This window comes from Ranitomeya variabilis, chromosome 4 (genome assembly GCF_051348905.1).
Source record: "Ranitomeya variabilis isolate aRanVar5 chromosome 4, aRanVar5.hap1, whole genome shotgun sequence".
Taxonomy (NCBI): domain Eukaryota; kingdom Metazoa; phylum Chordata; class Amphibia; order Anura; family Dendrobatidae; genus Ranitomeya; species Ranitomeya variabilis.
Genome location: NC_135235.1, coordinates 668,782,326 through 668,850,195, shown reverse-complemented (window position 1 = coordinate 668,850,195; position 67,870 = coordinate 668,782,326). Strand labels below are relative to the sequence as shown.

At 42.9% G+C, this 67,870-nt stretch overlaps 1 protein-coding gene across 1 annotated transcript; it reads left to right on the top strand.

Moving 5' to 3' along the window:
- The first annotated feature begins 7,408 nt into the window (after positions 1-7,408).
- Positions 7,409-55,818, top strand: LOC143766263 (gastrula zinc finger protein XlCGF66.1-like). Its single transcript, XM_077253794.1, has 7 exons — positions 7,409-7,466; positions 40,395-40,544; positions 40,663-40,842; positions 40,925-41,048; positions 51,511-51,608; positions 51,808-51,898; positions 54,379-55,818. Exons 2-7 carry the CDS (start codon positions 40,467-40,469, stop codon positions 55,215-55,217), a joined length of 1,410 nt encoding a protein of 469 aa, XP_077109909.1. The 5' UTR covers positions 7,409-7,466; positions 40,395-40,466; the 3' UTR covers positions 55,218-55,818.
- The last annotated feature ends 12,052 nt before the right edge of the window (positions 55,819-67,870 follow it).

Here is a 67,870-nt window from a genome sequence, read left to right as displayed (position 1 = left end):
AAAGGTAAAGAGACTGCACCATTTGTGTCCTCGTTATACACCATCACCATCTACACCTCTGGGAAGCCCTGGGGATACACTTCACCTGTGGGAAGGTATACCATCTAGCTGCCATTCCATCACCCCAGCGGACCCCTAAGCAGCGTCGGTCACCCTGACCGAATACCACAGGTGGTGTCACGAACACTTTTCATATAAACTGTCAAACCCCTTTTATTGGACGTCCCTCATAGGGCCACGGTCCGGGTCGGGCCACCGTGAAATCCCCAGAACTGAGAAGGACCCGGTACCGAATACCCCATTGCCCTTACGTGGGGGCACTCCACATGTCTAGTCCTATACCAGGCTCCTTTTTAAAATGTAAACATAAAGGGCCATGTATTGATTCAGTTCTTGATACAGAGCCTTTCTAAACCGCCTCAATATTTAGTAAAGAGTCATAAATGTTAACAGCGAGAGCAGGCGGCAGCTGATGGGAGTATTCACTAACCTGCACTATAAATAAAAAATGGCTTGGGTTCCCCTCTATTTTAGATAACCAGTGTGAAGATCTGAAGTTGTGGGTTGTAATCAGGGCTGTATTTAGAGTTTCTGCTGCCCTAGGCACTTTTAGTGCTGCCTCCCCCTTTGGTGAGTATGACACTATCGGCAGTGACTTTGGCAAGAATCGCTGATGTGAAAGTAGCTTTTTGCAGCAGATCGGGCAGTTTTTCTGCATCTGCCGCGTAACGGATCACTTACGGCAACACTGCTTTCGGCCTCATTCATTCCCTATGGGATTTGTGGCACTTGCTGTGATCTGGCAAATGCGGTACCATAACTCTCAACCTTTGAAGACGGGAAAGAGGTACAAAGTTTGCGGTGCGCGTAGTGCGCCGCGGCAAATTTTAGGCCATGCCTCTGACCACACCCATTTCACAACTAGTCTCACCCATATCCACGTCCCAACCACACCCATTTAGCACTGCTGATCACACTGTTTCATATACAATAATTATAAACAAAAAAAATATGGCCACACAGTGTTCCATACTGTATAATGGCCACACATGATGCTCCATACTGTATAATGGCCACACATGATGCTCCATACTGTATAATGACCCCACATGATGTTCAATACTGTATAATGGCCCCACATGATGCTCAATACTGTATAATGGCCACACATGATGCTCCATACTGTATAATGGCCACACATGATGCTCCATACTGTATAATGGCCACACATGATGCTCAATACTGTATAATGGCCACACATGATGCTCAATACTGTATAATGGCCACACATGATGCTCCATACTGTATAATGACCCCACATGATGCTCAATACTGTATAATGGCCACACATGATGCTCCATACTGTATAAAGGCCACACATGATGCTCCATACTGTATAATGGCCACACACGATGCTCCATACTGTATAATGGCCACACATGATGCTCTATACTGTATAATGGCTACTGGCCACACATGATGCTCCATATTGTATAATGGCCACACATGATGCTCCATACTGTATAATGACCCCACATGATGTTCAATACTGTATAATGGCCCCACATGATGCTCAATACTGTATAATGGCCACATATGATGCTCAATACTGTATATTGGCCACACATGATGCTCCATACTGTATAATGGCCACACATATTCAGGAGGTGACCCAGGACTTAAATAAAAAAAGAAAAAACCTTGCTCAGGTGCCGCCCCCCGCATCGTCCTGCCCTAGGCACGTGCCCTCAAGTGCCTAGTGGCAAATACAGCCCTGGTTGTAATAATCACCTAGTCAGATTAACAATGCAACTATTTTTTCTTCCTTACATCCATGGTTGTACAACAAATCCAGGTAGATCCAAAATACAATGTCCTCAGTCCACAAGTTCCCAACCTGGTATCTGTAGTTATACTGCCCCCCCTTCCTAGGTGAGGCCCGCTGTCTCACAGCTTTTGGTATCTTCAGATGGCAGTGTGCAGTCACAGCCTATGTTCCTACAGACAATGGATATCACGACTGTAGCTCATTGATACCCCTCCAGCCAACAACAATCTGCAAACTCCATAGGCCATCCATCTATGTGCTACAGAACATAATCCTCCATCCTCCCTTTGAAGTCACTTCTTCATTTGCTTTTAGCTCAAAGAAAGAAGTATATTCCATAAACCCATCACCTTGGACTGCATGTGAGACCCCATGTAGCGATGGCGCCATTGGGTTTACAATCTCCATCCAGATAATGTGACTAGTGGCTGTAAGAACAAAGGAATGATAGAGTTCCTTGATTGCTAATCTTGGGTTTGGCCTTATGTATGCATAAGATCTAGCTTGCATATCTTCCTCTGCTTACTGTCATTGAATGGGAACATTGATTCCCGGAGGCTGAACTGAGGAGCAAGCAAATCTCTCATAAAACACAACAATAATATTGATGCAACTGGCGCTATGTGCCGAAAAAAGTATGCAACCCATAAAGCTGTGGACTCCGGTCAACGTGCAGTGCTCCAATTGTCTTTATTCTGTGGCCAGTTCCTCACAACCAGCATGGCAAAACTAACAGCTGCAGACTGCAACCCTCAGCTGTCAGGATTATTATGGCTGATTATCAAGATTAGATGGGTCTACATGTCGTTTTTTTGTTTTTTTTTTAATAAATCATTTTAAAAAATGGCGTGGGGTCTCCCCCATTTTTGACATCCAGCCAAGCTAAATAATTTATTCTGTATTAAGCACATGTACAGCTTTGAAAAAGAATGTAGGCTGTGCACTCGAAACACGTTGCTGAGTCTATCCTCATGATTAGTGTTGAGCATTCCGATACCGCAAGTATCGGGTATCGGCCGATATTTGCTGTATCGGAATTCCGATAGCGAGTTCCGATATTTTTGTGATATCGGCAATCGGAATCGGAAGTTCCCAGTGTATGGTTCCCAGGGTCTGGAGGAGAGGAGACTCTCCTTCAGGCCCTGGGATCCATATTCATGTAAAAAATAAAGAATTAAAATAAAAAATATGGATATACTCACCCGTCCGGCGGCCCCTGGACCTTACCGATGTAACCGACAGCCTCCGTTCCTAAGAATGAGGAGTTTAGGACCTGCGATGACGTCGCGGCTTGTGATTGGTCGCGTGAGCGGTCACATGAGCGGTCACGCGACCAATCACAAGCCGCGATGTCATCGAAGGTCCTAAACTCCTCATTCTTAGGAACGGAGGCTGCCGATTACATCGGTAAGGTCCAGGGGCCGCCGAAGGGGTGAGTATATCCATATTTTTTATTTTAATTCTTTATTTTTTACATGAATATGGATCCCAGGGCCTGAAGGAGAGTTTCCTCTCCTTCAGACCCTGGGAACCATCCAGGATAGCTTCCGATACTTGTGTCCCATTGACTTGCATTGGTATCGGGTATCGGTATCGGCGATATCCGATATTTTTTGGATATCGGCCGATCCCATCCGATACCGATACCTTTGAGTATCGGAAGGTATCGCTCAACACTACTCATGATGGATTCTTTTTAATCCAATAAATTTTGATATTACCGCTTCCTTTTTTCCCTATTTCAAAGTGGTCCCTTGAAGTTACATGCTTCAGGAAAGCAGGAGCCTGGGTGAGCTGGTAAATCTTTCTTTTTGTAATAATATTTGTGGGTTGATGTCACCTTTGTATTGTCAGGTGACATCAAGCAAGATTTCTGGCTCTCACAGACGTAACTTCTTCTTTAAGAGGCTCTTCTGTCCTCCACTCATTACCTGTAGTAATGGCACCTGTTTTACCTTGTTATCAGTATAAAAGACACCTGTCCACAACCACAAACAGTCACACTCCATACTCCACTATGGTGAAGACCAAAGAGCTGTTGAAGGATACCAGAAACAAAATTGTAGCCTGGCACCAGGCTGGGAAGACTGTATCTGCAATAGGCAAGCAGCTTGGGGTGATGAAATCAATGGTGGGAGCAATAATAAGAAAATGGAAGACATACAAGACCACTGATAATCTCCCTCGATCTGGGGCTCCACGCAAGATCTCACCCCGTGGGGTTAAAATGATCACAGTGAGCAAAAATCCCAGAAACACATGGGGGAACTTAGTGAGTGACCTGCATAGAGCTGGGACCACCGTAACAAAGGCTACCATCAGTAACACATTACGCCACCAGGGACTCAGATCCTGCAAAGCCAAACATGTCCCCCTGCTTAAGCCAGGACATGTCCGGGCCTGTCTGAAGTTTGCTAGAGAGCATTTGGATTATCCAGAAGAATATTGGGAGAATGTCATATGGTCTATTGAAACCAAAGTAGAACTGTTTGGTAGAAAGAAAACTCATCGTGTTTGGAGGAGACAGAATGCTGAGTTGCATCCAAAGAACACCATGCCTACTGTGAAGCATGGGGGTGGCAACATCATGCTTTGGGGCTGTTTCTCTGCAAAGAGACTAGGATAACTGATCCGTGTACATGAAAGACTGAATGGGGCCATGTATTGTCAGATTTTGAGTACAAACCTCCTTCCATCAGCAAGGGCATTGAAGATGAAACGTGGATGGGTCTTTCAGCATAATAATGATCCCAAGCACATCGACAGGGCAACGAAGGAGTGGCTTCATAAGAAGCATATGAAGGTCCAGGAGTGGCCTAGCCAGTTTCCAGATTTCAACCCCATAGAAAACCTTTGGAGCGATTTGAAAGTCCGTGTTGCCCAGCGACAGGCCCAAAACATCACTGCTCTAGAGGAGATCTGCATGGAGGAATGGGCCAACATACCACCAACAGTGTGTGCCAACCTTGTGAAGACTTACAGAAAATGTTTTACCTCTGTCATTGCCAACAAAGGATATATAACAAAATATTGAAATGAACTTTTGTTAATGACCAAATACTTATTTTCCACCATAATTTACCAAATAAATCTTGCCAAGTCAGACAAGGTGATTTTCCTGTCCTGTATATATACAGTGCTGTCAAAAATTAAGAGACCACTACAAAATGTTCAGTTTGTCTGAATTTTCTCTTTATAGGTATATTTTTGATTAAAATGTAAATTGTTCATTTATTCTATAAACTACTGACATGTCTCCAAAGTTCCAAGCAATACATTTTGCATTTACTTTCTGAAAATGAGAAATGGTCAAAATAACAAAAAATGCATTGCTTGCAGACCTCAAATAATGCAAAAAAACAAGTTCATAATCATTTAGAAACAACAATACTAATGTTTTAACTCAGGAAGAGTTCAGAAATCAATATTTTGTGGAATAACCATGATTTTTAATCACAGCTTTCATGTGTCTTGGCATGCTTTCCACCAGTCTTTCACACTGCTTCTGGGTGACCTTATGCCACTCCTGGTACAAACATTTAAGCAGTTCTTCTTTGTTTGATGGCTTGTGACTATTCATCTTCCTATTAATTACATTCCAGAGGTTTTCAATGGGGTGAAAGTAACCTTAATCTTTGCAAAGGACGTAAGAATCAAGCCGCCATACAAGGTTATCCTGGAAAAACAGTTGATTCCTTCTGCTCAGGCAATGTTCCCCAACTCTGAGGACTGGTATTTCCAGCAAGACAATACTCCATGCCACACGGCTAGGTCAATCAATGTGTGGATGAAGGACTACCACATCAAATCCCTGTCATGGCCAGCCCAATCTCCAGACCTGAACTCAAGTTGGCTTTTTTTGCATTATTTGAGGTCTGCAAGCACTGCATTTTTTTGTTATTTTGACCATTTCTCATTTTCAGAAAATAAATATAAAATTTATTGCTTGGAACTTCGCAGACATGTTGTCAGAAGTTTATAGAATAAAAGAGCAATTTATATTTTTCTCAAAAATATGTCTATAAAGACAAACAGAGCTGTATATACTCTGTACTACATGTATATGTTTTTTAAAGGTAACACACACGGCTCCACTCCGTACACCTCGTACACACGCGGCTCTGCTCCGCACACCTCGTACACACGCGGCTCCGCTCCGTACACCTCGTACACAAGCGGCTCTGCTCCGTACACCTCGTACACACGCGGCTCTGCTCCGCACACCTCGTACACACGCGGCTACGCTCCGTACACTTCGTACACACACGGCTCCGCTCCGTACACCTCGTACACACACGGCTCTGCTCCGTACACCTTGTACACACACTGCTCTGCTCCGCACACCTCGTACACACGAGGCTCCGCTCCGTACACTTCGTACACACACGGCTCCGCTCCGTACACCTCGTACACACACGGCTCTGCTCCGTACACTTCGTACACACACTGCTCTGCTCCGTACACCTCGTACACATGCAGCTCCGCTCCGTACACCTCGTACACACACTGCTCCGCTCCGTACACCTCGTACACACACGGCTCCGCTCCGTACACCTCGTACACACAAGGCTCTGCTCCGTACACCTCGTACACACAGCTCCGCTCTGTACACCTCGTGCACACGCAGCTCTGCTCCGTAATCCTCGTACACACTGCTCCGCTCCGTACACCTCGTACACACACGGCTCCTCTCCGTACACCTTGTACACACACGGCTCCACTCCATACACCTTGCACACACGGCTCCGCTCTGTACACCTCATACACACATGGCTCCGCTCCGTACACCTCGCACACACGGCTCCGCTCCGTACACCTCGTACACACACGGCTCCGCTCCGTGCACCTCGTACACACACGGCTCCGCTCCGTGCACCTCGTACACACACGGCTCCGCTCCGTGCACCTCGTACACACACGGCTCTGCTCCGTGCACCTCGTACACACACGGCTCTGCTCCGTACACCTCGTACACACATGGCTCTGCTCCGTACACCTCGTACACACACGGCTCCGCTCCGTACACCTCGTACACACATGGCTCCGCTCCGTACACCTCGTACACACATGGCTCTGCTCCGTACACCTCGTACACACATGGCTCCGCTCCGTACACCTCGTACACACATGGCTCCGCTCCGTGCACCTCGTACACACATGGCTCCGCTCCGTGCACCTCGTACACACATGGCTCCGCTCCGTGCACCTCGTACACACACGGCTCTGCTCCGTGCACCTCGTACACACATGGCTCTGCTCCGTACACCTCGTACACACATGGCTCTGCTCCGTACACCTCGTACACACATGGCTCTGCTCCGTACACCTCGTACACACATGGCTCCGCTCCGTACACCTCGTACACACATGGCTCCGCTCCGTACACCTCGTACACACACGGCTCCGCTCCGTACACCTCGTACACACACGGCTCTGCTACATCCACACTGTAAACCCCTCCTGACCCCACACATAAACTTCCCCTCATCCAGCACCATGACAACCAGCACAGCAGAGTCCTGCATACACTGAGGCCCCTGATCATGTGACCCCCTGACTCCTCCCCTCCAGTGACCTCATCACAGGTCCTGTGCGCACAGAGCAGCCATATATGTGGTGTGCGGCTCTGCAGGTGGAGGTAGGTGCTGGAGCCCCGTTATTCTCTCAGGATTATATATGACGCTTCCTCATATAGCGCTGCCATACTCCGCAGTGGTGTACAGGCTTGTGGCTGTGTGTAGGCTGCCGCTCCTCCGTGTGGAGCACACAGCTCTGGTATTACTATAGCTGGTTACAGGAGCTGCTCGGGTGGACTCTGCCCTGAGAACAGTGAGGTGCAGGGAGAATTATTATTACCGTTTCTTGTATATGAAGCGATAACTCGTAGACAGTGGGACAAATCGTGCGGCGCTCATTGTGGCATATTTTGATCTCCTCTCACCACGCCCATTTACCATTGCTTTCTCCCCTGACAGAAGGAGTTGTCAGAGGGACTGCAGGGTGTAGACCCAAGTACACTACTGTCCGCTGTATCCGGGACAGTTGGGATTAGAGATGAACTAATGGGCTTCTGGTCCAGCATCCAGGCCAGTGCTCCCTGGCGGCAGGATGGGATGCCGATAATCTCTTACCATCCGGTGTCCCCAGCGCGGCTTTTGATCCCTCAGGGCCAGAGCAACATCATCTGTGCGTCCTGCTCATCTTTAGTTGGGATCTGTGGATTATTTTTTGTTCCTTCATTCACAGTCGGAGCCGCCAGAACTTTCTCATCTTTATGTATCGTAGAATCATAAAATGTTTGCTTTGGGAGGAACCTCCAGGGTCATCTGGTCCAACCCCCTGCTAAAAGCAGGATTCACTAAATCATCCCAGACAGATGTCTGTCCAGCCTCTGCTTGAAGACTTCCATTGAAGGAGAACTCACCACCTCTCGTTGCAGCCTGTTCCACTCATTGATCGCCCTCACTGTCAAAAAGTTTTTTCTAATATCTAATCTATGTCGCCTCCCATTCAGTTTCATCCCATTGCTTCTAGTCTTTCCTTGTGTAAATGAGAATAAAGATGATCCCTCTACAGTGTGACAACCCTTGAGATATTTGTAGACAGCTATTAAGTCTCCTCTTAACCTTCTTTTTTTGTAAGGTAAACATTCCCAGATCCTTTAACCGTTCCTCCTACTACATACTTTGCAGTCCGCTCACCATCCTGGTTTCTCTTATCTTTGCTTTCTACAGTTTTTCAATGTCTCTTTTTTAAACGTTGCGCCCAGAGCTGGACAAAGTATTCTAGATGAGGCCTGACCAAGGAGGAGTAGAGGGTGATAATTACTTCCTATGATCTAGACTCTGATATTTTTATTACATCCTACAACTGTGTCTGCCTTTTCTGCTGCATAACCCTGTTGACTTGTGCAGTCTCTGATCTATTAATATACCCAAGCCTTTTTCACACTTGCTGTTGCTTAGTTCTATTAGACAAATTCTGTAGATGTAATGTTTGGTTTTCTTTCCCAGATGTAGAATCTTGCATTTTTACCTATTAAATACAATTCTATTAGTCGCTGCCCATTGTTGAAGCTTATCTAGATCCTTCTGAATCTTTTCTCTGTCATCTCTAGTGTTGGCTATCCCTCCTAGCTTTGCATTGTCTGCAAGTTTGATTAGTTTACCTTCAGTTCCCATATCTAGGTCATTTATAAAAATGTTGAACAACACTGGGGCCAGGATAGAGTCACTAAGCCAGTTATGAATCCAACTGTAGCCTTGTCAATCCCATACTTGGTCATTTTTTCAATAAGGATAGTATGAGATACTTTATCAAATGCTTTACTGAAGTTGAGCTATACTATACCGCATTTCCCTGATCCACCCAGTCTGTGATTCCATCATGGAATGAAATTAGAGTAGTCTGGCATGACTTGTTTGCTACAAACCCATGCTGGCTCTGTTTAATCACTGTATTCTTATCCAAGTACTTACATACATGCTGTTTAATAATTTGTTCAAAGATCTTTCCAGGTATAGAAGTAAGGCTCTCTGGCCTGTAATTTCCTGGTCTCCGTTTTCTTTATTTTTTGAAGATAGGGACAACATTTTCCCTTCTCCAGTCTTCTGGGGCTTCACCTGTTGTCCAGGATTTTTCAATGATTATGGCTTGTGGTTCTGCAATTTTCTCTAACTCTCTTTCTTTACCTTAGGATGTAATACATTAGGACCAGGAGATTTAAATTAATTTAAATTAGCTAAGCACACATACACACTGCTGCTTCCTTGTATGGTCTCTGCACTGTTGGGGATCAGATCATGTCTGTTAAGTAGGATACAGAAGAAGTGCAGTAGGAAACAGATATTCATGCCTGGTGGTGTAAACAGCAGAGCTCCTAGCTGCAGAGACTTCACAATCTGTCACCAATTGCGGTGGTTCATCGCTGCCACTTACCCAACACAATAATCTCAGGATTAGAAACAATGTGACTTTTCCTCATGAAGGCCATTCATGGCGTTGTGAAAAAAGTGATCAAGTCCTTGATCATTAGACCAATCTTCAGCTATCATGTTGTCCAGGAGAGAATCGAGACTCATTCCTGAAGAAGATAGACCTCTATTCCAACCTCAACTATTGTTTTGCTCTGCACCTTTTAGCCTTTGAGAGCAGTGGCGTGAGATCAATTTAGAGACTTTCACGAAGGAACATCACACTGGCCCTACTCCTCGGGTTATGGTCCAATTCAAGTACACATCTTAGCATTACATTAATTTGTTTGTGGTTCAACCATTTCTTAAGTGTCCTAAGAGTAGTTTTTCAACTTGATCATTACCTGACAGTGACAATTAACCCATTAACCCCGGAGCTTTTTTTGGTTTTGCGTTTTCGTTTTTTGCTCCCCTCCTTCCCAGAGCCATAACTTTTTTTTTATTTTTCCGTCAATATGGCCATGTGAGGGCTTATTTTTTGCGGGACGAGTTGTACTTTTGAATGACATCATTGGCTTTACCATGTCGTGTACTAGAAAATGGGAAAAAAATTCCAAGTGCGGTGAAATTGAAAACAAAGTGCAATTCCACACTCATTTTTTGTTTGGCTTTTTTGCTAGGTTCACTAAATGCTAAAACTGACCTGCCATTATGATTCTACAGGTCATTATGAGTTCATAGACTCCAAACATGTCTAGATTATTTTTTATCTAAGTGGTGAAAAAAGAATGGCAAACTTTGCTTAAAAAAAAATTGCTCAATATTCCGATACCCGTAGTGTCTCTATTTTTCGAGATCTGGGGTCGGGTGAGGGCTAATTTTTTGCGCGCCACACTGACGTTTTTAATTATATCATTTTAGTGTAGATACAATCTTTTCATCGCCCGTTATTGCATTTTAATGCAATGTCGCAGCGACCAAAAAAACGTTATTCTGTCATTTTGATTTTTTTTTTTCTCGCTACACCGTTTAGCGATCAGGTTAATCCTTTTTTTATTGATTGGGCGATTCTGAATGCGGCGATACCAAATATGTATAGGTTTGATTTTTATTTTTTTTTATTTTTTTTTAAGTGTGTTATTTGACTGAGTTTGACAGCGGCATTTAACTAATTAATAGGTGTGGACGGATGTCGATTCTGCCCTCGCCTATTGCGGGCACGTCAGCTGTTCAAAACGGCTGACATGTCCCAGCTTTGATGCGTGCTCACCTCCAGAACCCGCATCAAAGCGGGGGTTCTGCCATCGGATGTACTATTCTGTTCGATGGCAGAAAGGGATTAACATGCTCCTGATGGAGGCACATCACAAGTCACGCCATCTGTCTTGTGGTCCACCCAAAACTCCATTTAGCTTGGTTACATATTTATCATGTTTTGTAGCTGTTATCATTTTGGTTGTTTTTAATTTGTTTGTGTTTTATATTAATAAGGCTGGTTTCACACTTGCGTTTTGATCTGCAGCGTTTTTTTGTACGCGTTTTGCCACGTTTAACAACACATGCGTTTTTTTGCTGCATGCGTTCGGTCGCAGAAATGCAACATGTAGTAATTTCTAGAGGCGTTTTTTTGCCGCAAAGAAACGCATGCGTTTTTTGGGGGCAAAAAAAGTATTGCTGTTTATGTAAACGCATGTGTTTTTAAGCACATGCGTTTGCTTGCGTTAAAAACGCATGCGTTTTTATAGAAAAAAACAAGAATGCACACTGACAAGCCACCCCCCACCATCAAGGTGATAAAGGGATCCAAACCCTAACCCTAAAGGTACCTTCACACTGAACGATATTGCTAGCGATCCGTGACGTTGCAGCGTCCTGGCTAGCGATATCGTTGAGTTTGACAGGCAGCAGCGATCAGGATCCTGTTGTGCCATCGTTGGTCGGAGCAGTAAGGCCAGAACTTTATTTAGTCGCTGGATCTCCTGTAGACATCGCTGGATCGGCGTGTGTGACGCCGATTCAGCGATGTCTTCACTGGTAACAGGGTAAACATCGGGTTACTAAGCGCAGGGCCGTGCTTAGTAACCCGATGTTTACCCTGGTTACCAGCGTAAACGTAAAAAAAAACAAACACTACATACTTACATTCCGGTGTCTGTCCCCCGGCGCTGTGCTTCTCTGCACTGTGTCAGCGCCGGCCGGCCGGAAAGCAGAGCACAGCGGTGACGTCACCGCTGTGCTTTCCGGCTGGCGCTTAGTAACCCGATGTTTACCCTGGTTACCAGGGGACTTCGCATAGTTGATCGCTGGAGAGCTGTCTGTGTGACAGCTCTCCAGCGACCACACAGCGACGCTGCAGCGATCGGGATCGTTGTCTAGATCGTTGCAGCGTTGCTAAATGTGACGGTACCTTAACCCTAACCCTAACCCTGACAAGCCACCCCCCACCATCAAGGTGATAAAGGGATCCAAACCCTACCCCTAACCCTACCCTTGACAAGCCACCCCCCACCATCAAGGTGATAAAGGGATCCAAACCCTAACCCTACCCCTAACCCTGACAAGCCACCCCCCACCATCAAGGTGATAAAGGGATCCAAACCCTAACCCTACCCCTAACCCTAACCCTATGACAGTCAATACTCTACGAGTTTATATTTTTAGTACTCTATAGCAATACCGTATATCTTGGGGTGTCCACATTGAACAAAGCTTTTTATTAGTAGAATGTCCTGGTCACCAGGTCAACATAATAGCCAATTCCTATGGATCCCTAGGGTTAGGGGTAGGGTTAGGGGTAGGGTTAGGATCCCTTTATCACCTTGATGGTGGGGGGTGGCTTGTCAGGGTTAGGGGTAGGGTTAGGGTTAGGGTTTGGATCCCTTTATCACCTTGATGGTGGGGGGTGGCTTATCAGTGACCTGGTGAACAGGACATTCTTCTAATAAAAAGCTACCCCTAACCCTAGGGATCCTAACCCTAACCCTATCCCTAACCCTAGCTATTTCTATTTATAGTGGGTTTTCTAGTTGATTTTGATGATTGGCAGCAGTCACACACTTCTCAGCATGCATTTCAAAAACGCAAACGCATGTAAATGCGTCAAAACGCCACGATTTTTTTACCCAATGCAAAAACGCATGCGTCAAAAAAACGCAGCGTTTAAACGAGTTTACATGCGTTTTTTCACCACCTGCGTTTTTTTTTAAACGCTGCAGATCAAAACGCAAGTGTGAAACCAGCCTTATACATGTTTTCTGTGCAGTAATTCCAGATGTGGTTTTGCATAATTTTTTTTGCCGTTCACAAATGTATTAATACATTTTAAGTAAGGGTGGGTGTTGGCATCCTGTATAGTTAGGATATTCTGCTCTATTTAGCACCTAATGGAGTGTTGGTTACGGTGGATCTGTACATTCCAGATTCTGGCTGTTATATTATATTATCTTGTATACGCATCGGCAGTGCGCCCCCTGCCTGCATGCACATGTTTGCTCTGCCCCCCCCAGCTTTCGGCGTCTATACGCAGTGATGGCACATCTGCGCCTCGCTGTGTGACGCCGAGGCCGGGTGGTGTCATGGTTGGCATACTGAAACGTGCATCACATCTGCCCGGGAGGTCACTTCCGGTTACGTGATACCGCTATGGGACCGGCATCAATGACTGCATTTCGTTTAAATACTGCATAGGACATGGGTAGTGTGTGCCCCCTGACCAAGGCAAGACCGAAACGTGCATTGGGGCAGGCACACACTCCCGTTGGGTCCTCACCAGGAGCTGCGCACTCTGCACTGTACATCCAGGTAAAGAGTCTGCATGTTTAACCCCTTAACGACCGCCGATACGCCTTTTAACGGCGGCCGCTAAGGGTACTTAATCCACAGCGCCGTTAATTAACGGCGCTGTGGAAAAAGTGAATAGCGCCCCCCAGAGTCGGATTTTCTCTGGAGTCTCGGTTGCCGAGGGTAGCCGAGACCCCAGAGAACATGATTCGGGGGGTTTTTACCGACCCCCGAGTTGCGATCGCCGGTAATTAACCGTTTACCGGCGGTCGCAACAAAAAAAAAAAAAACGCGATTTGCCGTTTAATTTCTCTGTCCTCCGATGTGATCGCACATCGGAGGACAGAGAAATGTGGTTCCCGATGGCCCCCAATAGCCCCCCAATACTTACCTACCTCCCCCGGTGCTACTCGTGTCTCCCCATGGGCGCCGCCATCTTTTTTCCGGGAAAAAATGGCGGGCGCACGCGCAGTGCGCCCGCCGCCCGGCACCCGGATGTTCTTTGGGGTCTCGGCTGCCGGGGGTAGCCGAGACCCCAAAGAACATGATCGGGGTCGGTTTGCACCGACCCCTGCTTTGCGATCGCCGGTAATTAACAGTTTACCGGCGACCGCAAAAAAAAAAAAAAAAAAAAAAAAAGCGATCAGTTATTTCTCTGTCCTCTGATGTGATCGCACATCAGAGGACAGAGAAATAGGGGGATTCGGGGACCCTATCATACTCACCCGGGGTCCCTGGGTCCTCTTCTGTCTTCTCCTGCCAGCCGGCTTTTTCATCATGGCGGGCGCATGCGCAGTGCGCCCGCCATCTGCTGCCATCTGCCGGCCGGCAGGAGAAGACAAGTTGGGGCTAAAATTAGGGTTAGGGTTAGGGTTAGAGTTAGGGTTAGGGTTAGAGTTAGGGTTAGAGTTAGGGTTAGGGTTAGAGTTAGGGTTAGAGTTAGGGTTAGGGTTAGAGTTAGGGTTAGAGTTAGGGTTAGAGTTAGGGTTAGGGTTAGAGTTAGGGTTAGGGTTAGAGTTAGGGTTAGGGTTAGAGTTAGGGTTAGGGTTAGGGTTAGGGTTAGGGTTAGAGTTAGGGTTAGAGTTAGGGTTAGAGTTAGGGTTAGGGTTAGAGTTAGGGTTAGAGTTAGGGTTAGGGTTGGGGCTAAATTTAGGGTTAGGGTTAGGGCTAGGGTTAGAGTTAGGCTACTTTCACACTAGCGTTTTTTGGCTTCCGTCGCAATGCGTCGTTGGAGAAAAAACGCATCCTGCAAAAGTGCTTGCAGGATGCGTTTTTTCTCCATTGGCTTGCATTAGCGACGCATTGTGACGGATTGCCACATGTCGCATCCGTCGTGCGACGGATGCGTCGTGCTTCGGCGGACCGTCAACACAAAAAAAACTGCATGTAACTTTTTTGTGCGACGTGTCCGCCATTTCCGACCGCGCATGCGTGGCCGGAACTCCGCCCCCGCCTCCCCGCACCTCACAATGGGGCAGCGGATGCGTTGAAAAAACAGCATCCGCTGCACCCGTTGTGCGGCGCTTACAACGCTAGCGTCGGTACGTCGGCCCGACACACTGCGATGGGCCGAGTACGACGCTAGTGTGAAAGTAGCCTTAGGCTTCTTTCACACTTGCGTCGGTACGGGGCGGTCGCAATGCGTCGGCCCGATGTACCGACGCACGTTGTGAAAATTGTGCACAACGTGGGCAGCGGATGCAGTTTTTCAACGCATCCGCTGCCCAGTCTATGTCCTGGGGAGGAGGGGGCAGAGTTACGGCCACGCATCCGCGGAAATGGCGGACGCGACGTACAAAAAAAAGTTACATTGAACTTTTTTTGTGACGACGGGGGCTAAAGTTATGGTTAGGGTTGGGGCTAAAGTTAGGGTTGGGGCTAAAGTTAGGGTTAGAGTTGGGATTAGGGTTAGCGTTTGGATTAGGGTTGGGATTAGTGTTACGTTTGGGATTAGGGTTGGGATTAGGGTTAGGGTTGGGATTAGGGTTAGGGGTGTGTTGGATTTAGGGTTTTGATTAGGGTTATGGTTAGGGTTGAGATTAGGGCTGTTTTGGGGTTAGGGTTGTGATTATCGTTAGGGTTGTGATTAGGATTATGGATCGGGTTGAGATTAGGGTTAGGGCTGTGTTGGGGTTAGGGTTGGAGTTAGAATTCAGGGGTTTCCACTGTTTAGGTACATCAGGGGGTCTCCAAACACGACAGCCAATTTTGCGCTAAAAAAGTCAAATGGTACTCCCTCCCTTCTGAGCTCTGCCGTGCGCCCAAACAGTGGTTTACCCCCACATATGGGGCATCAGCGTACTCGGGATAAATTGGACAACAACTTTTGGGGTCCAATTTCTCCTGTTACCCTTGTGAAAATAAAAACTTGGGGGCTAAAAATCTTTTTTGTTGGAAAAAAATATATTTTTTTATTTTCACTACTCTGCATTATAAATTTCTGTGAAGCACTTGAGCTTTCAAAGTTCTCACCACATATCTAGATAAGTTCCTTGGGGGGTCTATTTTCCAAAATGGGGTCACTTGTTGGGGGTTTCTACTGTTTAGGTACATTAGGGGTCTGCAAACGCAACATAACGCCCGCAGACAATTCTATCAAAGTCTGCATTCCAAAATGGCGCTCCTTCCCTTCCGAGCTCTGCCGTGCGCCCAAACAGTGGTTTACCCCCACATATGGGGTGTCGGCGTACTCAAGACAAATTGTACAACAGCTTCTGGGGTCCATTTTCTCCTGTTACCCTTGGTAAAATAAAAATTTGGAGGCAAAATATCATTTTTGTAAAAAAATCGCATTTTTTCTATTTTCACGGCTCTACGTTATAAACTTCTGTGAAGCACCTGGGGGTTTAAAGTGCTCACCACACATCTAGATAAGTTCCTTAAGGGGTCTAGTTTCCAAAATGGTGTCATATGTGGGGGGTCTCTACTGTTTAGGCACATCAGCGGCTCTCCAAACGTGACATGGCGTCCGATCTCAATTCCAGCCAATTCTACATTGAAAAAGTAAAACGACACTCCTTCTCTTCCAAGCTCTGCGGTGCGCCCAAACAGTGGTTTACCCCCATATATGGGGTATCGACGTACTCAGGAGAAATTGCACAACAACTTTTGTGGTCTAATTTCTCCTGTTACCCTTGTGAAAATAAAAATTTGGGGGCAAAAAGATCATTTTTGTAGAAAAAATGAGATTTTTTATTTTCACGGCTCTACGTTATAAACTTCTGTGAAGCACTTGGGGGTTCAAAGTGCTCACCACACATCTAGATAAGTTCCTTAAGGGGTCTAGTTTCCAAAATGGTATCACTTGTGGGGGGTTTCCACTGTTTAGGCACATCAGGGACTCTCCAAACGCGACATGGCATCCGATCTCAATTCCAGCCAATTCTGCATTGAAAAAGTCAAACGGTGCTCCTTCAATTCCAAGCTCTGCGGTGCGCCCAAACAGTGGTTTACCTCCACATATGGGGTATCGACGTACTCAGGAGAAATTGCACAACAACTTTTGTGGTCTAATTTCTCCTGTTACCCTTGTGAAAATAAGAATTTGTGGGCGAAAAAATCATTTTTGTGAAAACAAATGCGATTTTTTATTTTCACGGCTCTACGTTATAAACTTCTGTGAAGCACTTGGGGGTTCAAAGTGCTCACCACACATCTAGATAAGTTCCTTGGGGGGTCTAGTTTCCAAAATGGTGTCACTTGTGGGCGGTTTCCACTGTTTAGGCACATTAGGGGCTCTCCAAACGCGACATGGCGTCCGATCTCAATTCCAGCCAATTCTGCATTGAAACAGTCAAACGGTGCTCCTTCACTTCCAAGCTCTGCGGTGCGCCCAAACAGTGGTTTACCTCCACATATGGGGTATCGGTGTACTCAGGAAAAATTGCACAACAAAATTTGTGGTTAAATTTCTGTTTTTACACTTGTGAAAATTAAAAAAAATGGTTCTGAAGTAAAATGTTTGCAAAAAAAAGTAAAATGTTCATTTTTTTCTTCCACATTGTTTTAGTTCCTGTGAAGTACGTAAAGGGTTAATAAACTTCTTGAATGTGGTTTTGAGCAGCTTGAGGGGTGCAGTTTTTAGAATGGTGTCACACTTGGTTATTTTCTATCATATAGACCCCTCAAAATCACTTCAAAGGTGATGTGGTCCCTAAAAAAAACATGGTGTTGTAAAAATGAGAAATTGCTGGTCAACTTTTAACCCTTATAACTCCCTAACAAAAAAAAAAATTGTTTCCAAAATTGTGCTGATGTAAAGTAGACATGTGAGAAATGTTATTTATTAACTATTTTTTGTGACATATCTCTCTGATTTAAGGGCATAAAAATACAAAGTTTGAAAATTGCAAAATTTTAAAAATTTTCGCCATATTTCCATTTTTTTCATAAATAATCGCAAGTAATATCGAAGAAATGTTACCACTAACTTGAAGTACAACATGTCACGAAAAAACAGTCTCAGAATCAGCGGGATCCGATAAAGCGTTCCAGAGTTATAACCTCATAAAGTGACACTGGTCAGAATTGTAAAAATTGGCTCGGTCATTAAGTACCAAATTGGCTCTGTCACTAAGGGGTTAATTACTAGGTTGAGGCTAATATTATGGTCCTTATATGTTATTAATAGGCTGTGTAGTAATGCTGCTTGTGTTTTGTATATAATGCGCAGTACCAATATTGGTTAATGTTATTACCGTATGTGCATAAAAAATAAACCTTCACACAAAAAAGGGAGATGCTTCAGGTTTCAGAAAATGGCGACATTAGCAATTTCCTTTTCTTTCAAACTTCAGTTTTTTTTTCATCACTTAAATAAAAAGAACCTATACAGGTCCTTCTCAAAAAATTAGCATATAGTGTTAAATTTCATTATTTACCATAATGTAATGATTACAATTAAACTTTAATATATTATAGATTCATTATCCACCAACTGAAATTTGTCAGGTCTTTTATTGTTTTAATACTGATGATTTTGGCATACAACTCCTGAAAACCCAAAAAACCTGTCTCAATAAATTAGCATATTTCACCCGTCCAATCAAATAAAAGTGTTTTTTAATAACAAACAAAAAAACCATCAAATAATAATGTTCAGTTATGCACTCAATACTTGGTCGGGAATCCTTTGGCAGAAATGACTGCTTCAATGCGGCGTGGCATGGAGGCAATCAGCCTGTGACACTGCTGAGATGTTATGGAGGCCCAGGATGCTTCAATAGCGGCCTTAAGCTCATCCAGAGTGTTGGGTCTTGCGTCTCTCAACTTTCTCTTCACAATATCCCACAGATTCTCTATGGGGTTCAGGTCAGGAGAGTTGGCAGGCCAATTGAGCACAGTAATACCATGGTCAGTAAACCATTTACCAGTGGTTTTGGCACTGTGAGCAGGTGCCAGGTCGTGCTGAAAAATGAAATCTTCATCTCCATAAAGCATTTCAGCCGATGGAAGCATGAAGTGCTCCAAAATCTCCTGATAGCTAGCTGCATTGACCCTGCCCTTGATGAAACACAGTGGACCAACACCAGCAGCTGACATGGCACCCCACACCATCACTGACTGTGGGTACTTGACACTGGACTTCAGGCATTTTGGCATTTCCTTCTCCCCAGTCTTCCTCCAGACTCTGGCACCTTGATTTCCGAATGACATGCAAAATTTGCTTTCATCAGAAAAAAGTACTTGGGACCACTTAGCAACAGTCCAGTGCTGCTTCTCTGTAGCCCAGGTCAGGCGCTTCTGCCGCTGTTTATGGTTCAAAAGTGGCTTTACCTGGGGAATGCGGCACCTGTAGCCCATTTCCTGCACACGCCTGTGCACGGTGGCTCTGGATGTTTCCACACCAGACTCAGTCCACTGCTTCCTCAGGTTCCCCAAGGTCTGGAATCGGTCCTTCTCCACAATCTTCCTCAGGGTCCGGTCACCTCTTCTCGTTGTACAGCGTTTTCTGCCACATTGTTTCCTTCCAACAGACTTACCATTGAGGTGCCTTGATACAGCACTCTGGGAACAGCCTATTTGTTGAGAAATTTCTTTCTGGGTCTTACCCTCTTGCTTGAGGGTGTCAATGATGGCCTTCTTGACATCTGTCAGGTCGCTAGTCTTACCCATGATGGGGGTTTTGAGTAATGAAGCAGGCAGGGAGTTTTTAAAAGCCTCAGGTATCTTTTGCATGTGTTTAGAGTTAATTAGTTGATTCAGAAGATTAGGGTAATAGGTCGTTTAGAGAACCTTTTCTTGATATGCTAATTTATTGAGACAGGTTTTTTGGGTTTTCAGGAGTTGTATGCCAAAATCATCAGTATTAAAACAATAAAAGACCTGACAAATTTCAGTTGGTGGATAATGAATCTATAATATATGAAAGTTTAATTGTAATCATTACATTATGGTAAATAATGAAATTTAACACTATATGCTAATTTTTTGAGAAGGACCTGTACATGTCTGGTATCTGCGTACTTCTACTGACTTTGGGAATCATAATGGCAGGTCCGTATTACAACATAGTGAACATGTTAAATAAAAAAAAAAAACAACAAACAGTTGTGGAATTGCACTTTTTTTTGTAATTTCACCGCACTCTGATTTTTTTTTTACCCGTTTTCCATATGGTAAAAATCAATGGTGTAATTTAGAAGTACAATGCAAAAAAACAAGCCCTCATGCTGCTTATATTAATGGAAAAATAAAAAATGTATGGCTCTGGGAAGAAGGGGAGCAAAAAACGAAATGCAATTCGCAAGGGCGTGAAAGGGTTATTACCCCCTTCCCCTTGCCAAAAAATGCAACACAACTATTAAATGTTACATTGCTAAGTAGCTTCATGCCAGGAAAAGAGCATTCAGTATTGTTGTTGGGTGTACAATTGCTAACTTAGACTATTTAAAACAAGTAATAAAAAATTTATATTAATGGATTGCAGCACTAATGTGCAATTAAAGTGTTTCTAAAGACCCGATCTGACATAGGGTGTAGACTAAAGGTACCTTCACACGAAGCGACGCTGCAGCGATAGCGACAACGATGCCGATCGCTGCAGCGTCGCTGTTTGATCGCTGGGGAGCTGTCACACAGACCGCTCTCCAGCGACCAACGATGCCGAGGTCCCCGGGTAACCAGGGTAAACATTGGGTTGCTAAGCGCAGGGCCACGCTTAGTAACCCGATGTTTACCCTGGTTACCAGCGTAAAAGTAAAAAAAACAAACAGTACATACTCACCTGCGCGTCCCCCAGCGTCCGCTTCCTGATACTGACTGAGCTCCGGCCCTAACAGCAGAGCGGTGACATCACCGCTGTACTTTCACTTTAGGGCCGGCGCTCAGTCAGTGTCAGGAAGCAGACGCTGGGGGACGCGCAGGTGAGCATGTACTGTTTGTTTTTTTTACTTTTACGCTGGTAACCAGGGTAAACATCGGGTTACTAAGCGCGGCCCTGCGCTTGGTAACCCGATGTTTACCCTGGCTACCAGTGTAAAATATCGCTGGTATCGTTGCTTTTGCTTTCAAACACAACGATACACGGCGATCAGACGACCAAATAAAGTTCTGGACTTTATTCAGCGACCAGCGATATCACAGCAGGATCCTGATCGCTGCTGCGTGTCAAACTAAACAATATCGCTAGCGAGGACGCTGCAACGTCACGGATCGCTAGCGATATCGTTACAAAGTCGTTTCGTGTGAAGGTACCTTAATGCTGCTACACTCTGGACGAAACAGTGAGGTGACATCTCGGGTAACCAAGTAAATATAACACATGCAGAATACCTGCAGGGTGGTGGATGGCTGCCTCTGTAACCAGGGTGGATTTGATTTAAATCTAAGGCTACGTTCACATTAGCGTTAAGCTAATGTGCGTCGGGTTTGCGTCGGCGACGCAGCGGCGACGCATGCGTCATGCGCCCCTATACTTAACATGGGGGACGCATGCGTTTTTTTTTGTTGCGTTGTGCAACACATGCGTCTTTTTTGACGCAAGCGTCGGACCAAGAAAAGTTGCATTTTTCTTGCGTCCGATTTTCGGCAAAAAACGACGTATGCGTCGCAAAACGCAGCGTTTTTGCGTGCGTTTTGACGCGTTTTGCGTGCGTTGTGCGTTGCGTCGCCGACGCAACGGCGCACAACGCTAGTGTGAACGTAGCCTAACTGATTTAAATCACGATTTAAATCACTAGTCAGTAAGGCTTGATTTAAATCAAAGTTTCTACCTAAACTAGTTCTTGCTACTTTAACATGCAAGTAGATGAAGATTTTTAGAATCACTTTTTATATTACTTTTTTATCCCCAGTTTAATGGGTTAATCATTCATATTTGGACACCACTGTTCTGTTGTACTTAGGAAGGAGAAAAATAATCCTGACCTTAATAACAATTTAAATAGATTTATTCAACTGAAACAATAACAACATTACAGCATAAGTTATTTGCTTAAACAAACATCCATGTTTGTTAACTAATTTGGCTAAACAAAATATATATATATATATATATATATATATATATATATATATATATATATATATATATATATATATATATATATATATATATATATATATATATATATATATTAAGAAACTTAGACTGTCAGCCCAGCCGACACATGAAAAACTTAAATACTACTGTCCCTGCTGTCCTCTGTAGCTCACTTGTCGTCATCTTCATCATAATCTTCTTCTTTGTTCCTATTCATAATCTGGAAAAGAAAAACAAGCTTTCCTGCTTTATTGGGTCCCAACCGATTTCTCAATTTAGAATGAATGAGTCCAAAGGAAGAGAATATTCTTTCAACGCCTGCAGAAGAAGCTACTGCTGTTAAAAGTGAAATCATTACTTGAACAGTCTCTAAATCCAAGCGCTTAAGTGACTTCCACCAGTTTACTGGTGTGACCTTCCTTAAAATATCTTCAGCAAACATATATTTCTTGAATGGTTCCCCCTTAGCTCTGAAGTTTATTATAGTTGGCATTAAAGATGGATGATTGCTGGATACCCATGTCATAGCTAACTCCTCTTCCTCAGCACTTAGGTTTTGACCCTGATATTGGATATTGACAATATTTGCCAAAAAATGAGCTGGAGTCAGTGCTTGTCCCATTCGTTTGTTTACTGCTTGTAATTTCATTCTGTCCATGTGTAGTTCTGTTTTTAAGTGTTCACTCAGTTCCTTCCAAATTTCAACAGCATCCGCAATAAAACAGCTATTTTTCTGTATTTTGTTTAAAGCTTGAGAGATGGGTTTCAGGAAGCTCAGCATATGTTCAACATTTCTCTTAAGCCCAATGTTGAGGATTTTGGCCATGACAGTGCCATCTATTTTATCTCGATTTTCTTCACAAAGTGTCATCAGAATAGGCCAGTTTTTGATATACTGCTCAAAACAGTCCATCACAGAGTTCCATCTAACATCTTGTGGGAGCGTTAGCTTGGTTCCACCCATCCTTTTCAGAGCTGCTGCAGCAAAATGATTATTACGGAAGTATTTAGCAATTTCAACAACATTAGCCTTTATTTCTGGAACACTTAAGTCTTTGGCTAAGAGGTGCAGCAAATGAGCACTGCAACCATATGTTATTAGCAGCTTTGTATTCCCTCCCTGCTCTTCTAAATCTCTTCTCATCTTGGATACGTTTGCAGCATTGTCAGTGACCAAACTGCGTACTAGACATTTGAATTTTTGTTCACATGTCGTTATAGCTTTTACTGCCACTTCTTGTAAGTATTCTGCTGTGTGTGCATTTCCTGACGTATCAGTTGTTTGTGCAAGGAAGACTTTACCTTCTTCTGTTGTTATACAAGCACATACAATAGGATCATTGTGGACATTACTCCACCCATCAATACTTAGGTTAACAATTTTACCCTCCAGAGCTGTTGCACATTGCTCCATTTCTCTGTCATACACTTGATCCAGCAGTTTCCCTGCAACATCAGCTCTGCTGGGTGGACTGTATCCTGGTCTCAGTGACTGAACCATATTAATGAAATGTGGGTTCTCAGTCAGACGGAAAGAAGAGTTCGTTGCATAAATAAACTGGGCAATTTTTTCATCAATCAACTCTTTTTCTAATCTGCTAGTTCTTATCACAAACCTATCTATGGTGGTTCCAGGAGGTAAAGGTTTTTTTCTTCCTTTTGGGTGATGGTGATATGTGGCTGTGGGTGTCTGATGATGATGCTGCTGCTAATGAAGCACTATCCTGGATGGATAACTCTGAAACTGTAGAACAGGATGATGGTGATCTTGGAGGTGGATAGTTTCCAGAATCCATGAATTCCCCTAAACAAAAAAAGTCAATGCTGTTATTTTATTGTTTATACAATTTCTGCTTATTGTACACAACACATCACTGCCCCTGCCCCAAAAGGAATATTTGGTTTTTCTTCATAACTGTACCAAATGACAGTAACATGCAGTAATAATAAGAAATATAATTTTTCTCACACATGACAGTTCAGTCTTTAGAAATAGGATTCAATAAAAATGTTTACCAACCTGAAGATCCTGCCTGTTCAGAAGTGTTTCTTTGGTCATCTTCATCACCGCACTTCTCATGATGTTGCCTCATTCGCGCCACCAGGCCTTGCATTTTTTTGTTGCATCATTTGCATTTTGCACGCATGCCTGTCTTACCCATAGGCGAAGGAGCTTCATTAAAATATTCCCAAACTGGGTCTCTTTTACGGCCTGCTGCCATTATAAGGAAAGAATTTAATAAACCTCAGATCGTACACACAAACCGATCCAGACTTGTCTGTCTGTGGCTATGCTGCAGTATTGTGCTCAAAGTTTCACTTTCATTTTCTTGTCTGCTTGCCCTTCCTCCTCCTCACACTTAGATTCACATTCTTCTTGTGTTGTGCAGATCTATTCCACTCCAAACAATCAGAAACATATTGTCTAACTTCTTGGACTTGGCACTGAAGGGGTTGATTCTGTATTCATAGGTTTGTAGAACAATAGGATTAAGGTCTTTTTCTCAACTCTGTTCATGTTGTAACATTTTTGCTGTGAAGAAGAGACTGGGACCTCTGCGGAGTCAAATTCAGTTTTGAGAACTGCGTAAGTAAAGCGAGCGTCTGTGATAATATAGGAGAGAAACTGCCCACTAATCCTACAGAAACCTCTGGAAGAGCATGGCATTGTGAATGTTACACATATACAGCCTTTATTCTACTGAGTTAAACAACTCAGCTTTATCTCATGATGGAAGAACCTTTGGATGGTAAAATATTTTCCTTGAAAAGCAGTTTATTGAAAAAAATCCGATTTAAATAAAAAAAATCCGATTTAAATAATAAAAATCCGATTTTTTCTTATTTATTTTATTTAAAAAAAACAACAAACATTGATTTTTATCCACCCTGTCTGTAACTGTCCTGTCCGGTTACAGAGGTGATCTGGCACCACTCCACAGCTGCAGGTTTTGTGCACATGTCCTATTTTACAATATGCTTGCTTGTTAGTGCTGTAATCCACTAATATTCAAGGTCTCATAACAATTATTAACTAGTATAAATAATATGGAACGTGTAGATTTCACTGCGATCTGCACATATACCATCTTCATTTCTCTTAACAAACCCCGGGAATTCATTATACAGTGGCATCTACAAGTTTGAGCACCTGTGGGCAAAATAACTATTATTCTGAACAGTTAAGCAAGTTGAAATGAGCTATAAAAGACTGAAAAATTGGGAAAACTTTGAAAGTGTCCCCAAGTGCAGTTGCAAAAACCATCAAGTGCTACAAAGACACTGGCTCACATGAGGACCGCCCCAGGAAAGGAAGACCAAGATTCACCTCTGCTTCTGAGGATAAGTTTATTCGAGTCACCAGCCTCAGAAATCGCAGGTTAACAGCAGCTCAGATTAGAGACCAGGTCAATGCCACACAGTTCTAGCAGCAGACACATCTCTACAACAACTGTTAAGAGTAGACTTTGTGCAGCAGGCCTTCATGGTAAAATAGCTGCTAGGAAACCACTGCTAAGGACAGGCAACAAACAGAAGAGACTTGTTTGGGCTAAAAAACACAAGGAATGAACATTAGACCAGTGGAAATCTGTGCTTTGGTCTGATGAGTCCAAATTTGAGATCTTTGGTTCCAACCACCGTGTCTTTGTGCAACGCAGAAAAGGTGAACGGATGGACTCTACATGTCTGGTTCAACCGTGAAGCATGGAGGAGGAGGTGTGGGGGTGCTTTGCTGGTGACACTGTTGGGGATTTATTCAAAATTGAAGGCCTACTGAATGAGCATGGCTACCACAGCATCTTTCAGCGGCATGTTATTCCAACCGGTTTGCGTTTAGTTGGACCATCATTTATTTTTCAACAGGACAATGACCCCAAACACACCTCCAGGCTGTGTAAGGGCTATTTGACCAAGAGGGAGAGTGATGGGGTGCCAAGCCAGATGACCTGACCTCCACAGTCACCAGACCTGAACCCAATCAAGATGGTTTGGGGTGAGCTGGACAGCAGCGTGAAGGCAAAAAGGCCAACAAGTGCTAAGCAACTCCTTCAAGAATGTTGGAAGACCATTTCCGGTGACTACCTCTTGAAGCTCATCAATAGAATGCCAAGAGTGTGCAAAGCAGTCATCAAAGCAAAAGGTGGCTACTTTGAAGAACCTAGAATATAAGACACATTTTCAGTTGTTTCACACTTTTTTGTTAAGTATATAATTTCACATGTGTTAATTCATAGTTTTGATGCCTTCAGTGTGAATTTATTTAAATGAGGTGTGTCCAAACTTTTGGTCTGTACTGTGTGTATGTATGTATGTATGTATGTATATGTGTGTGTATATTTATGTGTATATGTATATATGTATGTATATATATATATATATATATATATATATATATATATATATATATATATATTTATGTGTGTGTATGTGTGTGTGTGTGTGTGTGTGTGTGTGTGTGTATATATATATATATATATATATATATATATATATATATATATATATATATATATATATATATATAATATTGTAGCGTTTCACCCGCTACGGGTCTTGGGGATACTCGCTTGGCAGCAGGATAAACACTTCAGGCACGATATCTCACACATATCAGTCCATATGGTTTATTCAAACTCCGCATAAACCAGACCGGGTACAGTCCATTTCATTACAGCCATGAAATATTGGACAGTTCACGTAGCAGATAGGCTTCTCTGCTGTATATTATAATCCCGTTGTCCGGGGTTACCTCTCAGAAGTTCCACTCCTTACACTGACTTCAGGTCAGCCCCAGGTCCTCAACACAGACCGTCCAGGTCTACGGTCTCCAGGTGCTTCCAGGACGACTCCACTCCCAGGAGTTTCCAACACCAACCATCTGTGCTATGTCCAGCACGCAGGCTCTCCAGCCTGGAATGGTCTCTGTGTGCTTCCAGGACGTCCCCACTTGGAACCGTCCAACACACAGGCCATTCTGCAGTGTCCTGCCAGGACACATGGAAGTGTGTCCACCCTGATAGACACTCACACACTCACTCAATCTCTCTTACCATGTGCTACACACACCTCCTTTACATAGGTGTAACCACACCCAGGTACCTGTCACATGGCTAGTCAGGTGAGCGTGACATCACCACAGGTCCTTACACACAAAACCATCTTACGTGTTCAGACACGTCTCTTTGGCTGGGTTTGTAGGTGATTGAACCCACCCATCTCTCCAATCCCCTTCCCAATGTAAACAAACCCCTCAGCAGTAGATCTGGTTGAGCAAAACATGACAAAATTGTGGAAACATAAAAGGTCACCAACATAATGATTTACCCAACGTATGGTCTATTCATATTCATTAAATAAGGGACCAGGATATTAGGACCGTAATGGACCGACTGCAATATAATACACAAACGCAGCTAGAGAAATAAAGCAGCAAATGGTCCGAATATATAAATATACAAAAACTTTATTGATAATAGAACCAGATAAAAAATGACAAAAGGAAACAATCCCCGTGCCACCCTCAGCATGCACCAAAAATGGGCAGGGGGCAGGTGCCTACAGATACACAGGTCCACACATAGTCACAATTTGCAACAGGCTTTATGTTTATATAACATCAGGAATAATACAAGGAAGTACCTACAAGGCCTGACATAGTGATAGATATATATACATACCAATAGGTTATAGATGTGAAAATAGTGGACCGGCACCTCACCCCTGTCCCCCCCGACGCGCGTTTCGGCTCCTGCCTTTTTCAAGGGGTACCCCTTGAAATCTCTCTCTAGAGATCTCTCTCTAGATCTAGAGTGCTCTCAGTGGGAGAAGCAAAATATTAATCTTGTGGGTGTGATAACTTTTAATGGCTAACAAAATATAGTGAATGATGTTACAAAGCAAGCTTTCGAGATGCTTGATTCTTCATCAGGCTGGTATATAGGTTCTGCTAAGCAGCTGTCTAGAACTCTGAAAATGAAAACGATGGAGGCTCACAAAGCAGGAGAAGTCTAAAGGTACCTTCACACGAAACGACTTTGTAACGATATCGCTAGCGATCCGTGACGTTGCAGCGTCCTCGCTAGCGATATCGTATAGTTTGACACGCAGCAGCGATCAGGATCCTGCTGTGATGTCGCTGGTCGCTGAATAAAGTCCAGAACTTTATTTGGTCGTCCGATCGCCGTGTATCGTTGTGTTTGAAAGCAAAAGCAACGATACCAGCGATGTTTTACACTGGTAACCAGGGTAAACATCGGGTTACCAAGCGCAGGGCCGCGCTTAGTAACCCGATGTTTACCCTGGTTACCAGCGTAAAAGTAAAAAAAACAAACAGTACATGCTCACCTGCGCGTCCTCCAGCGTCTGCTTCCTGACACTTACTGAGCGCCGGCCCTAAAGTGAAAGTGAAAGCACAGCGGTGACGTCACCGCTGTGCTGTTGGGGCCGGAGCTCAGTCCGTGTCAGGAAGCGGACGCCGGGGGACGCGCAGGTGAGCATGTACTGTTTGTTTTTTTTACTTTTACGCTGGTAACCAGGGTAAACATCGGGTTACTAAGCGCGGCCCTGCGCTTAGCAACCCGATGTTTACCCTGGTTACCCGGGGACCTCGGCATCCTTGGTCGCTGGAGAGCGGTCTGTGTGACAGCTCCCCAGCGATCAAACAGCGACGCTGCAGCGATCGGCATCGTTGTCGCTATCGCTGCAGCGTCGCTTCGTGTGAAGGTACCTTAAGAAGATAGCAAATAATTTTCTAATTGCCTTTCTGTTCGTTCGAAATGCAATTAAGAAATGGCAGTTAACAGGAGCAGTGGAGGTCAAGATAAGGTCAGTGAGGGCTGCTTGTAGCATTGCTAGAGGGGCAAATCAGAACGCCCACTTGGCTGCAAAAGACCTTCAGAAAGATTTGACAGACTCTGGAGTTGTGGTACATTCTTCTACTGTTCAGAGACACCTGCATATATATGGTCTTCATGGAAGAGTCATCAGAAGAAAAAGTCTCCTGCGTAAAATTCAGCATCACAAGTATGCAAAAGAACATTTAAACAAGCCTGATGCATTTTGGAAACAAGTGCTAAGGACCGGTGAGGTTAAAATAGAACTCTTTGGCCACAATGATCAAAGGTACACTACCGTTCAAAAGTTTAGGGTCACCCAGACAATTTTGTGTTTTCCATGAAAACTCATACTTTTATTAATCAAATGAGTTGCCAAATGAATTGAAAATCTAGTCCGGACATTGACAAGTTTCAAAAAAAGATTTTAATTTGAAATAATAATTTTCTCCTTCAAACTTTGCTTTCGTCAAAGAATGCTCCCTTTGCAGCAATTACAGCATTGCAGACCTTTGGCATTCTAGCAGGTAATTTGCTGATGTAATCTGGAGAAATTTCACCCCATGCTTCTAGAAGCCCCTCCCACAAGTTGGTTTGGCCCTTTTTGGCACCATACGGTCAAGCTGCTCCCACAACAGCTCAATGGGGTTGAGATCTGGTGACTGGTCTGGCCGCTCCATTACACATAGAATAGCAGCTGCCTGCTTCTTCCCTAAATAGTTCTTGCATAATTTGGAGGTGTGCTTTGGGCCATTGTCCTGTTGTAGGATGAAATTGGCTCCAATCAAGCGCTGTCCACAGGGTATGGCATGGCGTTGCAAAGTGGAGTGATAGCCTTATTTAAAATCCCTTTTACCTTGTACAAATCTCCCACTTTACCAGCACCAAAGCAACCCCAGACCATCACATTACCTTCACCACGCTTGACAGATGGCGTCATGCACTCTTCCAGCATCTTTTCAGTTGTTTTGCCTCTCACAAATGTTCTTCTGTGTGATCCAAACACCTCAAACTTGGATTCGTCCGTCCATAACACTTTTTTCCAATCTTCCTCTGTCCCATGTCTGCTTTCTTTTGCCCATATTAATCTTTTCCTTTTATTAGCCAGTCTTAGATATGGCTTTTTCTTTGCCACTCTGCCCTGAAGGCCAGCATCTCGGAGTCGCCTCTTCACTGTAGACATTGACACTGGCGTTTTGTGTGTACTATTTAATGAAGCTGCCAGTTGAGGACCTGTGATGCGTCGATTTATCAAACTACAGACTCTAATGTACTTGTCTTGTGGCTCAGTTGTGCAGCGGGGCCTCCCACTTCCTTCTACTCTGATTAGAGCCAGTTTGTGCTCTCCTCTGAAGGGAGTAGTACACACCATTGTAGGAAATCTTCAGTTTCTTGGCAATTTCTCGCATGGAATAGCCTTCATGTCTAAGAACAAGAATAGACTGTTGTGTTTCACATGAAAGTTCTTTTTTTTCTGGCCAATTGAGAGTTTAATGGAACCAACAAATGTAATGCTCCAGATTCTCAACTAGCTCAAATGAAGGTCAGGTTTATGGGTTCTCTATTCAGCCAAACTGTTTTCAGCTGTGCTAACATATTTGCACAAGGGTTTTCAAGGGTATTCTAAGCATGCATTAGCCTTCTTACAGAGTTTGCAAACACAAAGTACCATATGAACACTGGAGTGATGGTTGTTGGAAATGGGCCTCTATACACCTATGAAGATATTGCATTATAAACCAGATGTTTGCAGCTAGAATAATCATTTACCACATTAACAATGTGTAGAGTGTATTTCTGAATCATTTAATGTTAGCTTCGTTGGAAAAAACTGTGCTTAAAAAAATAATGACATTTCTAAGTGACCCTAACCTTTTGAATGGTAGTGTATGTGTGGAGAAAAAAGGGCACAGAAGTTCAGGAAAAGAACATCTCGCCAACCGTTAAGCATGGTGGTGGATCACTCATGCTTTGGGGTTGTGTTGCAGCTAATGGCATGGGGAAGAATGGATTCAATGAAATTTCAACAAATTCTAAATTTGAAAGGACGATGGCTTCTACAAATGGATAATGAGACTAAACACACATCAAAATCCACAATAGACTACCTTAAAAGGCACAAGCTGAAGGTTTTCAAATGGACCTCGCATTTCCCTGATCTGAACATCACTAAAAATCTGTGCCTAGACCTCATAATAGCAGTGCATGCAAAATGACCTAGGAATCTCACAGAACTGGAAGAATTTTCCAATGAAGAATGGATGAAAATCACTCAAACAATAATTGAAAGACTCTTGTCTAGCTATAAAATGTTTTTACAAGCTGTCATACTTCTAAAAGGGGTTCTGCTAGATACGAACCATGCAAGGTGCCCAAACTTTCACAACATATTTTTTTTCTTTGCCTAAAATACAAAGTAGTTTTTTTTAGAGAGAAAATTCTTTAACTTGTTTAATTGTTCACAATAACAGTAGTTTTGACCCAACTTTTACATGCCACTGTACATCTGTCATGTCGGACGCTGTTCAGACCAGGTCGTCCGACAGACAGCGGTAATTCCGCTTTTGACCACTATTTGCTCATTGGCGTCTGCTAGATTTTATCTAGCTGTTCCGGGGTTAATTTACCTAATCCTTGGATTGGAAGCTGGGCCATGCCCACTGCCTTTAAATACAGTCATATGAAAAAGTTTGGGCACCCCTATTAATCTTAAGCTTAATGTTCTATAAAAATTGTTTTTTTTGCAACAGCTATTTCAGTTTCATATATCTACTAACTGTTGGACACAGTAATGTTTCTGCCTTGAAATGAGGTTTATTGTACTAACAGAAAATGTGCAATCTGCATTCAAACAAAATTTGACAGGTGCATAAGTATGGGCACCCTTATCATTTTCTTGTTTTAAATACTCCTACCTACTTTTTACTGACTTACTAAAGCACTTTTTTTGGTTTTGTAACCTCATTGAGCGTTGAACTTCATAGCCAGGTGTATGCAATCATGAGAAAAGCTACTTAAAGTGGCCACTTGCAAGTTGTTCTCCTGTTTGAATCTCCTCTGAAGAGTGGCATCATGGGCTCCTCAAAACAACTGTCAAATGATCTGAAAACAAAGATTATTCAACATAGTTGTTCAGGGGAAGGAAACAAAAAGCTGTCTCAGAGATTTAACCTGTCAATTTCCACTGTGAGGAACATAGTAAGGAAAGTGAAGAACACAGGTACAGTTCTTGTTAAGGCCAGAAGTGGCAGGCCAAGAAAAACATCAGAAAGGCAGATAAGAAGAATGGTGAGATCAGTCAAGGACAATCCTCAGACCATCTCCAGAGAGCTGCAGCATCAACTTGCTGCAAATGGTGTCACTGTGCATCGGTCAACTATACAATGCACTGTGTTTTTTTGCCGCCATGCATAACGCCTTTTTGTATTACCAAACAACTCAATATTGGTTTCATGAGTTCACAGGACCTTCTTCCAAAAAGAAATTGGCTTCTCCAAATGTGCTTTTGCATACCTCAGCCGACTCTGTTTGTGGCGTGCTTGCAGAAACGGCTTCTTTCGCATCACTCTCCCATACAGCTTCTCCTTGTGCAAAGTGCGTTGTATAGTTGACCGATGCACAGTGACACCATCTGCAGCAAGTTGATGCTGCAGCTCTCTGGAGGTGGCCTGAGGATTGTCCTTGACTGATCTCACCATTCTTCTTTTCTGCCTTTCTGATGTTTTTCTTGGCCTGCCACTTCTGACCTTAACTAGAACTGTACCTGTTTTCTTCACTTTCCTTACTATGTTCCTCACAGTGGAAACTGACAGGTTAAATCTCTGAGACAGCTTTTTGTATCCTTCCCCTGAACAACTATGTTGAATAATCTTTGTTTTCAGATCATTTGGCAGTTGTTTTGAGGAGCCCATGATGCCACTCTTCGGAGGAGATTCAAACAGGAGAACAACTTGCAAGTGGCCACTTTAAGTAGCTTTTCTCATGATTGCATACACCTAGCTATGAAGTTCAAAGCTCAATGAGGTTACAAAACCAAAAAAAGTGCTTTAGTAAGTCAGTAAAAAGTAGGTAGGAGTATTTAAAACAAGAAAATGATAAGGGTGCCCATACTTATGCACCTGTCAAATTTTGTTTGTATGCAGATTGCACATTTTCTGTTAGTACAATAAACCTCATTTCAAGGCAGAAACATTACTGTGTCCAACAGTTATTAGATATATGAAACTGAAATAGCTGTTGCAAAAAAAACAGTTTTTATAGAACATTAAGCTTAAGATTAATAGGGGTGCCCAAACTTTTTCATATGACTGTAGTTCTCCTGATCTTTGGGCGTCGCCGATTATAGCTTCTGTCTTGTGCGTTGTTATCTTGGTCTGGTGAGGAGAGCTGGTTGTTGGAGATTCGTTGCTGGTGGTGTATTTTCCTTTGTCTTATTTACTCCTTCCTATATTTGTATTTATTTTGCCCTGCACATTTATAGTGTATTCCTGAGTGACTGCGGCGTGGTGTATATTTTCCTTTAGCCTTGTCTGTGCTAACTGTGGGTATTGGGGAATAACATCTTCACTGGGTGGTGGGCGGAGGTTTCAGCCTAGGGCTGAGCTCAGGAGACAGGGTGAGGTTCGAGGCCTGGACATGCACACCTTCAGTGTAAACTCCAGGTAGAGGGTCAGTCAGGATTTTCCTAGTCTGAGGGAAACTGCAGGGGCCCGGGTTATTAGCTCTCGCTCATCTAGTCTCTCCCTGACATTATAATCGGCCCAACAACACAAAAAAAAAAAAAAAGGGGTTTCTTTTTTTTGTGTTTTGTCATGGATCCCATGACTTCCATAACCCGCCAGTTGGAGGCGCTGTCCCTACAGGTCACGGTGTTAAGGGGGGCAGTACCGCAACAGGGACTAGCAGTGTCTAATGTGCAAGCTAGAGCGACAGGACGAGTTGCTGAGCCTAAATTTCCTTTGCCTGAAAAATTTGCTGGGGAACGCAGTCTAGCAGAATCTAAGATACGCTCTATTCGCCAGGGGGAGAGAGTTGCAGAGGATTACTGTTCTGAATTTCGTCGCTGGGCGATCGATACACAGTGGAATGATCCCGCATTGCGGAGTCAGTTTATACATGGGATTTCTGGAAGGGTTAAAAAAGCCCTTCTGATGTACGAGACTCCTGCTTCTCTAGATTCCGCCATGAGTCTGGTTGTCCGCATTGATCGCCGTTTGCGTCAGGCGGAGCATGTGACACCGCCTATGGGAGAGGGTTTAGGTTCACGTGAGGTTGCTGCAGGTGAGCCCACGGAGCCTATGCAAATCGCAGGGGTGTCACATGTGAAGCGTCCAGTCCCTGAGCTCAGGAAGCAGGGAGCCTGTTTTTACTGTGGTAAAACGGGTCATTTTATTAACATCTGTCCTCTGCTGCCTAAGAAAAACGCAATGGCGGAAAACTTCTAAGCTCAGAGGGTGTGGAGGAGACCAGTCTGAGCTTATGTATATCCTCCATGGTGGTTTCTCAGTGCATGCTCCCTGCTAAGGTTTTTGTTGCTGGCAGTGAGCTGCCAATTACTGTTTTTGTGGATAGTGGTTCAGCCACAAATCTCATTGATGAGGAGTTTGCGCGCACAGCAGGTTTTAGGATTGAAAAACTGTCTCATCCTATCCGCGTGGTCACCATCAATGCTGCTCCTCTCTCTCAGGGGGAGATTACTGAATTTGTGGCTGAGGTGAAACTCCACATTGGGGTTCTACATTCCGAGCGGGTTACATGTAAGGTGCTCAGGAATCTTCCTGCTCAGGTGGTTTTGGGTTTTCCTTGGTTGTCTATGCACAACCCGGTATTTGACTGGAAAACTCAGGACATGATTCGGTGGAGCGAGTTCTGCCAGGAGAATTGCCTGGCCACATGTGTGGCTGCAGTGACTTCAAGCGTTCCGGAGTCACTTCAGGATTTTGTGGATGTGTTCTCTGAGAAGGGTTGTTCAGAGTTGCCGCCACATCGTCCTTATGACTGTACTATCAGTTTTAAACCAGGGGCCAAATTGCCTAAAGCAAGGATGTTTAACATCTCCGGTCCGGAGAGACAAGCGTTAAAAGATTACATTGCTAAAAGCTTGAGCAAAGGGCACATCAGGCCGTCATCCTCGCCGGTGGCAGCAGGGTTCTTCTTCGTGAAGAAGAAAGATGGCGGATTACGCCAGTGTTTGGATTTCAGGGAGTTGAACCAGATTACGGTTCGTGATCCATACCCTATGCCTCTGATACCAGATTTGTTCAACCAGGTGGCAGGTGCTACAGGTGCTAAGTGGTTTACCAAGCTTGACCTCAGGGGGGCGTACAACCTCATAAGAGTCCGTCAAGGTGATGAGTGGAAGACGGCTTTTAATACCCCTGAGGGTCATTTTGAAAACTTGGTGATGCCGTTTGGGTTGTCTAACGCACCTGCAGTGTTCCAATATTTCATCAATGATGTGTGCTCGCATGTTTTGGGGAAATTCGTTATCGTGTACCTAGATGACATTCTCATATATTCTTGCGACCGTGATACTCATTTAGATCATGTCAGGCAGGTGTTACAGCTTCTCAGAGAGAATAAGCTGTATGCTAAACTTGAAAAATGTGTATTTTCTGTTCAAGAGTTGCCTTTCTTGGGTTAAATTGTGTCTGCTTCTGGTTTTAAAATGGACGCCGCTAAGGTGCAGGCGGTGCTGCGTTGGGAACGTCCTGATAACCTGAAAGCACTTCAGCGGTTCCTTGGGTTTTCTAACTACTATAGGAAATTTATCAAGGATTTTTCCATCATTGCTAAACCGCTAACTGACATGACTAAAAAGGGTACCACTTTCTCCGTTTGGCCTGAGGCTGCTGTGCGCGCATTTGAATTTCTTAAGAACAGTTTTGTTTCAGCCCCCATTCTTGTGCAGCCAGACGTATCAAAACCTTTTGTTGTGGAAGTCGATGCGTCTGAGGTAGGTGTGGGGGCGGTACTATCTCAAGGCTCATCTTTGAGTGGTTTACGTCCGTGCTCCTATTTCTCCAATAAACTGTCGTCCGCCGAACATAACTACGATATCGGCAACAGGGAGTTGTTGGCAATTAAGTTGGCCTTTGAGGAATGGCAACACTTCTTGGAGGGGTCGGTACATCAGGTAACTGTTATTACCGATCATAAGAATCTGCTGTATTTGGAGTCTGCCAAGCGTCTGTCCCCCAGGCAGGCTCGCTGGGCATTGTTTTTCACGCGGTTCAATTTTGTGTTCACTTACAGACCGGGGTCTAAAAACACTAAGGCGGATGCTCTGTCCAGGTGTTTTCCGGGGGGAGAACCTCGGGAAGATCCAGTACCCATCCTCCAAAAGGGTGTTGTGGTTTCGGCTCTCACTACCGAGGTTGAGGCTGAGATTGCCGAGGCTCAGGAGGAGGTACCATCTGAGCTTCCCGTCAACAAATCTTTTGTACCGCTTCATCTCCGCCTAAAGGTATTGGCGGAGCATCATGATGCTGTCCTGGCTGGCCACCCAGGGGTTAGAGGTACCTTGGAGTTGGTGTCACGTCGGTTTTGGTGGCCCAGGATCCGACAGGACGTGGTCTCATACGTGTCAGCTTGTACCACGTGCGCTAGGGCTAAGACGCCTCGCTCCCGTCCTGTTGGCACACTACTTCCTCTTGAGGTACCTAGTAAGCCATGGATGGAAATCTCCATGGATTTCATCACTGATTTGCCCTCATCAGCTGGAAACATGGTCATCTTGGTGATTGTTGATCGGTTTTCTAAAATGTCGCACTTTGTGTCTTTGCCTGCGTTGCCTAACGCTAAGACTCTGGCTCAAGTATTTGTGCAGGAGGTGGTCAGACTTCATGGGGTTCCGTCTGACATCGTGTCTGATAGGGGGTCTCAGTTTGTGGCAAAATTTTGGAGAGCGTTTTGCTCACGGCTGGGAATCAAGTTGTCTCATTCTTCGGCGTTTCATCCTCAGTCAAATGGTCAGACTGAGCGTATGAACCGAAATTTGGAACAGTACTTACGCTGCTTTGTCTCTGATAACCAGGAGGAGTGTTCTACCTTTCTTCCTTTGGCTGAGTTTGCCATCAATAATCACCGCCAGGAGTCGTCTGGGGAGTCTCCGTTTTTTTGTGTTTACGGGCTACATCCTCAATTTTGTACCTTGAGTCAGAGGGGCTCTTCCGGCGTTCCGGAGGAGGACCAGTTAGGAACACAATTGTCATCAGTCTGGAGGAGAGTTAAACAGCGCCTGTTGAGTGTGGGTGCTAGGTACAAACGTGTGGCTGACAGTAGGCGTGTGCCAGGTCCGGACCTGAGTGTGGATGACTGGGTGTGGTTATCCACAAAAAACATAAGACTCAAAATACCATCCCTTAAATTGGGTCCACGGTTTATTGGTCCATTTAGGGTCACCGCCGTCATTAACCCAGTTGCGTACCGATTGGAGCTCCCTACGGTGTATAAGATACACAACGTGTTCCACAGGTCTCTTCTAAAGAAGGTGGTGGGTTCTGTGGATGCGACGCCTATGCCACCTCCAGTCTTGGTGGATGGTAATTTGGAGTTTGAAGTCTCCAAGGTGGTTGACTCTCGTGTAGTGCATCGCACTTTACATTACTTGGTACATTGGCGTGGTTATGGGCCTGAGGAGAGGTCCTGGGTACCAGCCTCGGACGTTCATGCTGACCGGATGGTCAGGTTGTTTCACCGCCGTCATCCGGACAAGCTGGGTCCTATTAGCCGTGAGGGCCCTGGGGTCCCTCGTAGAAGGCGGGGTACTGTCATGTCGGACGCTGTTCAGACCAGGTCGTCCGACAGACAGCGGTACCACTATTTGCTCATTGGTGTGTGCTAGATTTTATCTAGCTGTTCCGGGGTTAATTTACCTAATCCTTGGATTGGAAGCTGGGCCATGCCCACTGCTTTGAAATAGTTCTCCTGATCTTTGGGCGTCGCCGATTATAGCTTCTGTCTTGTGCGTTGTTATCTCGGTCTGGTGAGGAGAGCTGGTTGTTGGAGATTCATTGCTGGTGGTGTATTTTCCTTTGTCTTATTTACTCCTTCCTATATTTGTATTTATTTTGCCCTGCACATTTATAGTGTATTCCTGAGTTACTGCAGCGTGGTGTATATTTTCCTTTATCCTTGTCTGTGCTAACTGTGGGTATTGGGGAATAACATCTTCACTGGGTGGTGGGCGGAGGTTTCAGCCTAGGGCTGAGCTCAGGAGACAGGGTGAGGTTCGAGGCCTGGACATGCACACCTTCAGTGTAAACTCCAGTTAGAGGGTCAGTCAGGATTTCCCTAGTCTGAGGGAAACTGCAGGGGCCCGGGTTATTAGCTCTCGCTCACCTAGTCTCTCCCTGACAACATCTCTTTATATGTGATACGTGTCCATTCTTAGAATTTCCCAAGAATCGGTCCATAAAAAATTAGCAGAGCTGCAGAGCAAAGTTGATTAGGAGCCCCCAAAAAACATGTGTAACCCACACATGACTCGGGAATAATTACTTGCTTGATGGTATACCACACATTACATAAACTTCTGGTCAATACCCAATTGATCTAGCTGTCGGGCGTTGTCAAGAATCAGATGTAGTAACCATGTTCTATGGACTTAAATAACCGAGAAGAAATAGTACTTTTCTTGAACACTTTCAACTGTATTGTAAATACTGTAGTTATAATACCTCATCATTCCAGAACTTATTGTGGAGTGATGAAATGTATTCAAATGAACCAATAACATTTTATTGGCTGTATTATGATTTTTGTATTGTGCATTGAATTGTTCATATTGCTAACCATTTCTGAAATTGCCTGAATTAATTTATAACTCCCGTTAATCATCATTATAGGACATACAGTGGGTACGGAAAGTATTCAGACCTCTTTAAATTTTTCACTCTTTGTTTCATTGCAGCCATTTGGTAAATTAAAAAAAAGTTCATTTTTTTCCCATTAATGTACACTTTGCACCCCATCTTGACTAAAAAAAAAAAAAATGTAGATTTTGTTTTGCAAATTTATTAAAAAAGAAAAACTGAAATATCACATGGTCATAAGTATTCAGACCCGTTGCTCAGTATTGAGTAGAAGCACCTTTTAAGCTAGTACAGCCATGAGTCTTCTTGGGAATGATGCAACAAGTTTTTCACACCTGGATGTGGGGATCCTCTGCCATTCTTCTTTGCAGATCCTCGCCAGTTCCATCTGGTTGGATGTTGAACGTTGGTGGACAGCCATTTTCAGGTCTCCAGAGATGCTCAATTGGGTTTAGGTCAGGGCTCTGGCTGGGCCAGTTAAGAATGGTCACAGAGTTGTTCTGAAGCCACTCCTTTGTTATTTTAGCTTTGTGCTTAGGGTCATTGTCTTGTTGGAAGGTGAACCTTTGGCCAAGTCTGAGGTCCAGAGCACTCTGGAAGAGGTTTTCATCCAGGATATCTCTGTACTTGGCTGCATTCATGTTTCCTTCAATTGCAACCAGTCGTCCTGTCCCTGCAGCTGAAAAACACTCCCATAGCATGATGCTGCCACCACCATGTTTCACTGTTGGGATTGTATCGGGTAGGTGATGAGCAGTGCCTGGTTTTCTCCACACATACCGCTTAGAATTATCACCAAAAAGTTCTATCTTTATCTCATCAGACCAGATAATCTTATTTCTCATAGTCCGTTTGCAAACTCTATGCGGGCTTTCATGTCTGGGGCACTCTGCCATAAAGGACTGACTGGTGGAGGGCTGCAGTGATAGTTGACTTTGTGGAATTTTCTCCCATGTCCCTACTGCATTCGTGGAGCTCAGCCACAGTGATCTTGGTGTTCTTTACCTCTCTCACCAAGGCTCTTCTCCCACGATTGCTCAATTTGGCTGGATGGTCAGGTCTAGGAAGACTTCTAGTGGTCCCAAACTTCTTCCATTTAAGGATTATGGAGGCCACTGTGCTGTTAGGAACCTTGAGTACTGCAGAAATTCTGTTGTAACCTTGGCCAGATCTGTGCCTTACCACAATTTTGTCTCTAAGCTCCTTGGCCAGTTTCTTTGACCTCATGATTCTCATTTGGTCTGGCATGTGCTGTGAGGTCTTATATAGACAGGTGTGTGCCTTTCCAAATTAAGTCCAATCAGTTTAATTAAACACACCTGGACTCCAATGAAGTAGGACCATCTCAAGGAGGATCACAAGGAAATGGACAGCATGTGACTTAAATATGAGTGTCTGACTAAAGGGCCTGAATACTGATGACCATGTGATATTTCAGTTTTTCTTTTTTAATAAATTAGCAAAAATTTCTACATTTCTGTCAAGATGGGGTGCAGAGTGTACATTAATGAGAAAAAATGAACTTGTTTGAATTTATCAAATGGCTGCAATGAAACAGAGTGAAAAATTTAAAGGGGTCTGAAAACTTTCCGTACTCTCTGTAGGTATCCCTGTCTGATCTCTAGATGTATGAAGTGCTCTACCACATTATTACAGCTATTAATTGGCATTCCAACTTTAGTAATTGTATTTTTGCATGGTATTTTGTATAACTTTACATTGTCTTATCTTTTTCCCATTCAGGGAAATATAGAATCCTATCAGTGCAGATCTTCTATATAAGAGAATTTTCCTGATTGACTTGACTGATCAAGGATGAATAGGGACAAAGACCAGGTGGCGGAGAGGATATTACAACTCACCCTAGAGATCCTCTTCCGGCTTACTGGAGAGGTGAGAGATTCTGATGACCTCACATTACATCATTCTTATCTATGGGAACAACAGACAGAACTCAAGAGATGAGGATATGTCTGTAGTGAGATTTATTAATGTGTCTCTCCATAACCAGGATTACACAGTAGTGAAGAAGACCTCTAGTGAGCGCTGTCAGGACCCTATGTCTGAGGAATGGGGAAGACCCCTGAGATCAATCACAGGGCCTCCACCTCACCCCCTAATGCATGAGGACATCAATGACCAGAAGATCCTAGAACTCACCTACAAGATGATTGAGCTGCTGACTGGAGAGGTGACACTGCTGGGAATGCTGGGACATTATACAGTAACGCTATGAAGGGATCGGGAGATAACGGTATCATTGTCTGTGTCAGGTTCCTATAAGGTGTCAGGATGTCGCCGTCTATTTCTCTATGGAGGAGTGGGAGTATTTAGAAGGACACAAAGATCTGTACAAGGACAACATGATGGAAGTTCCCCATCCCCTCACATCAAAAGGTAAGAGACAGGACTAATTAGACATGGCTTATAACTATCTGTATGTAAAGAATGAATTCAGTCCCTGTGTAGAATCTGCTGAGCTTTGGGGTGCCAGTTAATACTAATTAACAAGAACTACTGGATCTTTAAAAGGGGGTTTATTACAAACAAGGTATTTACAATGACACACATAAGGGAAGTCTAACTAAGGGACAAGGGTAAATTAAAGGGAAAAGGTAATGGGAGAGGGTAGAGGAAATTGGGATGTGGGAAAAAGAGAGGATGCATAACTGATCCTTACATATATATTAAACCAATACACATCCACACCCACATACAAGCCATGACTCCACCCTTGCTTCTGGAATCTTCTGTGGCAAATGTCCAATCATCTTCTGGCAATGTGAACACTGTCATTGGCTGCAGTAATCATCACCTTCTTGCAGATGGCATCCTCATACTTGGGAAGAAAGTTCTTGTGTAGGACAGGTTAAATTCAATTTGGGCTGGCTCCAACATGTCCATTCAAAGAACAATGGTTTATCACCCAAACACCACAGGCATTGGGTACCAATATACATATCCATAGGCCGAAGACAGGATGTCTATCTCAGGACCACTGGCTTATAATGGAAACCCACAGGAGTTGTGTACATATGTAGATAATGATGGGTCACAAACAGGACAGAGGCTATTCATTCAAGATTTTCACAGTGTACACCTATATCCTCCATTAGGCTTTAGGGCCAATATTCATTCAGTATGTAGATGAACCTCTGCCTTATCACTAAAACAAGGGACATCACACAAAAGAACACAGGCCTGACTGCAAAATACGTTTTACACAGTCTTGTATCTGGTTTATCTCATAATTCAATATATCTCAGTGATTTCTATGATACGTGCATTGTCCATGTTGTCTCCAACATACGCCCCTTTGTGTCTGAATGACACATAACTGTTAAAGGGCCACAAATCCATAATCCTCTTCATAGTCCATGAGCCAAGAACCAAATTTGACGATATCGGTACCAAGCGGAGTGACTAATTCTCTTTGGTATTTTTAGGTAGATGCATGTCTGTAGTTTATTTTTTGATATGATAGCCCTTACATATACGTAGCTTATTAACCCCTTCAGCCCTAGGCCTATTTGTACCCAAGTGCCTAAGCCAATCTGACCTGTGCCACTTCATGGGCTAATAACTTTGGAACGCTTTCACCTATCCAAGCCATTCTGAGATTGTTTTCTCGTGACATATTGTACTTCACGTCAGTGCTAAATGGGAGTCAATATATTTTACCTTTCTATATAAAAAAATGCTAAATATTCGGAAATTTTGGAAAAATCGGCAATTTTTTAACTTTGAAATTCTCTGCTTTTTACAAAAATACTGATACCCCCCATAATAGTTATTAATTTACACTCCCCACATGTTTACTTCATATTGGCATCATTTTGAAAATGAAACCTTATTGTTTTACGACGTAATAGGGCTTATAGTTTTATGCGCAATTTTTCACATTTACAGCAAAACCCACTTTTCAAAGGACCAAGTCACTTCTGAAGTCACTTTAAGGGGCTTACATAACAGAAACCACCCATAAATTACCCCATTTTGCAAACTACACCCCTCAAGCTGTTCAAAACTCATTTTTAAAAACTGTTAACCCTTTAGGTGTTCCACAGGAATTTTAGCATGAGCCAAGAACCAAATATGACGATATCGGTACCACCCGGAGTGACTAGATGTAGTATTTGTAACAAAATTTAATCCAAGTTATGTAAATACACACTGAACATGTCATGTGCATATATATATATATATATATATATATATATATATATATATATATATATATATATATATGTTACTCCATAATATCTTCAACATCGGACTCTGAATCTGACTGTTGTTCTACTGGCTCGTCTTCAGTACCCTTGTTCTGGCATGTCTGTAATCTGCACATGTCTGTGCACTTCAGGCCATTGCTGAGGCAAGTACACTGAGGAAGTTCACATGACCGCACACACTTGCAGGACAGTAGCTGTATAATAGCTTCTGGTGCTGGTGCCCCTTGCATCCACTTGACAACAAGCTTTCCGTCGTTATCTATCATCCAACCGCAGTCTGTTGGGTTTGCAACCCATGGCTGGCTCTGCAGACTTCTCCTCCAGATCGCAGCCTGGTAGTTTGCACGCAGTGCATGCATGAAAAGGCAGTCCTGGCAAGGAGGGAGTTGACTTGACTCTACCACTCCACGTCTGGCACAGAACAGCTGATAACGGAGCCTGTTTACCTCAGTTGTTTGGGTAGTTGGCAGGTACATGTGGCAGGTGATTTCCTGTAACTTCTCAAAAAGTTCGGTAGACACTTCCCATGAACGACCAACTTCCTGAAAGGCATCCTGGTATGTCTTGTTCATCTTCAACTGCTTGAGTGTCGTCATCTTCCCACGGCCAGCGAATGCACTGACGGTGTCACAGCCTGTAAATGCATGCATACCAATCAATGAATCACATACGCTGCCTCCCAATGTTCGGCTCAGAGTGGTGATATCCAGGAATCTTGTCCGGTTCTGTGTACCGCATTTCTGGAACAGGTGGGATGGGATTTTGTGGCACATGCCCAGACACAGGACCATGACATCAGTATCCTCCGAAGTGATGATGACCGACTTGTAACCAGATTCTGCTGCATGAAGAGCATGGAGAAGGAGGCGTGTGTCTGCTTCTTCTTGATTTGACTTAAGGTCAGCAGCCTCTTCCCACTGTTCTTTGGTGATCTTAAAGCAGAGCTGCTCACATGTGACATACAGCTCCTTCTCCTCAAGCTTCTCCCTGTGGTGTTTCGCCTTCCATTCTTCTACCAGAAACTTTATGAGACTTGCCTTGTTGGAGGAACTACTTAGAAGCTTTTTCCACTGCTGGATGTTGTGCCCATGTTGAATGTTCTTGAAATGGATCCCTGTGCCTTCATATCTGTTGACTCTTTCTGTATCTTTGATGGATGTCTCCTTGTAGACGTCAAAGACAATATCAATGCGCTTGCTCTTAGCACCCTCATGGATAGCGCGACTCATTGCTGTGCCTGCTAGCTGGCCAAATGTTGCATTGTTTCCCTTCAGTTTCTGAACCAGGATCATCCCATCAATGATGGTTGCAGAGGGCTCGGGGATCACTTCTGCAGGACGAGCATTCCTCTCCAACTCCCTTGCGAGGGCAGCCTTGTTGGTCTTGCGGATAGACCCATCACCATTGGCAAGTGCCCATGGCAATGGACCCAGGGGATGAGTCAAGACATCACTCATTTGTAGCTTTCTGTTCTCAGCTACAAGTATCATCTGGCCAAATAGGTTTCTGTCAGCCTTCAAAATTACCTCCTTGCCAAGACCTTGTCTGCGTGTCTTCATTTGGATGTTAGAGAACGTTTTAAGTTTGTTCTTCGTCATCTTGTCATGAAACAATGTAGTTGGCTTATCGGTACCCAAACGCTCATCCTTGAATGTTTGATATGCATCCTCTCCTATACTGTATGCCCCTTGAAGGTCTTTGGCTACATCTGGTGGTGCTACAGTCGCTGTTGACAAACTGATAAGTTCACCATTATGCTCTTTGTTGAAGGGGTTCACCCAACCTGTCTCCAGCAGTTGAACGAAAGATTGGACATCGGCTTCATCTCTTCTAATCCTAGACACCTGTAGGTCTGAATGGCTGAAGTCAGTATATTGTTGGCCTACCAGGGCCCTCAGCTGCCTCAAGTACATACTGCGGTACTCTGATGTCAGGTAGAACCTGGAAACAGCTCCAACTTTGAGGCTGAAGCCTTTTGTGCCCCCTGGTGTCTGGGTGTCTTTGTTGATTGTCTCTTCAATGGTCTGGTCCACAGGAATTCGTCCAAAAGGATTCTTGCTACCGATCTGGACCGAAAAGCCACCTTGCATGAAGTATTCATGGACCTCTGGGTGTTCTATGGGCAGCCGAGACATTGTGGCATAGTAATAGGTTAGGTATCGGGCATAGTTGACCTTGTCATAGGCAAAACACCATGGTATCATCTGTCGGATTGCTCCTAGGTGAAGCATCCAGTTGCCTTCTCTTGAAGCTCGAACCAGGGCCAGCATGGTCTCGACCATGTCCAAGTATGACATCCAGAATGCTGAGAGTTGTTCATTTCTGAGGGTCTCAAGATAAACTTGAAAGAGCTTCAGGGTAAGTGTGCAAGATTCATTATCCAAGAGCTTTTCGAAGGATCCCTGCGACACACTGATGCGAAAGTTTGTGATGTTCTTCAGTGTTTCATCCAGATGGTGAAGGTCCCTTGCATGGTTTTCTTCTAGCCATGGAAGGAAGTTTTTCCATGCAAGCCTCATAAGTGCTTCATAGACCAGCTTGTGTAGTCTCACTGCTCTGTTGTACCTCCGGCCGTCCATCACTCCAGACACTGATCCTTCAGCGATTACACCGGATTCAACACACAGATCTCTAAGGCCTGCATCCTGAAATCTGTTCCCTATGATAGAGAGGAGATTACAGATTGTGTGGAAGACACCCATTCTAATTATAATGTTCTTGAACTTCTCCTGTTTCTCCTTGTTTTTTGCTGGTACACCTCTTAAAAATAAAAAAATGAGCCTAAAATGACACCTTCATGTACAAAATGCACTTTTTCCATTTTCTCAACCAAGTGTTTCCAACTACTGTGAAACACTGGTTGGGTCAAAGTGGTCACTATACCCCCTAAAAGATTCCTTGGGGGTGTAGTTTCCAAAATAGGGTCACTTTTTGGGGTTTCCACTGTGGGGGTACCTCAGGCAGCCTTCAAATGTGACATGGCCCCCTAGATTTCTTCCAGTGAATCCGCCACCCAAAAACCACATAGCGCTCCTTCCGTGTTGAGCTGTGCTGTGTGCCCATACTTTAGTTTACGAGTACATGTGGGGTGTTTCTATAAACTGCAGAATTAGGGTAACCAAGTTTGGGTTTGTCGTTAACCCTTGCTAGGTTGCAGGTAAAATTGGATTACAATGTAATATCTGGAAAAAAAATGAAATTTTGAAATTTCGCCTTCATTCTGCTAAAATTCCTGTGGAACACCTAAAGGGTTAACAGTTTTTAAAAATGAGTTTTGAACAGCTTGAGGGGTGTAGTTTGCAAAATGGGGTAATTTATGGGTGGTTTCTGTTATGTAAGCCCCTTAAAGTGACTTCAGAAGTGACTTGGTCCTTTGAAAAGTGGGTTTTGCTGTAAATGTGAAAAATTGCGCATAAAACTATAAGCCCTATTACGTCGTAAAACAATAAGGTTTCATTTTCAAAATGATGCCAATATGAAGTAAACATGTGGGGAGTGTAAATTAATAACTATTATGGGGGGTATCAGTATTTTTGTAAAAAGCAGAGAATTTCAAAGTTAAAAAATTGCCGATTTTTCCAAAATTTCCGAATATTTAGCATTTTTTTATATAGAAAGGTAAAATATATTGACTCCCATTTAGCACTGACGTGAAGTACAATATGTCACGAGAAAACAATCTCAGAATGGCTTGGATAGGTGAAAGCGTTCCAAAGTTATTAGCCCATGAAGTGGCACAGGTCAGATTGGCTTAGGCACTTGGGTACAAATAGGCCTAGGGCTGAAGGGGTTAATAAGCTACGTATATGTAAGGGCTATCATATCAAAAAATAAACTACAGACATGCATCTACCTAAAAATACCAAAGAAAATTAGTCACTCCGGGTGGTACCGATATCTGGCCCGGCTCATGGACTATCACCACTGTAGTCAATTCTTCTTAGGGCAAGGAGTCTTCACACATTCACTTCACAATCTGTCAACATTCACTCAAAAAAAAATTAACTTTGTTATAACTTGATTTCTATTCCCACTAGGATTTTCCTATTTTGTTTCATTCTGGAATCATACAGTCTTTCCTACTGTGCCCTCTTCTGTCACAGTTCTCACATACTACAATTTCCTCTAACTCAATGGGACTTTGTACATTTGTCTCCCATGATGCAATTTTAACAGCGGTTTGTTCATTCACATTTAACACCTGAATCGTCTTTTATAAGTAACAGGTTATATAGCACATGTATATTTTGTAGCAGGGACAAAATTAGAAAAATAATGAGTATTACAAAAAATCAGATGGATTAGATAATTCAGAATGCCATTTGCTTGCATTTGAATGACAAAATATGACCTCCCACCAATAACCCTTAGCATTATTTTCCAATAGATGGGTAATCTCATTTAATTCATTTTGATCATGATGTTTGCTAGTCACACTTTTAGACAATTCCCTTGTGCTTTGAATATATAATACATTCAGAACATGAATAGTTTACAACAATATATCACATGCGACTCATGCTGCTAATGTAGACTCTGCTGCTACACACGGTATCAATAGATAAGGGGTATCCAATGCCCGGTTAAAACATGGCCTTCCATGAGTTTTTAGATACAGGTTAATCCATGTCAAGAAGATTTTTCATAAATGTTGTCTATGAATCAAATTGCCATCAAATCATAGCTCATCCAGGATGAAAATTTATGCTCCATCACAGATCCTGGAAATAAAGAACAAGAGCAGTATCAGATTCTTAGCAGTTGTAATCTATATATTGTTTCTTTGACAAGAATCAAAAAATAAATAAATATATCAAACGTGGAAAAATAGATAAATTCCAAAAATAAAATTTTAATTACAAAAATTCTAACACCATTGCATTTATGGTATTGCATGGTAATTGTTACACTTACGCCCCTTTGATACCAAAACTTGGTATCAAACAAAAAGAAAGGGAGAAAAAAAATAGAATTTAAATGTGAGGTAAGAAAAATTTCAAGATAATGATTAGGGATGTTAAAAAAAATTCTGAGCAGCAAGAATATTTAAAAGAGAAAAAAATAAATAAAAATAATAATAATACTGTGTCTCAATGCATTGCACAGGCCGACATAAAACAGACAAACATAAAAAAATTAGGGCAACTCAACTTTATCTGTCTCATGATGACTAAAGATGAACAAAGTGGTCAAGCTGGATGTGCAGATTTCATATAGAAACCTCAGCTTTGCACTAGTTGGCACTATCATGTAAATTAGCCATCCAACTTCAGGTCCTGATTGAAGACAATTACCTGTGAAACAAGATAAAGAACATACATACACAACAAACAATCATGCAATAGGTAAATACAATACACAGTCATCACAATGGGATGACTACTCGTTTAATTGTTTGCAAACAATTACTTAAACCTTTAACTTTGAGCTCATTGTCTAAACCACGTGGATTTAAATTTGGCCTTATGAATGCATTCATGTAGTTAATTATTACAGAGAAATAGCCGGTTTCATTTATGGACACAGTGCTGTATATGGCCTGTTGAACAAAACACACTGGTTAATCTCCTTGCTTTAATATCACACGATACATGGTCTCCAGTCTAAAAAGAAACAGAAACATAGTTAGAACACAAATTCAAACCATACACAAAACATAACTTTATCCCGTCCATTATCCATATGCTAATTGATTCACATCTAACATGGCAGCCAAAGTCTCTCTGTTTACCCAACCATATTGGCAAATGGTGCTGGGCAGTTTAGCAACAGTGGTAGGGCAATTTGTGACCAACTCCAAAATAACCAGAATGGTAGAGATACCCATGGATCGATCATAGGGATATTAGCACCTTCCTTTTGTTGTTTATTATGTGACATCTGGCGTTTTCCTGTCTTACTTTTGTCATTTGGGCTCCGCAATGTTTCTGGTTTTGGTGCATTTGTATCAGGGTCAGCTTCTACACTACCTATCTCCTCACATGTCTCTAGGAACTCTGTGTTATAGGAGATACTTTCCTCTTCAGCCTCAACACTATCAATTTCTTGGTGCAATGAATGACTTTTGCTTTCTGGGTACACGTTAGGTGTATAACAATACCGTTTAATGTGTCCTGGTTGACCACATTTATAACAATACCTAACATATCCTTGCCTTCTGGGTCTGTATACAGCAGATACATTTTCTGATGGTTCATATTGCTCTTTAGACTCATTACACCAGTCCCTAAGTATATTCACAAAGTTTTCATAGGAGCTAGTATTCCTTAGAGTCATTCTTGTGGTGTAATCTACATTGCAATGATTTGCCATTGAACATAGGAAATTAGCATCATTCTGAGACATTTCCAGACAGTTGTAAACAGTCCTATATAGGGACAGATAATTATTACAAAAGAGCAACGGATCATCATATCGCCTGAATCTGGTCATTGCTAGGGCATTTTCACCTCTAATGTCTCGTCCACCTATGATGCGTTGTAATTCCTTCCTTCTTATCTCTGCACCATTACAACTATCACTCATTTGTTCTGTTTTTAGTTGTCCTGCAATTGGCCCTGGAAGCCAAACTTGTAATAGAGACCAAGCATTTTTATTGTTCAGATTATACTGTTGGACAACATGTTCAAATCTATTGGACAGAATGACTGGAGAAATATGTGACTCAAATTTGCCAAGAAGTTGACACAGATGAAGCTTCTCAGAAATAGTGAGCAATGGAGAATTATCAATCAATGGAGATCTATATCCGGCATCCATTCTACCCTCATTAGAAAGAGTACATACATTGACTGTCTCAGTGCTGCATTTCTCTGACGCAAGTGACTGTATACATTGCTCTTTGTTATGCAATTGACAATTAGCTTTATCCAGTTGACTCTCCAGTGTTGCAATTAACTTCTCCATTTGACTATTTTTCAGTTCTAAAGAATAAACCTGAGCTGCATGTGAAGTGAGGCTCAGTCTATACTCCTTCAATTGTTCCTCCAACTGTCTATTTCTCACAGCTAATTCATTTACATCTGATTGCAAACCATGTATTTTACTAGCTGTTTTATCAGAAATTCCAATAACAGAATCACTAATTTTGTCTATGCCCTCCTTGACTTGTATCTTTTGCATCAAATAACTTGCTTCTTTTAATTCAGCCAACTCTTTCATCTTCAGCAACACTGAGATTTCATTGCTTAACTTTTCCTTTTTCAAATTCTTGCTCAGCACTTTACTATTCAACTTATTATTAAAGATTTTACATTGGGCTATCAAGTCATTGTACTGGTCTTCTAAAGATTTATCGACACTGACATGGTAAACAGCAGAGGCATACTTCATCACAAACTTTTCCACAAACTCCATTTTCAGCAACAAACTGCAAATACTTTACAAAACAAAATTACAGAGTGGAAGAACTAAAAACTAGACCTTACACTACAAACTTCCCAAAAATCTACACTCTTTGCTCCAATACTCCTACACTTAGCAAACACAGATCCAATTCTGAATAAATTACTGTCCTATCTACAAAATATATTTCCCTTTTGCTAAATGCATCCAACAACAAACTGTCAATACAGCACAATATACACAAGCACACAAAATAATCTTCAAGGAAATTCTTTACTCACCAATATTTTCTTTTAACTCAAGATCCAGACTCCTCGATTCTTTAGTTTCCACACTTTTTCCAAATGTGAAATAAAGCAGATTAATTTCTTGCGGATTCTCTGTGGAATTTAATCACAGTCCCGTCTGGGTGTGCCAAATGTAGAATCTGCTGAGCTTTGGGGTGCCAGTTAATACTAATTAACAAAAACTACTGGATCTTTAAAAGGGGGTTTATTACAAACAAGGTATTTACAATGACACACATAAGGGAAGTCTAACTAAGGGACAAGGGTAAATTAAAGGGAAAAGGTAATGGGAGAGGGTAGAGGAAATTGGGATGTGGGAAAAAGAGAGGATGCATAACTGATCCTTACATATATATTAAACCAATACACATCCACACCCACATACAAGCCATGACTCCACCCTTGCTTCTGGAATCTTCTGTGGCAAATGTCCAATCATCTTCTGGCAATGTGAACACTGTCATTGGCTGCAGTAATCATCACCTTCTTGCAGATGGCATCCTCATACTTGGGAAGAAAGTTCTTGTGTAGGACAGGTTAAATTCAATTTGGGCTGGCTCCAACATGTCCATTCAAAGAACAATGGTTTATCACCCAAACACCACAGGCATTGGGTACCAATATACATATCCATAGGCCGAAGACAGGATGTCTATCTCAGGACCACTGGCTTATAATGGAAACCCACAGGAGTTGTGTACATATGTAGATAATGATGGGTCACAAACAGGACAGAGGCTATTCATTCAAGATTTTCACAGTGTACACCTATATCCTCCATTAGGCTTTAGGGCCAATATTCATTCAGTATGTAGATGAACCTCTGCCTTATCACTAAAACAAGGGACATCACACAAAAGAACACAGGCCTGACTGCAAAATACGTTTTACACAGTCTTGTATCTGGTTTATCTCATAATTCAATATATCTCAGTGATTTCTATGATACGTGCATTGTCCATGTTGTCTCCAACACCCTGTATGTGTTTCCTCCAGATATATCCAGTAAGAAGACAACACCAGAGAGATGTCCCCATCCTCTTCTTCCACAGGACTGTAAAGAAGAAGATCCCAATGTTCCTCAGGATCATCAGGTAGATGGAGAGAAGGTGTCATGAGATCTCCCCTATGATGTGTAGATGGCTGTGAAGGTCTTGTGCTCAGTCTTGTTTTATCCACTAGTTTTATATGTTTTATACTTGTGCATTGAGGATGGTAGATATGGCAGGATTAGAGCTGATGGTAGATGGGACTTCTCCATCTGTCTGAGAGTTTTACAATATTTTGTTTCAGAGTGAAGATCTGACTTGTATTAATACTACAGGGACATATGTGTGGAATGATGTGCAGTGTAAAGAAGAGATTCTTACATATGACTACCCAGGTGAGTAGTAAAAAAAATATTGTAGCACATGACAAAATGATAAAACAGAATTACTTAGGATGGTAAGTGGCAGCTTTTCAACTCTTGTACAATCGTGGCCAAAGTTTTGAGAGTGATCCAAGTTTTGTTTTTCACAAAGTTTGCTACTTCACTTTTTATTATTATAACAGAACCAGAGCACATGTTTCAATCAAGAAAACAACGGGGGGCTAATTACCACTAAATAGTGTAAAACAACCCAAAGCCTACAAAAGAGGCCACCCACTCCATACTAATAGTGAGAACAAAGAGAATGTAGGAGTATACTGGGTATTCAACATTTATTAAATGTACAAAATGTAAATATACGCATAAATTACATAGATAGAAAGCATATATAAAAGATACATACAAGGTGCATTAAGGATGAGAACAAATTTCCCCCCCCCCAGGTGAGCGGGGCCCAAATAATAAATCAGTCTGCAAACCGCAGCAGACGAGTGATGTATAAAGCGGTAAGACACCACATAGCTAATAAGTGCAGTACGGTGACCCACAGTCACCACTAGTAGGCACTGCAAGGTATGCTTACCGCAAAGTGGGGTGGGCAAACCAGGACACCGGGCTGGAACCAGGATAGGGAGACCCCCGACGCGCGTTTCGCTTGGATAGTAAGCTGCTTTCTCAAGGGGATCAGTTTTTATTATGGCAATTTTCGTAACAATCTAGAGTAAATTCAAAGTAACCAGATGAATTGTAAAATATTGCTAAGTCTTACATCGCCAAGAAAATTAACTGAATAACAAAATTTCCACTAATTTTCAGCCCTAACATAACATGACCTGCTTACATAATTTCACTATATATTTTAGTGATCTTAGCACAACAGAAAGTGTTAATAAGAGCTGACTTGTTCCATTAAGAAAGAAAATCCACTGCTCTCATCAACTATTGGCAAATCCCGTTTTCTTTTTTTCTTTAAAAGCCAAAAGTAGATTATAAAGAAAGAAACATAATAAAGATTTTTTTTCCTTTTTTTTTTGAATTTTTGTTTTATTCACTCCACGTTTTGCTTATGCTCCCCTCATAATTCTCTACTGAGCATTTAAGTAGAAAAGACTGACAACAAGCACACTGAAACCTATGAACATCCGACAAACGTGTGACCTCTAGTTATGAATGTCCGATTTTCAAAAAAAAGAAGCCTAATATACCTCACCACTGATCACCTCAGCCAGTGTCCAGACTTCCTTCTTACCGCCATCAGGCACCACATCTCCGACCTCTTCACTATAAGACAGGCTCCCAGCTGAAGCACACTGCATCATAAGGTCACGTCATCATCTCAACCTTATGACGCGCTTAAGTTCCAGCATGGAAGCGGTTGAAAGTGCTGTCCTGTAGTAAAGAGGCAGGAGGTACGGTGCATCTGATAACTAAAAAAAGAGGAGGAGAAAACAAAGGGGAATGCGGGTTAAAAATAAAACAAAAAACTAATACTCACCTTTCCGGCCTTCTATTTTCCACTGACGCGGGCAACATTTCCAAGGGTTCTGGCTGCATCCAAGCCAAGAGGTCATTGTGTTATAAGGTCGCAACTTTAATGTTCCGACCTTTTTACACAAAGTAACCTCTGAGACCTGGAAGTTGCCATTAGTACTGGCCATTAGTAAACAGGAGAGAGTTGCGACTCGCTTCACAGTGGAAAGAAGAGGACCAGATGGTAAGCGGCATGTTAGCCTGATAGGTGATTATTTTGGTTAAAAGTAAAATCCAGTAGACACCATTCCAGTGGCCTTGCTGCTCGCTGTCTGGACCTCCTTTTTTTTTTCCCCTTCTACAATTGCTTGACGCATCTCTCAGACTTCCGTCCGCATCAAGGCCCCGGAGGTCACTGGGCATCATGAGGTCGTGACATTAATGTTGCGACCTTATTACATGCAGTAAACTCCTAGGCCTGGATGCAGATGGAAGTCCTGATCTATAGAGAAGAGACCAGGAGATATGATGCTCCTGAGGACAGAAGGAAGAGCGCCATATGACAGACGGCAAGCAGTGGAGTGGTAAATGTTGAGGTATTCTTTTTTTACGCTGCTACAACAGGGGACTGTCTGTAGGAGATTGGCCTAGCATCATATTCTGGTACTTGTTTTGAGGTCTGCTGTGACTGTGATCTGTTTACATCTCTATCTTAGTTATGAAGCAAATGTTGCTGCATGCCTTGTAATTTGTATAAAAATTCAAGATATCGCCACCCTTCCCTGTGTCAAATTCTTTCCCCTTCCCCCTCAGCTCCACCCTCTCCATTTTTTCCCCCATTTTTCCCCAAGTTGCTTACCCCATATGTAAAATGAATGTTGATACTTCTTCATATGATTATATTTAAATGTTAATATCTTTGTTCGTGTCTATTTTTCAACATCCATAAATAAAGAATTTATTTAAAAAAATCAGTATACTTTTTTATATTATTCATAACTAATTGGTTTTATTTTCGGCAGATGACTGTCCCAGGAACTCAGAGGGACATCGGACATCTACAGATGGTAAAGCAGATGATCAGGATTTCCCACAAGAAACATATGAAGAAAATGCCATAATGCCAGATCTAATCATTCAAATCAAAGACCCATCATCTGATCCTGAGTTTGAACAGGTCCTGTATTCTGATTCATCACCTAATGTTGAGAAAAATGACACGAGTGATGTCATAAAACAAAGAGAGAACCCAGAGGTGAAGTCATTTTTATGTACAGATTGTGGAAAGTGTTTTAGCTGGCAATCTCATCTTATCAAACATAAGAGAAGTCACACAGGGGAGAAGCCATTTTCTTGTGAAGAATGTGGAAAACGTTTTAGTGAGAAATCGGATCTTTTTAGACATCAGAGAATTCACACAGGCGCAAAGCTGTTTTCATGTTCAGAATGTGGAAAATCCTTTAAACAGAAATGGGGTCTTGTTAAACATCAGAGAAGTCACACAGGAGCCAAGCCATATTCATGTTCAGAATGTGGAAAAGATTATAACGATAAATCAAACCTTATTAGACACCAGTGGGTTCACACCGGGGTGAAGCAGTTTTCATGTTTAGAATGTGGGGCACTTTTTACCAAAAATTCATCTCTGGTTACGCATAAAAAAATTCACACAGGGGTGAGGCCGTTCTCCTGTCCAGAATGTGGCAAATGTTTTATCCAGAATTCGGATCTTGTTAGACATCGAAAAACTCACACAGGAGAGAAGCCATTTCCTTGCCCAGACTGTGAAAAAAGTTTTACCAAAAAATCAATTCTTATTAGCCATCAAAAAACTCACGCAGCGCAGAAGCCACTTTCGTGAACTGTAAGTGGAAAGTGTTTTAAGTAAAAGCCAACATTACTGTAAATGGTCAGCAAAAATGTCATAAGGGAAAAATATTTTCATGCCCATAATGTTTGAAATGTTTCACGCACAAACCATATTTTCTCTTTAGCTTTTTTTTTAAAATATTTATTTTACTTACAAATATTATATTACCCCGTGAACAAGCTTGGCGAAATGTGAGTTGGGGTGTTCCACCACCGGCTCTATATGGATATTTTAACTGCTGTGTTGTATTTCTAATTGTTTTGCTATCATTACCCTGACGATCCTCAGTGGTACATTACTTTGTGTGTACTGTTTAGTATTTGATAAGAGGGTTTCACTACTTACTACTAACACTTATTTACTTTTATAAGTTTAACCCCTCTAGTTTTCATAATAGCCTACGCTAGTGCTGATGTATGCATATCATTTTAATCTGGTGGTCAGCAATCAGCAATAGTTTGAAGGGTAATTTAATCTTGAGCACATTCCCAATTTTTTCCTATGCAACCATTTGGTGGCTTCTGTTCTGTAGTTCTCCCATTTTTATGTTATGTTTGTATTATAATTCATAAAGTTAATATCAATTTGTATACACTTCTGGTGTGCGAATTCTTTTTTGGGTTTATTTCAAATTCAGTGGAGAAGTCATAAAACACAACAATAAAGTTTTCAATATACCGTAAGCTAAAAACACATAGGAGAAGGATGTAGGCCCTGTCACGGATGGTCAATGTACCACAATTTTAGAATTAACACCAAAATTCTAAGACTATCACAACAATTCCTTGTAGAAAGGATATAACGCTTTAACATAGGGATTAGTTCTCATGCTAAATGCCCTAGTTGTTATACGAAAAATGCATATTTAATACACAAGCAAACCCTAAACGAAAATTAAATGCAGCATGACCCAGTTCAGTTAAGAATATCACGTACAGTGCTGTTTGAAAGTTTGTGAACCCTTAAGAATTTTCCATATTTTTGCTTAACTTTGACCTAAAACTACATCAGGTATTCACACAAGTCCTAATGGATAAAGAAAACCAAATTAAACAAAGGAGTCAAAACTATTACTTATACCTGAAGGAGTTTATCCAACTCCGAAATTCGTTGTTTTTAAAATCTGTTTCTTCAACACCTGGTTCATGGTGACATTCTTGGCAGACACAACAGCCATTTCCTCCCTACTACCTAAATATTAGACTTGGATCATTTTCCTCAATAGAAGAAAAATTACTAATATCACTTGTCTGTAAGTTACAAAAGTGAACTTTAACCCCTTCACCCCCAAGGGTGGTTTGCACGTTAATGACCGGGCCAATTTTTACAATTCTGACCACTGTCCCTTTATGAGGCTATAACTCTGGAACGCTTTGACGGATCTTGGCGATTCTGACATTGTTTTCTCGTGACATATTGTACTTCATGTTAGTGGTAAAATTTATTCGATATAACTTGCGTTTATTTGTGAAAAAAATGGAAATTTGGCGAAAATTTTGAAAATTTTGCAATTTTCCAACTTTGAATTTTTATGCCCTTAAATCACAGACATATGTCACGCAAAATACTTAATAAGTAACATTTCTCACATGTCTACTTTACATCAGTACAATTTTGGAACCAAAATTTTTTTTTGTGACGGAGTTATAAGGGTTAAAAGTTGACCAGCAATTTCTCATTTTTACAACACCATTTTTTTTTAGGGACCACATCTCATTTGAAGTCATTTTGAGGGGTCTATATGATAGAAAATACTCAAGTGTGACACCATTCTAAAAACTGCACCCCTCAAGGTGCTCAAAACCACATTCAAGAAGTTTATTAACCCTTCAGGTGTTTCACAGGAATTTTTGGAATGTTTAAATAAAAATGAACATTTAACTTTTTTTCACACAAAATTTATTTCAGCTCCAATTTGTTTTATTTTACCAAGGGTAACAGGAGAAAATGGACCCCCAAAGTTGTTGTACAATTTGTCCTGAGTACGCTGATACCCCATATGTGGGGGTAAACCACTGTTTGGGCGTATGGCAGAGCTCGGAAGGAAAGGAGCGCCATTTGACTTTTCAATGCAAAATTGACTGGAATTGAGATGGGACGCCATGTTGCGTTTGGAGAGCCCCTGATGTGCCTAAACACTGAAACCCCCTACAAGTGACACCATTTTGGAAAGTAGACCCCCTAAGGAACTTATCTTGATGTGTGGTGAGCACTTTGACCCACCAAGTGCTTCACAGAAGTTTATAATGCAGAGCCGTAAAAATAAAAAATCATATTTTTTCACAAAAATGATCTTTTCGCCCCCAATTTTTTATTTTCCCAAGGGTAAGAGAAGAAATTGGACCCCAAAAAATGTTGTGCAATTTGTCCTGAGTACGCTGATACCCCATATGTGGGTGTAAACCATTGTTTGGGCGCATGGCAGAGCTTGGAAGGGAAGGAGCGCCATTTGACTTTTCAATGCAAAATTGACTGGAATTGAGATGGGACGCCATGTTGCGTTTGGAGAGCCCCTGATGTGCCTAAACATTGAAACTCCCTACAAGTGACACCATTTTGGAAAGTAGACCCCCTAAGGAACTTATCTAGATGTGTTTTGAGAGCTTTGAACCCCCAAGTGTTTCACTACAGATTATAACGCAGAGCCGTGAAAATAATTTTTTTTTTTTCTCAAAAATGATTTTTTAGCCCCCAGCTTTGTATTTTTACAAGGGTAACAGAACAAATTGGCCCCCAAAATTTGTTTTCCAATTTGTCCTGAGTACGCAGATACCCCATATGTGGGGGGGAACCACTGTTTGGGCGCATGACAGAGCTCGGAAGGGAAGGAGCGCCATTTGGAATGCAGCCTTAAATGGATTGGTCAGCAGCCGTCACGTTGCATTTGCAGAGCCCCTGATGTACCCAAACAGTACAAACCCCCCACAAGTGACCCCATATTGGAAACTAGACCTCCCAAGGAACTTATCTAGATGTGTTGTGAGAACTTTGAACCCCCAAGTGTTTCACTACAGTTTATAACGCAGAGCCGTGAAAATAAAACATCTTTTTTTTCCCACAAAAATGATTTTTAGCCCCCCAAATTTTTATTTTCCTAAGGATAACAAGAGAACTTGGACCCCAGAAGTTGTTGTTCAATTTGTCCCGAGTACGCTGATAACACATATGTTGGGGTAAACCCCTTTTTGGGCGCACGGGAGAGCTCGGAAGGGAAGGAGCACTGTTTTACTTTTTCAACGCAGAATTGGCTGGAATTGAGATCGGACGCCATGTCGCGCTTGGAGAGCCCCTGATGTGCCTGGACAGTGGAAAGCCCCCAATTCTACCTGAAACCCTAACCCAAACACACCCCTAACCCTAATCCCAACGGTAACCCTAACCACACCCCTAGCCCTGACACACCCATAATTCTAATCCCAACCCTAATCCAAACGTAAATGTAATCCAAACCCTAACCCTAACTTTAGCCCCAACCCTAACTTTAGCCCCAACCCTAACTTTACCTCCAACCCTAGCCCTAACCCTAACCCTACCCCTAACCCTAAACGTGACTGAAATACGTGGCACTGAAATACGTGGCACTGAAATACGTGGCACTTAAATACGTGGCACTGAAATATGTGGCACTGAAATACGTGGCACTGAAATACGTGGCACTGAAATACGTGGCACTTAAATACGTGGCACTGAAATATGTGATACGTGGCACTTAAATACGTGGCACTGAAACACGTGGCACTGAAATACGTGATACGTGGCACTGAAATACGTGGCACTGAAATACGTGGCACTGAAATACGTGGCACTGAAATACGTGGCACTGAAATACGTGGCACTGAAATATGTGGCACTGAAATACGTGATACGTGGCACTGAAATACGTGGCACTGAAACACATGGCACTGAAATACGTGATACGTGGCACTGAAATACATGGCACTGAAATACGTGGCACTGAAATACGTGGCACTGAAATACGTGGCACTGAAATACGTGGCACTATGACTGTCAGAAAATGTTCATTAAACGTTAAGGGGTGAGGTTAGGGGTAGAGTTAGGGTTAGGGTTTGGATCCCTTTATCACCTTGATGGTGGTGGGTGGCTTTTCAGTGTGTTTTCTGTTTTTTTTCGATAAAAATGCATGCGTTTTTAACGCAAACAAACGCATGTGCTTAAAAACGCAAGAAAATACTGCAGGTTGTATTTCTGAAAATAAACGCATGCAGAAAAAAACCGCATGCGTTCGAAAACGCGACCAAACGCGTACAAAAAAAACGCATGCGTTTTCAATGTTAAATATAGGGAAAAAACGCATGCGTTTTTTTGTGCAAAAAACGCTGCAGACAAAAACGCAAGTGTGAAACCAGCGACGCTTTTTATAGCAAAAAAGTTTTTGCGTCTCCACATTTTGAGACCTATAATTTTTCCACATTTTGCTCCACAGAGTCATGTGAGGTCTTGTTTTTTGCGGGACGAGTTGACGTTTTTATTGGTAACATTTTCGGACACGTGACCGTTTTTGATCGCTTTTTATTCCGATTTTTTGTGAGGCAGAATGACCAAAAACCTGCTATTCATGAATTTCTTTTGGGAGAGGCGTTTATACCGTTCCGCGTTTGGTAAAATTGATAAAGCAGTTTTATTCTTCGGGTCAGTACGATTACAGCAATATCTCATTTATATCATTTTTTTTATGTTTTGGCGCTTTTATACGATAAAAACTATTTTATAGAAAAAATAATTATTTTGGTATCGCTTTATTCTCAGGACTATAACTTTTTTATTTTTTTGCTGATGATGCTGTATGGCGGCTTGTTTTTTGCGGGACAAGATGACGTTTTCAGCGGTACCATGGTTATTTATATCAGTCTTTTTGATCGCGTGTTATTCCACTTTTTGTTCGGCGGTATGGTAGTAAAGCGTTGTTTTTTGCCTCGTTTTTTTTTTTTTTCTTACGGTGTTTACTGAAGGGGTTAACTAGTGGGGCAGTTTTATAGGTTGGGTCGTTACGGACGCGGCGATACTAAATATGTGTACTTTTATTGTTTTGGTTTTTTTATTTAGATAAAGAAATGTATTTATGGGAATAATATATATATTTTTTTTATTATTTATTTAGGAATTTTTTTTTTTTTTTTTACACATGTGGAAAATTTTTTTTTTTACTTTTTTACTTTGTCCCAGGGGGGGACAATACAGATCATTGATCTGGCAGTGTGCACAGCACACTGCCAGATCGACGATCTGCTGTGCAGGGCTGCAGGCTTACCAAGTGTCTGCTCTGAGCAGACACTCGGTAAGCCACCTCCTTCCCTGCAGGACCCGGATGCCGCGGCCATCTTGGATCCGGGACCTGCAGCCAGGAAGGAGGTAGGAGACCCTCGCAGCAACGCGATCACATCGCGTTGCTCCGGGGGTCTCAGGGAAGCCCGCAGGGAGCCTCCTCCCTGCGCGATGCTTCCCTATACCGCCGGTACACTGCGATCATGTTTGATCGCGGTGTGCCGGGGGTTAATGTGCCGGGGGCGGTCCATGACCGCTCCTGGCACATAGTGCCGGATGTCAGCTGCGATAGGCAGCTGACACCCGGCCGCGATCGGCCGCGCTCCCCCCGTGAGCGCGGCCGATCGCGTATGACGTACTATCCCGTCGGTGGTCATACGGGCCCACCCCACCTCGACGGGATAGTACGTCTGATGTCAGGAAGGGGTTAAGATTAGAAGCTAATTCAAAGCTGAAATTAGAGCCTGTTACTTAATCAATGGGGTATCAAAGGCGACTTGTTTTATTGAAAGAAAAGGGAACTAACAAAGTTTGATCTTCACAACACACATTTGTGGAAGTTTATCATGGCATGAATTACGGCGATTTCTGAGAACTTAAGAAGAATTGTTTAATGCTCATCAGGCTGGAAAAGTTTACAAAAACAGTCTCTAAAAAGTTATAACTCTAAAACCACAGACAGATTGTGTACAAATTAAGGAAATGTAAGACCATCATTACCTCCCTAGGCAATATCCTTCCAAGGGCAAGACATACAGTATACTAGTCCAGGTCATAAAGGAACCAATGTAGCCTCTAAGCAACTAAAGGCCTTTCTCACATTAGTTAATATTAATCTTCATAAGTTTAAACAGATGCGGCACCTGGACCCATAGAAGCGCATTTGCGCGAAACGGCCGTCGTCCACTCCTTCCCCGCACTCCTTTCTCCTTCTCCTGCCGCCTCTCCGCAAATGTCTAATGCTGCATAAAGCGAATAAAGGACACTGATTTCAGCAACATTCGGGTGAGTGCCGCATCTGTTTGAACTTTTGCAATATCTGGATTTCTATCTATATGTAGAGCACCACCCGTAGATGCAATAATAGAGCTTGGTGTTTAAGGTGTCTGAAGAAACCCGTCCTCTATAGTCACAGCCTATGAAGATTATTTTACCTGGTGCCGCTCAGTTCTGGATCTGTTGTTTGGTATGCATTAATCTTCATAAGTCCACCTTCAGGAGGACACTGAACAATAATGCTGTGGATGGTAGGATTAGAAGGATAAATCGTCTACTCTCTTTAAGAACATTTCTGCCCATGTACAGTTTGCTAAAGATCACCTTACAAGCTGAAAGGCATTTTAAACAATGTTTATAGATGGATGAAACCAAGGTAGAGCTTCATTAAAGCCTAAAAACATCATACCTTCTGTGAAACACGGTGGTGGTAGTTTATTGGTTTAGGCGTGTTTTGCTGCATCTGGTCCAGGACTGCTTTTCATCATTCATGAGCAATGAATTCTGAATTATGGTAGCAAATTTTAAAGGGAACCTGTCACCCCCAAAATAGAAGGTGAGCTAAGCCCACCAGCATCAGGGGCTTATCTACAGCATTCTGTAATGCTGTAGATAAGCCCCCGATGTATCCTGAAAGATGAAAAAAAGAGGTTAGATTATACTCACCTGGGCGGGCGGTCCGATCTGATGGGCGTCGCGGTCCGGCCTCCCATCTTCTTACGATCACGTCCTCTTCTTGTCTTCATGCCGCAGCTCCGGCGCAGGCGTACTTTGTCTGCCCTGCTGAGGGCAGAGCAAAGTACTGCAGTGCGCAGGCGCCGGGAAAGGTCAGAGAGGCCCAGCGCCTGCGCACTGCAGTACTTTGCTCTGCCCTCCACAGGGCAGACAAAGTACGCCTGCGCCGGAGTCGCAGCGTGAAGACCAGAAGAGGGCGTGATCGTAAGAAGATGGGAGGCCATGGACCGGACCGTGACACCCATCGGACCGGACCAGCAGCGGGAACGCTTCTGGGTGAGTATAATCTAACCTCTTTTTCTCATCTTTCAGGATACATCAGGGGCTTATCTACAGCATTACAGAATGCTGTAGATAAGCCCCTGATGCCGGAGGGTTTAGCTCACCTTCCATTTTGGGGGTGACTGGTTCCCTTTAAAAGAAAAGGCCAGGACATCTGTCCATGAGCCGAGTCATAAAGGGAATTTGTCAGCAGGTTATTGCTATGTAATCTGAAGACAGCATGAAATAGAGGCTCAAACACAATTCAGGAATGTGTCACTTATCAAAGTGCGTGCTGTTGTTTACTAGCTGACAGTTTTATCACTAAGATATTAACAGTGCTCGACTACATTAGTCTGACCACACTTCCTTCCCTGTGATAAGCACCTCACTGTCTATGGACTTTGTACATGGAGAGCCTAGTGTGGGCAATGTTGGGTTGGCTTTCTCACCTCTGCTTCATTCTAAATCTAAAAGCTCTGATTGCATCAGAATGGCTGCACCAAGTAAACAAAGTGATATATCCTTGGATTCAGCTTTTTGCCTGCATTACCTGTTATGACCTGGTGGTTACGGAGCAGTACTGAGATGACCTGGTGGGTAAAACCAATCATGGACAAGCTCAGAGGAGGTGGCAGCTCCACAGACAGTAATCACTATGATGACCTGGTGATTACGGAGCAGCACAGAAATGACCTAGTGGGTAAAACAAATAATGTACAAGCTCTGAGGAGGTGGTAGCTTTACTGACCGCAATCCCTACACCTAACACCAACACTAGAAATAGCCGTGGAGCGTTCCTATCTCTGCCTAGACGCCTCTTCACAGCCTAAGAACTAACTACCCCTGAAGATGGAAACGGAAAACTATCTAGCCTCAGAGAAACCCCCAAAGGAAAGATAGCCCCCCCACAAATATTGACGGTGAGTGGAAAGGAAAATGACAAACTCAGAAATGAAACTAGATTTTAGCAGAGGAGGCCATTACTATCTAAATAGACAGAGATAGAAAAGGCTACTGTGCGGTCAGTATAAAAACTAAATGTCCACGCAGAGTTTACAACAAATAACCTCCACACCGACTCACGGTGTGGAGGGGCAAATCTGCTACCCCAGAGCTTCCAACTAGCCTGAATAATTCATAATGACAAGCTGGACAAAAGAGACATAACATAAACCTGAACAGAAGGTCAAAAGCAGGGATAAACCCAAGAACTAGCAGAACTTATCTTAAGCTGAAATGGACTGGCCAACAGAGTACTTCCAGGAGAGGACTGAATCCACAGGAAAAACATTGACAGCTGGCCTTGACTACAGACTAGAGCCCAGTTAAATAACAAGACCAGGGAACCGATTAGTGAATGCAGCTGCTAAGTTCCACTCGAAACCACCAGAGGGAGCCCAAGAGCAGAACTCCCAAAAATACCATTAATAACCACAGGATGGAGCCCAAGAACGGAATTCACAACAATTACCCTGCTCTCAGATGAGCATACATATTATTCCATACAAACCTTATCACAGAAGGTCACACTCCGTAACTGAATAAGAAAGACAGTCCCGATATGCTGCTGTGTGTGAGGAGCATCACACTTCTAAGTGTTTCTCACTAAATTACAATATCATCAAAAAGTTAATTTATTTCTATTGTTCAATACAAAAAGTGAAACTCGTATATAGAGTCATTACAAACAGAGTGATCTATTTCAAGTGTTTATTTCTGTTAATGTTGATGATTATGGCTTACAGCCAATGAAAACCCAAAAGTCATTATCTCAGTAAATTAGAATAGTTAACAAAAACACCTGCAAAGGCTTCCTAAGTGTTTAAAAAGGTCCCTTAGTCTGTTTCAGTAGGTTCTACAATCATGGGGAAGACTGCTCAGATGTCCAGAAGGCAGTCATTGACACACTGCACAGGGAGGGTAAGGCTTCTTTCACACTTCCGTCGTTTAGGGGCCGTCGAAATGCATCGTTCTGTGGAAAAAACCCATCCTGCAAAGTTGCCCGCAGGATGCGTTTTTTGCACATAGACTTGTATTTCCGACGCATCGCGACGTATGGACACATACATGGTATTTGCCGGGTTGTCGTATCGAAAAAACGTTCAAGGGAACGTTTTTTCGTACGTTGTGTCCTGCATTTCCTACCACACATACGTGGCCGGAACTCCGCCCCCTCCTCCCTGGGACTTTACAGTGGGCAGCGGACACATTGAAACACTGCGTCCGCTGCCCACGTTGTGCAGAATTTGCACAACGTCCATCGGTACGTTGCGCCGACGCTTAGCGACGGCCCTGTATCGACTGAGGTGTGGAAGAGGCCTAAGCCACAAAAGGTCTTTGCTAAAGAAGCTGGCTGTTCACAGAGTGCTGTGTCCAAGCATATTTATGGAAAATTGAGTGGAAGGAAAAAAATGTGGTAGAAAAAGGTGCACAAGCAACTGGTATAACCGCTGCCTTGAAAGGATTGTTAAGAAAAGGCCATTCAAAAATTTTGGGGAGATTCACAAGGAGTGGACTGCTGCTGGAGTCATTGATTCAAGAGCCACCACACACAGATGTGTCCGGACATGGGCTACAAGTGTTGCATTCCTTGTGTCAAGCCACTCATGACCAATAGACACCAGAAGTATCTTACCCGGGCCAAGGAGAAAAAGAACTGGGCTGTTGCTCAGTAGTCTAAGGTGTTGTTTTCAGATGAAAGTAAATTTTGCATTTCATTTGGAAATCAAGGTCCCAGAGTCTGGACGAAGAGTGGAGAGGCCGCAATCCAAGCTGCTTTAGGTCTAGTGTGAAGTTTCCACAATCAGTGATGGTTTGGGGAGCCATGTCATCTGCTGGTGTAGGTCCACTGACCAAACTCAGCGCAGCCGTCTACAAGGAGATTTTAGAGCACTTCATGCTTCCCTCTGCTGACAAGCTTTTTGAAGATGGGAATGTCATTCTCCAGCAGAATTTGGCACCTGTCCACACCACCAAAAGTACCAATACCTGGTTTACAAACAGTATATCTCTGTGCTTGATTGGCCAGAAAACTTGCCTGACCTTAACACAATAGAAAATCTGTGGTTTATTATCAAGAGGAAGATGAGAGACACCAGACCCAACAATGCAGACGAGCTGAAGACTGCTATAAAAGCAACATGGGCTTCCATAACACCTCAGCAGTGCCACAGGCTGATCACCTCCATGCCATGCTGCATTGATGCAGTAACTGATGCAAAACGAGCCCCGACCAAGTATTGGGTGCATTTACTGAACAAACATTTCAGTAGGCCAACATTTTGGATTTTGAAATCATTTTTAAAGCTGGTGTTATAAAGTATTCTAATTTACAGAGATAATGACTTTTGGGTTTTCATTGGATGTAAGCCATAATCATCAACATTAACAGAAATAAACAATTGAGATAGATCACGCTGTTTGTAGTGACTCTATATGAGTTTCAGTTTTTGTATTGAAGAGCTGAAGTAAATTAACTTTTTGATGTTATTCTAATTTAGTGAGAATCACTTGTACTCTAGGGCTTCAGACCTCTTTTTCTCTGTCCAGGAATCCCTCTTCTGGAACCAGGGCAGCAATTAATCCAGGAGACATGAGGTTCATAAAAACAATCAAACTTTTACTTGGTGAATGGCAGTATTTACAGGTAGATGTAGAGGATAAGGCCCAATGGGACAATCTTTCCCACAGGTACCGGATGCAACTTCAGCCCTGGTTCTCGGTATCGGTGGAATGTCCCTCTCACTGGCTTTCCTAGCCCTAGGGAGTCTTCACCACTATCAGTATATTCGGATTGCAATACCTTCTGCCCCATGTAGCCCATCTTTCCCTGTAGCTTCACAGGTTCAGCCCACCCAAGGCATTCAACGTCCTTCTCGAGGTTGCCCCAGGCCATTAAACAGTGTTCGCACCCTTGAAATTGTTCCAATGAAGTATTTCAACCAGGAAATTCTTGAGATTGCATGTTTTGTAATGCATGTTTATTTCCTTTGTGTGTATTGGAGCAACACAAAAAACTGAGAAAAAGGCAACACTGGACATAATTTCACACAAAACCCCAAAATGGGCCAGACAAAATTGTTGGCACCTTTCCAAAATTGTGGGTAAACAACTTTGTTTCAGGGTTTCAGGCATGTGATGCTCGTTCCATCTCGCCTATGACAAGTTTATGACAGGACTTCGATCACATCCGCTATCCTGGTATAGCAGGATCTGTACTTTGACGTGTACACAGCGCCATGCACGCAGAGCTTTCCTGCTGTACTACTCTCCAGTCTAGGGGAGTATACATCTATAAAGAGTATGTATATATTCCATACTTCAGTTATACATTGAAAAAAAATAGGTAAGTCAAAACACTATGCACTTGTGTTGCATTAAAACGTCTTTTGACCGCATGGTCTTAGTAATTTCCGCATGAGGTCACTCTCTCTGTCACTGCTGTGCAAGTTTGACCTCGGAGGGCATGTCTGGTACCGATATTTATTGAAGACTTTGGCCAGATACTGGAGAAATTTGGAAAGAGAACTGTTATCCCCGGATGTTGTGTTGTTGTATGAGACTACACATCCACACTCCGCTTCCCATACTGGCAAGACACTGCAAAAACGTCATTTTGAGGAGTTAAAGCTCCATCCAATAGTCCTGGTTTTGCCCCATTCCGACCTAAAAAATTCCCTACAAGGATGAAGATTTATGTGTGATCAAGAGGTGAAGACGGCGTCTGTGGCTTGTGGCTCAGCCTAAAATATTTTTAATGAGGAAATAGAACATTTTGCTGATAATTTTTTGACATAATCTCTCGTGTTTTCAATACAGTTTGTCCAGTTAAGTTTCTGTGTTTTCTGACAGTTCATTAAAATAAAAGCTACAGCCAGGGAGCGGAATTTTTTTTTACTTAACTTCGTATTTCTGTATATGTTGTACACACACGGCTCCGCTCTGTACACATCATAAACACACATCTATTCTCCACACCATAGACATTACACTCTGTTCTTCCCCATACAAATCATACACACACAGTTCTACCCTACATATATGCTATATACACGGCACTGCTCCGCACACCATCACTCCCCTCCATGCACACGCGGCTCTGCTCCGTACACGTCATAACGTAACCTCCTACACATGTGGCTCCGCTCCGTACACCTCGTAAACACACGGCTCCACTCCATACACCTCATACACACGCGGCTCTGCTCCGTACAGGTCGTAACGTAACCTCCTACACACACGGCTCCGATCCGTACACCTCGAACACACGCGACTGCTCCGTGCACCTCGCACACATGTGGCTCCCCCCCATACACCTCGTACACATGCGGTTCCGCTCCGTAAGCCTCGTACACACATGACTCCGC

Excerpts from the sequence above, each read along its gene's own strand:
- LOC143766263 (XM_077253794.1), top strand. The coding sequence starts at position 40,467 with ATGAATAGGGACAAAGACCAGGTGGCGGAGAGGATATTACAACTCACC. Across the intron at positions 41,049-51,510 it reads CCATCCCCTCACATCAAAAG|ATATATCCAGTAAGAAGACA; the intron begins GTAAGAGACAGG and ends TGTTTCCTCCAG. Across the intron at positions 51,899-54,378 it reads TCTTACATATGACTACCCAG|ATGACTGTCCCAGGAACTCA; the intron begins GTGAGTAGTAAA and ends TATTTTCGGCAG.